The sequence below is a fragment of the Saccostrea cucullata genome, unplaced genomic scaffold (assembly GCF_032062105.1).
Source record: "Saccostrea cucullata isolate Sc308-1 unplaced genomic scaffold, CSIRO_AGI_Scuc_v1 ctg1630, whole genome shotgun sequence".
NCBI classification, from domain to species: domain Eukaryota; kingdom Metazoa; phylum Mollusca; class Bivalvia; order Ostreida; family Ostreidae; genus Saccostrea; species Saccostrea cuccullata.
Genome location: NW_026922524.1, coordinates 106,643 through 178,731, shown reverse-complemented (window position 1 = coordinate 178,731; position 72,089 = coordinate 106,643). Strand labels below are relative to the sequence as shown.

The 72,089-nt window shown below is 33.2% G+C and overlaps 1 protein-coding gene across 1 annotated transcript; it reads right to left on the bottom strand.

Annotated features, from left to right (window-relative positions):
* Positions 1-50,208: 50,208 nt before the first annotated feature.
* On the bottom strand, positions 50,209-71,323 carry LOC134261908 (uncharacterized). The gene is made up of 6 exons (XM_062744295.1): positions 71,146-71,323; positions 68,467-68,571; positions 68,262-68,328; positions 51,594-51,844; positions 51,022-51,114; positions 50,209-50,774 (listed from the first exon to the last, which is right to left on the bottom strand). The coding sequence occupies exons 1-6, from the start codon at positions 71,321-71,323 to the stop codon at positions 50,209-50,211; spliced, it is 1,260 nt and encodes a 419-aa protein (XP_062600279.1).
* Positions 71,324-72,089: the final 766 nt, after the last annotated feature.

Here is a 72,089-nt window from a genome sequence, read left to right as displayed (position 1 = left end):
TATGCATATAAATTCTCCAACTATACTCGGTAAACAATATTAATATTATCAATTTAAATGTAGGAGAAATATTGCTGATTTCATGAAAAAAAAAAGATATTTATCCCGGGAGCAGATTTCTTGATAATTCTACCATAATGTATTTTAGGAAGGTCTATAGGTCAGGAGCTAAGGAGGCCTTATATGCAGGCAAATGTTGTGCGCATCTGTATTTGTGTCTAACGCTAATGAGGCCAAATATGCAAGTACATCTCGTGAGGCTGCCTTTGTGTTTGACGTCAGTGGGCGAAAACTATTTAAATTGGCATGTGAAAGGAAGTCCTTGTCTTATCTAAATCTATGTCTACATTTAAAAAATCTAAATCTACAAATTTATTTCACACTCAGATGGAAATATAAAAAAAAATCACTGTGTGGCTAGCTTTGCCCGTTATGCAATTTGTCCCATGTTTCCGACAATCGTTGATACCCTGACATACTATAGTACTACGCCCCTACTAAAGTGTTCGGAACCTTTTATTTTTCGCTGTCCTTCGAATTATAAAACACGATGAGTCCAGAGTAGCTCTGGTGGTTGGCCTGGCGAGAGTTGGCGAGACAAGTCACTACAGGGAGATAGGATAAACTAGAGCCGAGCTCGTTGCAAAGCAACGAGTAGGTCTTCCGTCGGAGCTGCGGACAGGGAGAAATGACCTTGGGTCAAGGTCATGCCACCTTCTAATGTTAAAGCAATCTTTTAAGGGTAGATCTCATTTTATTTATGTTTTATTATTAAAAAGATAGTAAAGGTATGTTTGCAACCTTGACCTTGTTAAAATGACCTTACGTCACACCATGACACACGCTGGTGAAAAGCAAAGCCAATTTGTGTGCTCCCGTATTGACGAATTCTTAAGTTATACTTTTCTCGATAGGCTTTGTCAAAGCTAATACGTGTATACATGTGTAAATCTAGGTATGAAAGCGTTATCCTTTCTTTATCAAAAGTCATGGTCAATTTTAGGCAATGTTTAAATTTTGGAAAAGCCGGTTAAACTTCAAGATCAAAGGTCATTATGATTATATGCTAGTATTTGAAATGATTTTACCACAGGTTACATACATTTGATTTTTGTGTAATACGAAAACCCTATCTCTTCTCATTCAAAAGTCAAGATTAAAATTGTGAAAAGTAAGTCAAGCCTAAAGGTCACGTTGTCAAAATCAGTGTATCGGTATTTACAAAAATATTGTCACAGGTAATACACAGTGGTAAATAAAAGCCCTAATCGATCTCTTTTCGTTCAAAATGTATGACTATAAACACTGTGCCGGATAATCATGCCACTTCAAAAGTGGCATTTTGGCGCCCGCCAAATCCTCATTTCACATAAAAATCATGTATACCAAGTGGTAGACCATCACTAACATAGTTCATAACTACCTTTGTTACAGGTAAATCTCACCTGTCAGGTGAGATAATCACCTTTGAACAAAAAATTCCCATAGGAAAAATAAAGTTCCTATAGGAAAAATAAAATTCCTGAGGGATATTATCGAAATCCTGCAGGATTTCTTAATTTCCTGCAGGATATCTAAAAATTCCTGTAGGACTATAATTTACCATGGGAGAATTTAATTTCCTCAGGGAATTTATTTTCCTAAAGGAGAAAAAAAAATCCTATAGGAGAAAATATATCCTATAGGAAAAAAAATTTCTCCTAAGGGAATTTTTTTCTCCCTTAGGAAAAAAAAATTCCCATAGGATTAAAATTCCCATAGGAATTTGAGAATTATTCCTATAGGATTATTTTTTGTGCCATCTTCTTCTTAATTTCATAATCTTAGTTTTAAAAAAATCCCTTAGGAATTTAAAATATTACTCCAATAGGATTTATTTGTATCTACCCATTTTGAGTATATTGTACTGTTTCCTCTTATTTGTGTGTGGATGTCAGTGTTTAACGAGAACATCAGCCCCAAGAGCCTTGAGTTCCTCTTCTGATAAATTGTACAATCTATCACAAAGCCTTGAAATTACAATCTCACACAAGGAAATAATTTCACTTTATATTACTATATAGCTTGAATTAAATTATTAATTTCTTAGATTCTCAGCAGAAAATTCATGAAAGAGAAAAAAAGATTAATGCTTAAACAAAAATTTGAGATCAGAAAAAATATGCCTTATGTGGCTTTTAAGAAAGAAAATCGACAGTAAACAAACCTACCCCGAAATGCACGTTGGATTCACATGTTGACAAACAGCCTACACACCATCAAGGAAGTTGCATCATGTGCACCTGAAAAAAGAGTTCCTTTTAATTCAGTGTAATAATTCTGCTAAAGAATGATAATCCTAGTACATGAGTCCAATTTTATTACTGTAGGCCTAAAATAAATTGCCAAAACTGAACAAGAGGCCCCAGGGCCTTGAGTAGCTCTTCTGATAAATTGTACAATCTATCACTTCTAGTAGAAGCCTCCAACTCTATTAGTATCATAAAACCCAAAATGCATCAACTTACAAAGTTTGATAATATTTAACCAATTAAAACTGAATATATTATAATATAATTATAAAATACCATAAGTAGGTCACAGTGACCTACCTTTTGATTAAAATTTTCTGAGGACTCAAGATACATTAATTGACAAAAATTGATGATTCTAATTAAATAAGTACCTGAGATATCCAAACGTAGGTCACCATGACCTCCTTTTTAGTCAACATTCTCTGAAAACCGAAAATGCATCAATTAACGTTTGACGTTTCTAAGCTAATTAGTACCAGAGATAATTAAATATAGCCATCAAATGTCAAAAGTAGGTCAGGGTGACCTACTTTTTGGTCGACATTATCCAAAAAACCAAAATGCCTAAACTAACAAAATTTGATAATTCTAAGCCAATAAGTACCTGAGACATTCAAAAGTAGGTCACCATGACCTACTTCTTGTTGGACATTCAATGAAACCCTAAGATGCCTCAACTGAAAAAGTTTGATGATTCTGAGCCAATAAGTAACAGATATAATTAAATAAAGCCATAAAATGTTAAAAGTAGATCACAGTGACCTACTTTTTAGTCGACATTCTCTGAAAAAAGGTGACTAAACTGACATAGTTTGATGACTCTAAGCTAATACGTTCAAAAGTAGGTCACCGTGATCTTCTTTTTAGTCGACATCCTCCGAACACCCAAGATGCATCAACTCAGAAAGTTTAATGATTCTAAGCCAATAAGTACTGGAGATACTTAAATAAAGCCATAAAATGTCAAAAGTAGGTCACCGTGACCTATTTTTAGGTTGTCATTCTCCGAAAACCAAAAATGCATGGACTCACAAAGTTTGATGATTCTAAGCCAATAAATACATAAATATACTTAAATATAGCCATAAAATGTCGAAAGTAGGTCATTGTGACCTACACTTTGGTCGACATTTTTTAAAGACCCAAGATGCATCTACTGACCAAGTTTGATGATCGTAGGTCTGATGGTAATCAAAATATGCGTTTTAAACAATTTGAAAACAAATGTCGGCCAAATTCAAAAAGTAGGTCACAGTGACCTACTTTTTCATAAATATGTTTTAGGTCCCAAGATGCATCAAAGTACAATATTTGATGATTCTAAACCTCCCAATGTCTGAAATAATGGGATTTAATGTTTTTAAAAATATAAGTCATAAAGTTCAAAAAGTAGGTCATGGTGACCTAATTTTAAGTTGAAATTGTTTGAGGACCCAAGATGCATCAACAGACAAAGTTTGATGATCATAGGCTTTAAAGTGTCCAAAATATATTTTCAAATCAATTTGAAAACAAATCCCTGCAAAAATTTAAAAATTAGGTCACTGTGACCTACTTTTGAGTTCATATGATGTGAAGTCGTAAGATGCATCAACTTGCAAGATTTGATGATCCTAGTCCTTATAGTAAGCAAAATATACACGTTTTTATTAATTGTAAATTTAGGTCAACTTTGAAGTGACCTTGAGACCACGCCCTTTGCCCCAGGGTTCCCTGTGCAAATTTTAATGTTCCACTTATCTTGATCCTTGTATGTAAGTTTATTAAAAATCAGCCCGGTGGTTATCATGAAGAAGATTTTTTAGCAACCAGTACTTTTGGTTTTGTTTTCCTAATTATCCCCCCTTGTTTAAGGGTCCCAACCCTTATTTTAGTATAAATGGTAGCCCTTGGGCCAAGGAGACCCTGTAACAAATTTGGTACTGATTGGCAAGGGGTTCTTGAGTTATGGCCAATATTCTAAAAAGTTTACGCACATCGCACAAATGGCCATAGCATTAGCTCTTTGAGCCTTTGGCTCAGAAGAGCTAAAAAAGAAAAAAAGAATTGTCTCTATATATATGGAACTTCAATTGACTAAGTTCATTTTGATTGGCTATTTCCTTGCGTAAGACCTTTAAGACAACTAAAAGTTAATGAAACTAAATGAAATTTGCACAAAATGTCTCCGAGTGCATCAAACATTATCTTCCCTTACAGAAATTTCTGATAAGTGACTTATAAGTGATTTATTCTTTTACTTATAAGTTCTTTATTCTGGACTTACACTTCACTGATACATTTAACTTATAAGTGACTAATATTTTACTCATTAGGATTTTATATGCAAATGAGCTGCTTGAGCTATAAATGACTTATAAGCCAGTATTAGCCACTTATACTTTATGCAAGTATAGTCACTTATAAGTGACTATAAGTGACTTATAAGTCAAGCATTAACCCTTCATACTTTATCAAGTATTAGTCATCTATAGGTCACTTATAAGTGAAGTACAACACTACCTGTAAGATCTTAATTTAGAACAGAACTTCCAACCATGCAGGGGTTGCATGATATGCATTTTCAAAGCTATTTTTTTTACATAAACACATGTATCTGCACTTTAGATGAAATAATCAAGTAAAAATTTTATGGAAAAAAATCACTTTCATATGACATTTCTTTGATGATACAAACTTAACATATTAATTCAGTTTACAAACAAAAATGTTGAACAAAAAGGCAACAAGATTTAATGACCTTGAGGCTTCCTAAAATTTATGAAATCTGAAAGCAACTGAGTCAATTGATTCAAAATTTCAGGCAAAGGAAGTTAGAATAGAGAGATGATGTAAATGGAACCTACTTGTTGTACCTGATGTGAAGGCATACTCAAAATAAATCTAAAATCTCCAACATCCTTTCACAGACACAAACTTGGTTTCAAATTCTTGTTGCTGATCTCTGCAGAGACAAACTTTCTGATTGGTTACCTTGAATACCCATAATGCTCCTTGTGAGAAGTCTAGTATAGGGTAAAAATTCTAAGTCCAGACTTATAATTCGCTCAAACCATACTGATTTTCACTTATAAGTGAAATATTCACTGATATGTAGCTCATCTTTACTTATAAGTTAAGTATTAACAAAATCCGTTCCTCACTTATACTTACTTTGACTTATAGTACACTTACAAGTAAATTTCAATATTTATAAGTAACTTATAAGTTGCTAGTGAGTGGATTATAAAACACTTATAATTTTCTATTAGTTTTTTCTGTAAGGGTTTGTCCTTAAGGGATGAAAAATTTCTGTACATTGTCAAATTCATTTTTAAGCATTTTAATTTCGAAACTTGAAAAAATTTAATGAGTGAATTATTGAGAAAGAAGATTTGAATGAAATGAAAGCTGAAATATTGTAGTTTTTGGCTATCTGCTAAAACATAATTTCAACTCTAATTAATGAGCTCTAATTAGCTAAGAAACAGGAAGTTAACTAATTTTTAAGGAATTAATTAGCAAAAAAGTGAAAATCTTAATTCTAAAACAAAGTCAGAGACTGGAAAAAATGGTGTCAATAGAGACTTCAATAATGTACCTTGGAGCCTTGATACATGTAACAGTGATCACTGATTAATGGCTGGTGATTAAGATAAGGGGTTCTTAAGCAGTGTGGCCACTGTGGGGTGATAAGGCTTTTCCACCAGTCATCAAAGAATGAAGTTCTCTTATAAGACCAGGCAGCTCTAAAGTGAATAAACAATACAAAAGTTTACAATACTTACAAATGTGCACCACATACAATAGCACATTCTTAGAAAAAGTCTACAAGTATTTAGTTAAATAATTACCATGCCACAAAAAGGACCAAAATAGTTGCATCAACATCAATACAAAAAACGAAGTATTCCTCACAACAAAGGCCAGAAGAAAATAGGGACCACCAGCCCAGTCCAATGTCTAGTTCCCATAAGAAGACTAAGTAAAGAAGAGTTTCAGGACATTGTACGGCCACAGAAAAGTGGGTTTTTTGCAGTTATAGATGGAAAGAGCCGAAGCAGCGAGATGAAGTTTTTACGACCCGGGCCAAGTGAAGTCCAGCCAGTGGACACCTACATGGAATCTGTGTCAGATGACCTAAATTAATCAAAGTACTGTGAGTACTGAAAGACGGTGGCATGAATGTTTTTGTTTGTTTAACAATTAACACCCCTTTTGAGAATAAAATTTTTTAGCAGTGAAGGATATTTTTCTGACTAGCAATTACTGCGACACAGGATCTCAATCGAAATTAAGGGCCCATATCCATGTCACGCAGTAGGTGTCGAATCCGCGGCGTAAGGATTGACTTCTTCAGGTCAGTGAGTCCATAGCAAACCCGCAACGTCAAATGGCGACTGGCAGTATATAAGAAAAGTTGTTTTAAGATTTTGTAAAATTATATGGAAATTATAAATGTTTATTTCAATTTTTCACAATATATCTACAGGCCTGCATTTTAATATATAAATTTATATTTTTTGTACAAAAAAGTAAAGTGTTATGAATTCTCACTGTTATATAAAATTGTAAATTACTATCTTCTTACAATTTTCATCAAAAAAACATAGCAAATTTCAAATAGGTATATGCATAAATAAACAATTGCAAATTATAAGATTTCATTTAATGTGTTGTGTCGCCTTACGACACACGGATGATAATGTCAAAACGTATTGGCTGTCAACATTGACAGCGCCTTCCGCTATTCCTGTACACATTTGTTCTACCCTTGGATTTGATTACATGTAAAACGATTTCGCTTAAAAAACTCCCATTTTTCTAGTACACTAAAGGGAAAAAACTCGACTGCTTTCCAGTGCGTAGTATCGTCATCGAACGCCGCCGTTTTTCGTGTGTTGGATTTACCACTTTCCCATTTCGGATGCTTGATAAACTGATAAATTGATAAGGTTATTAAGCAAATGTCCTTAAATTTTCCAAAAGACGACACAATAGTTAAGGGAATAAAAAATAGGATAATGTTAACAAAAATCTATTTAATACTTTTATTTCGAAACAATACTTATGTATTATTTTTAAAAACGTTTTTTTTTAATCGTGCGTAAGTACATTAAAGCATGTTAATGAAGAATTAATTTTTTGTCTATATTTTATCAAGGATATGGAAATAACGAACAGTATTCAATCTCAACGTCCATTAAACAAATATACAAAATAAGAGCAGAGCAAACACGGACCTCCGAAACATCAGAGGTGGGATCAGGTGCCATGGAGGAGTGAGCATCCCCTGCCGACCGGTCACACCCGCCGTGTGCTCGTTGTCATAATCAGGAAATAACGGAAGAAATCCGTGGTCAATTCAGTGTATAAATAATGGACTAACAATTGGTATGAAAAACGTCAGTCAGCATTTCATTCAATGATAAATTGTATTTGCTGACAAGGTCATTGTATCGACCATAGAATTTACGAAATGATGACTTTAAACGAGACTGTTGATATTCTTGTTTCATCAACTTGCTTGTCAATAATTTACCTCGTTTAAGAAATTGTTCATACGTAGAGCATGCTCTTGCGTATCGAATCAACTGAGATATAAATACATAAATACTCCGTATGCAGGTGATGAAGGTATATTACTGCATAAGTAAGGGAAGTTGACGATAGAAAAGTTAAAGTCATCACGTTTATCATGATCATATAGCTTGGTTGTAAGATTACCATTAGTGTCTTTTTCTAGTAAAATATCCAAGTATGAAGCAGAAGTGTCGGACTCTGTGGTATCTTTTATCTCAAGCTCACCAGGATATATCGTGTCGACGAAGGAATGGAAATTATCATTATTAATTGACAATACGTCGTCGATATATCTAAATGTCGAGTTGAAGGCCACAGCAAGTGTTTTCTTCTTTTCACGCAAAAGATTTTGCATAAATTCTGCTTCATATGAATATAAAAATAAGTCTGCTAATAACGGAGCGCAATTTGTACCCATGGGAATTCCAATAGATTGTTGGAATACCTGGTCTCCAAAAACCACATAGATATTGTCAATCAGAAACTCAAGCATCTTCTTGATGTCAACTTCAGAGTACTTATGTGTGCAATCAGAATCTGTTTTAACAAAATAATTTTTCAAATGACCAATGACGAGGTAAGTAAACTTACGAGTTCCATTTTTGTTGAAGAAGCAGCTGTCAATGATATCAAAAAGCCTGGATTTTAATTTGTCGTGGGGAATTGTATAAAGTTGAAAAGTCGTAAGTTTTTATGCTGTTGATTTTTGTAACGAATTCAGATACACTAAAATATGATAAATAAATACTTGCGAAAAATTTCATCTTGCAGTGCCTACTATTTTTCGAGAAAAACGCTCTGTACACGACAACCCTCGTATACTGCTCGAAAAAAAAAAACGGAATAACAAAATATTTTTCTGTCTCTATTTTCCGTTGTCTCAAGTCACGTTCGGAGTCTGTATATATGCGCATGGAATTTTCTCCAAAATGGGAGAGGATCGTACATTTTGGCTATGGTTTGCGATTATAGTATTTCTCATGCATAATATTCTAACAATTATGCAATAACCCTGCGAATCATTGCACAATATATATTTACTGCTATGTGAACACACCAGCCCACTAAAATCGCATAAAATCCTAATACTAGTATTTTTTCATGCACATTATTTGAATACCTTTTTCGTACACACTTTAAAGGGTAAATTTATTAGAGGCACGTTAGAGTTTCTAAATAGGAATGAAATATATGGGTAAATTGTCCGTTATAGTCTTTGTAATTATAGCTTTGACAAATTTTGGTGTTGTTTTTCGGAAAAACCAAATTGAATGACCTTTCTTAATATAGAAAAATATAATCTCAGAAAGCAAAAAATATAATAAATTCAAAATTGCTTTAATTTCTAAACCATGTTTTAAACTCAATAAATTGATAATGGTTTATTCTCTTAAATGAACATATATTTTTTATTTTGTAATGAAGGATGACAACTTTGATGTTGCTTTCAGGTCAAAGCATGATCTTTCTAAATATTAAAGATTTAAATTAAAAAAAGCCCCCCCCCCCAAAAAAAAAATATTTCAAAGAATACTTCCATTATCATGTTGAACGGAGTAAATCGATAATGGTGTGTTCCCTTAAATGGCCATATTTTTTTTATTTTCAAATAGATGAAAACAAATTTAGTATTATTTTTCTTGTTAAAGCATGATCTTTCTAAATATTAAAAGATTTAAAGTCAAAAAGCCAAAAAAAGAAAAATTATTTACAAGAATGCTTCCATTATCATGTTGAACGGTGTAAATCGATAATGGTGTGTTCCCTTAAATGGCCATATCTTTTTTATTTTCAAATAAATGAAAACAAATTTGGTATTATTTTTCTTGTTAAAGCATGATCTTTCTAAATATTAAAAGATTTCAAGTCAAAAAGCCAAAAAAAAAAAATATTTCCAAGAATGCTTTCATTATCATGTTGAACGGAGTAAATTGATAATGGTGTGTTCCCTTAAATGGCCATATCTTTTTTATTTTCAAATAAATGAAAACAAATTTGGTATTATTTTTCTTGTTAAAGCATGATCTTTCTAAATATTAAAAGATTTCAAGTCAAAAAGCCAAAAAAAGAAAAATTATTACAAGAGTGCTTCCATTATCATGTTGAACGGAGTAAATCGATAATGGTGTGTTCCCTTAAATGGCCATATCTTTTTTTATTTTCAAATAAATGAAAACAAATTTGGTATTATTTTTCTTGTTAAAGCATGATCTTTCTAAATATTAAAAGATTTCAAGTCAAAAAGCCAAAAAAAGAAAAATTATTTCCAAGAATGCTTCCATTATCATGTTGAACGGTGTAAATCGATAATGGTGTGTTCCCTTAAATGGCCATATCTTAAATGAAAACAAATTTGGTATTATTTTTCTTGTTAAAGCATGATCTTTCTAAATATTAAAAGATTTCAAGTCAAAAAGCCAAAAAAAAAAATATTATCAAGAATTCTTCCATTATCATGTTGAACGGAGTAAATTGATAATAGTGTGTTCCCTTAAATGGCCATATTATTTTTTTTTTTTTATTTTGAAATAAAAGATGATTAATTTGGTATAATTTTTCTTTTAAAAGCATGATCTTTCTAGATATATAAAAAGATGTAATATTAGAAAGGCCCTCTCTCTCTCTCTCCCCCCCCCCCCCCCCAAAAAAATTATCTCAAAGAATGCTTTCATTATCATGTTGAACGGTGTAAATCGATAATGGTGTGTTCCCTTAAATGGCCATATCTTTTTTATTTTCAAATAAATGAAAACAAATTTGGTATTATTTTTCTTGTTAAAGCATGATCTTTCTAAGTGTTTAAAAGATTTCAAGTCAAAAAGCCAAAAAAAAAATTATATTTACAAGAATGCTTTCATTATCATGTTGAACGGAGTAAATCGATAATGGTGTGTTCCCTTAAATGGCCATATCTTTTTCATTTTCAAATAAATGAAAACAAATTTGGTATTATTTTTCTTGTTGAAGCATGATCTTTCTAAATATTAAAAGATTTCAAGTCAAAAAGCCAAAAAAAGAAAAATTATTACAAGAATGCTTCCATTATCATGTTGAACGGAGTAAATCGATAATGGTGTGTTCCCTTAAATGGCCATATCTTTTTAATTTTCAAATAAATAAAAACAAATTTGGTATTATTTTTCTTGTTAAAGCAGGATCTTTCTAAATATTAAAAGATTTCAAGCCAAAAAGCCCCCCAAAAAAGATTATTTCCAAGAACGCTTCCAACATCATGTTGAACGGTGTAAATCGATAATGGTGTGTTCCCTTAAATGACCATATCTTTTTTATTTTCAAAGAAATGAAAACAAATTTGGTATTATTTTTCTTATTAAAGCATGATCTTTCTAAATATTAAAAGATTTCAAGTCAAAAAGCAAAAAAAAAAAAAAGAATTTCCAAGAATTCTTCCATTATCATGTTGAACGGAGTAAATTGATAATAGTGTGTTCCCTTAAATGGCCATATTATTTTTTTTTTATTTTGAAATAAAAGATGATTAATTTGGTATAATTTTTCTTTTAAAAGCATGGTCTTTCTAGATATATAAAAAGATATAATATTAGAAAGACCCCCTCTCTCTCTCCCCCCCCCCAAAAAAAAAAAATCTCAAAGAATGCTTCCATTATCATGTGTTGTTTTTCTTGTAAATGAAAGTCACCCTTGTGGCACTGTGGTTAGAGTGTCTGCTCTTGAGTTGCTAAGTAAGAAGTTGACATTGGGAGTTCAAAGGCCACTGTTGCACTTGGAAACCAGTTCTTCGGATGAGACCTAGAAACCGAGGCCTGTGTCCCTGTAGGTGCCACTACGAAAAAGATCTCTCACTGCTTATTTAATGGCCCTTGAGTATAAGTGCTTATAGTACAGGAAAAATTTTGTAGCTCTCCACCGACAAGTGGTGGTGTCTCCATATGTGTGAAACTTCTGGAGAAAATTTAAGAGAGACTTTAAACAACATGCAATCAATCTATCTAAATATAAAAAAAATACAGTGTCAGAAAGAAAAAAAACATAAATCAACATGTTAATAATCTCAGTAAATCGCTATTAGTATCTTGATTTTCTTAAATGATCATATTTTTTCATTTTTATTTTTCAGTCAAATACATGTTAATTTTGGTCGCACACTGCACTAATGATAAATAACATTTTTCTTGTAAATATCATATTGTGAATTTTAATAGCTGAGAACTAGAATGAAAGTTCATCTTGCATCCAGCTCCTGAAAAAAAATATTGACATCCCTTGGTTTTAACAAACATGCAAGAGAAATGTGCTTCTCAGGAAAAACACTCTAAAGTATCCATTCTTCAACGGTTATTAACCCGCATTGAAATTGGAGCGCAACATCTGGGGGCGAATCCACTCATTTGGGGACGAAGCGATCTGTTACCGATCAATGTCTGTAATACGCTTTGTTTTCGCAGAAAGAATTTGAGGAAAGACAGAATTGCAGAAGTGAATGATGTCAAAGATTGTAAGAAAGCTCAAAGTACAAAAACTACGGATTAATTCAAGTACATTTAAATCAATATAGTTTCGTTGGTACTCAATTTATTGAAATATTGGTTTAATATGCCTGAATTAGTTCATTATGTATTAGTTCATTCATGCTGGAGGTGACCACTTTGCCGTAACAGTTCAACTACGATTATTCAAACCCTCAAAAGAACGGAAAACAATAACTTTCCGGAAACTTCGTGGCATTGATATTTCGGAATTTAGAAATGACCTAATTTCATCAGACTTACTCTGTGATGTAAACAAGCCGGTGGAAGAACTAGTTAATATTTACAATCAAGAATTGCGCGCTATCTTGGACCAACATGCCCCTGAGCAGACTAAGTCTATTACATCACATCCAAACACCCCTTGGTATACTGATGAACTTAGACTGGCAAAACGCGAAAAACGTCGAGCCGAGAGACTTATGCGGAAAACAGGACTGACAATTCATAAAGAAATCTTTAAAGCCACATCAATCCAGTCATCCAGATTATTACTGTCTGCAAGGAAGGAATACTACTCGGAAAAAATTACAGAGATCGGAAGCGACCAAAAACAACTTTACAAGATAACTAACAATCTTCTGGGTAACAATCATGGTCCTATTTTCCCGACTCACGAAAACAAAGAAGAACTTGCAAACACCTTTGGGAGATTTTTCTTGGGGAAAATATCCACCATCAGAGACCATCTTTCTGCTTCTAAGGATTTAGAAGATGATGCTCTATATGCGGACATCGGATTTACGGGATCTTCTTTGAACTGTTTCAACCGAACTTCAGAGACTGAAGTTCGTAAACTCATCATGAAGTCAGCTTCAAAGTCGTGTGAGTTAGATCCCATCCCTACACCAATTCTTAAGTCATGCATTGACAATCTGCTTCCTATTGTTACAAACATAATCAACAAATCCTTGGCAGAATCATCGGTACCATCATCATTTAAAGAAGCTATAGTCCGCCCACTACTCAAGAAACAAGGACTCGATGCAGAGGTATTCAAGAACTACCGCCCGGTTTCCAACCTTCCTTTCATCTCAAAGATTCTTGAAAAAGTGGTTAGTGCACGAATAGAACATCATCTTGTGTCGAACAATCTACAGGATACTTACCAATCTGCATACCGAGTACACCATTCTACAGAGACAGCCCTCCTGAAGGTGCATCATGATATCGTAGCAGCATTAGATTCCAACTCATGTGCGGTTCTTCTGATGTTGGATTTGTCAGCGGCTTTTGACGTGATAGATCATTCTATCCTTCTTAATCGTCTTAAATTTTCGTATGGCATCTGTGGTGATGCCCTGCTTTGGATGGAATCTTACCTAAACAACAGGTGTCAACGAGTCGCGGTTCATTCATCCATGTCATCTAATTTTCAGCTAAAGTTCGGAGTTCCACAAGGGTCTGTCTTAGGTCCTAAGCTTTACTGCATGTTTTCAAAACCCATAGGTGAGATCTGTCGCAGACATGGAATGTCCTTTCATAGCTACGCTGATGATACTCAGGTATATATGATCATCAAACCAACAGCGACCTGGGATGCCATAGCGGCACGGTTAGAAAAATGCATGTCAGACATCAGTGCGTGGATGAAAACTAACTCGCTTAAATTAAATCAAGACAAAACGGAACTTATTGTCTTTACACCAAAAAACAGATGCCGTGATTTCGCAAATTACAATTTGAATTTTGATGGTCAAATTATAAATGTATCGTCCTGTGTTAGAAATTTAGGTGTATGTTTTGATTGGTCACTAAGTATGGACGACCAGATAAGTTCTGTTTCTAAACAGTGCTTCTTTCAGCTGCGTAATATTGGTCGGATACGTAAGTATATTACAGAAAGCGCCTGCAAAACCTTAGTGTGCTCACTCGTCACCTCTAGATTGGATTATGGCAACGCATTGCTATACGGGTTGAGCTCGGGCTCCCTATCAAGACTACAAAGAATTCAAAATACAGCGGCGAGAATAATAACTAGGACCAAGAAACAAGATCACATCACCCCAGTTCTGATTTCTTTGCATTGGTTGCCAGTGGAATTTCGTATCCAGTATAAAATATTAATAACAGTATTTAAAGCACTACAAGGGATGTCACCGTTATATATAGAGGACCTCGTCAATTTGTATTTCCCTGCGAGATCATTGCGATCAGAGAATTCCAGGTGTTTAGTTCAACCTCGTGCTCGAACCACGTCATATGGAAATCGTCGTTTTGATGTTAGCGCCCCTGCACTCTGGAACAGCCTCCCATCAGTTATGAGACATGAACAAAATCTTAACACTTTTAAAAAGTGTCTAAAGACTCATCTCTTTAAAATGGCTTTTTATCATTAACTTATAAATATTATTGTAATTTTTTATGTTCCTGTCTAGCACATTTTATGGACTCTCTTTATTTTGTAATACTATTTCATTTTTGTGTCTATTTATCTTCATTTAATACGTGTACATAATTGTGCATACTTTCATGATTTTAGGGGCTAATTTTTAAATAATTTTTATAATTGTTACATTACTTTTATAACTATACGTCTATTGTTAGATTTTTAATCATGTTCTAAATATTGTAAATTTTTATCTTTATTTTTAACATGGTTAATGTTTAAGCGCTTTAGAGTAATTTTAATTATATTTAGCGCTATACAAATTTTATAATAATAATAATAATAATAATTAACATCACAATCGGATGCAAGTTCAAGTGTGTAAGTATTTGGGTATCATAATATTCTACATTCTTTGTCAGGAATGATAATTAAAGTTAAAGTTATGTAACAGGTAAGCTAAACAAATATTTAGCAGCCACTTATATTCTTTGAGTATCTATCATCTTGTGTTACATGTAGAGTTTAACAAGTGCATTCAGCACAGCAGTATAAATTGTGTTTAAGCATGTTATTAAAACACATGTTGAAATTGAACATATACATGATATAATCTGATAATTATTTAAGTGGATTATTAATAGGCCTAACTGTTACATTCAATATGCACATACCATATGAAAAGTATGATAGACAAGCAGTAACACAATAATTACTTATATTGTTTTAATGATAAACATGATTAAGGTACATGTAGTTGGAAGTCCTATACATTTTGGTAGCAAGTCTTGCCACTGTGGATTATAGATTATCATATTTTTGGAAATATTGAAGACATAATTTGAAAGCATTGCACAAATAAAAAATAGCTTGGAAATTGTTCATTACTGATTTATTAAATATATAAAGGCATTAAAAACTGAATACATTGTAGGTAGGGAATTATTATAAAACTTTCTGGGGTTCTTTTTAGAATTTGACAGTTATGATAGCTATTTGTTTTCATTGGATGTGAATCAATAATTGGCCAGCTGCAAAATGTTATAATTTATCAATATTCATCTGTAAATGTGTGTTTTCATCTATATTTTTTTTCAAAGTGATTCTTTCTTTGGACCATGTTGACACAATATAAGGTATATTGTGATTTTTAGCTGTAGCTAAATGCAGTTGAATCAAATTCGTATAGGAGAAGAAGAAATCCTATAGGAATTTAAAATTTCCTACAGGATATTTTTCTCCCTTAGGAGCAAGTAAATAATTCAAAAGTGAAAAAAATTCCTACAGGAATTTCTGACCGAAAAAGAGAATCCTACAGGAATTTAAGAAATCCTATGGGATATATTTTTCCTAAGGGATTTTTTCTCTCTCCTATAGGAAATTGTATTCCTACAGGAGATTAAATTCTCCCACAGTAATTTAATTTCCTGTAGGATTTCTTAATTATCCCACAGGAAATAAATAAATCATGCAGGATTTTGATAATATCCATCAGGAATTTTATTTTTCCTATAGGAACTTTATTTTTCCTATGGGAATTTTTTGTTCAAAGGTGATTATCTCACCTGACAGGTGAGATTTACCTGTAACAAAGGTAGTTATGAACTCTGTGAGTGATGGTCTACCACTTGGTATACATGGTTTTTATGTGAAATGAGAATTTGGAGGGCGCCAAAATGCCACTTTTGAAGTGGCATAATTATCCGGCACAGTGTTTATAGTTAATGTTTATGAAAAGCGGGTCAAACTTCAAGGTCAAAGGGTAAAAAATCATAATTAATTTTCAAAGGTGTTGACGTGGGTAATGCATTACAGGTTTATAAATAGCTGCAAAACTGTAGCTCTCTGCTTGAGAAAATTCGGACAGAAAAAGCAGAGAGCTACAGATCCAAGTGTTGTAAAAAACTTCGATTTACGCCGACGATTTTTTGTCGCTACTTTGGGTATTTATTTCGTGTAATTTAAGTTTTCTCTGGCGTTCAGAATTATATCCTATAATGATGCATATATTTATCTCTTATATCTTATATTTGATACTTTGTTTATCTTTTAACGGTCTGAAACAGTCCTCTATCTAGTTTTGAAATGTCATTTTAAAAGAGTTCCCTTTTGACGTCCGTAACCACAAACGGCCATTTATTAACATTTAGAGGTAAGTAAATTGTCAGGAATTGAAGTTAAATGTATGATTAATAATTAAATACCATTTAAAATTAATTTCAAAGCTTGGGAAAGTATAAAGTATAAGACAACATACCCGTAATGAGCGATAAAAAATCGTCGGCGTAAACCAAAGGTTTTTACAACTCATGGATCTGTAGCTCTCTGCTTTATCTGTCCGAATTTTCTCAAGCAGAGACCTACAGTTCTGCAGCTAGTTTATAAAATGAAAGCTTTCAATAGTTATGGTCAATTTAAAGTAATGTTATTTTTTAAGTAGGTAAAGCTCCAAGATCAAGGTCACTGGGTTAAAAATCACAGTATATTTGAAAATCACATGTCAAAAGTAATGCACATGTGAAATATGAAAGTCCTATTTCAACTCATTCAATAGTTATTATCAAGTTTAAAGTTCTCGTGACAGATGGACACTGTCAGACTGGTTGACAAATAAGGTTTAATGTGCCCTAATAAAAAAATACACGTTATTTGAACATGATAAATTGAGAAATACGAATAATAAAAAAAATAGAAAATATTAGAAAAAATTGCGCTGAAGCTATATTCAATATCCGTGTTTTTCAACTGCTTGAATCTAAAAATATTATTTACCGTGTGTCTCTAGCACATTCCTTAAATATTTCTACATTTAAACATTCCTTACAATCGTTTTTAATAGTACTAGTTCTTCTGAGCCTGAATTTGAGATAATATGTGTAGCACTGTAGCTCTCTGGTGATCCATCTCAATTTTTAGAACAGCTAGCGAGCTACAGATCTGCAGCTAGACAATTGTCATAAAGTTAATTTTACAAATTCATTTGAAATGTAACAGAATTGAATTTTATGAAGAGAATTATTTCTAATGCTTATTTTTAACATATGGTAAAATTATTTACCTATCAAGTTAAGTAAAGACAGTAAAAAGGAATTTATCACTCAGTATTTATCTAAGGAATATGTGTCAATCCTCAACCTCAAAGAGCGTTCTACTTGTATGATAATTGCGTATGTGTGATAAAACTGCCGTGGACTATCCCGGACGTGAACATTAGATGTACTGGACATTCCGTATCAAGAAAATATAGCTTTACTCTGGACTATTCCGAGTTACCAAAACATTTGTGTGTATGTCCATGTTTGAGCGTTTCAACCTGTCTTTGTTTTATGTGACTTGACTTGATTTATTTTTCAAAATACAAACTTAAACTTTTTATTGCTTGACTTTTGTTTTATAAATCACTTGTGTTACTTTCACCAATTATATTCCATTAACTTTGTTAACGTTGAATTGCTAAAAACAATAGTGTAAAAATCCAGAATGAAAATAATGAATGTAACAAATAAAATTATTAATTGTCGGAAATGCAATGCAAAATTCGGGAAATCAAATGCAGCGAAAACTGGTAACACCCACCCCGCCCCCCCCCCCCCCAAAAAAAAAACAAAAAAAAAAAAAACAACTAGTACATGTAGTACATGTACACACTTTGATGCTCGATTGTACACTCTAATCGGCAAAAGTTTTAGAAGTTAAAAAAGTTTATGAATAAGAAAGTTTAGTGACGCGTACTTATCTTTGCCGACTTAAAAAAAAAAAATTATTTGACAACCTGCAAATTAAAAAAAAAAATCGCTTATGATTATTGGTTAATATTATAATAGGTTATGGATTAATCATGGATTTCAACACCAGCCCTGGCCTGCCATTCTGACTCTGAAGGAAAGCATTGTATCATTTCAGGGGGGGGGGGGGGGTTACGTATCGCAATGATTAATGATTTAATCTCTTTTAGTCTAGTAAACACGAAAGAATTTAAAGGCTTGGAATATTTGTTTGAAATTACAGGAAACAATTTTGCATTTGTAAGAAAAATTTCTAATTCTTCATTTTTTTCTCGTATTCATAAAGCTCATATATGTTGGGTGCTCTTCATGTACTTAGTTGATATCATGTGCATGCACATTAAATCGTGTCATTGTGATATTCTAGCTTTTTATTCGAGGAAATAAAAGTTTATAATTTAATTTTCAATTTTCATGAGAATTGAAAACGTCACTTCCACTTACAATTTACATGATTTACTGTGTGCATTTGTTATGTTTGTTTGTAATTGCTATTATAAACAACATAGCAATTTTTCCTGAAATGATTTAAGCAATTAGAATAATTTGATATAGGCCCGTATACATGTAACGATTGCAATTACTTCAAAGTTGAGAGGGAGACGACGGCGCCTAAATATGTGTACCTTTCCAATAATAGAATCATCCGTTCAAATTAAAACAATTAAGTTGCAGTTGTGATATCCCGATTCTTAAAATAACGAAACTATAATGTACTTCACAAGTGTAGACTTCAACATTAATTTATGTACATGTGCAATTACAATCACAATCAAAATTGGCAGAGTTATCGATAGGTCATCCTTCGTCACCTATCAGTGTAACTGATGGACTCGTCCAGAGAAATCATCTGTACCTGAGTAAAAGCGCAACGCCTTTTATTCATTCGTCAAAGAATAGAATCAGACATTTTATCTTTTAATACTCATACATGTTAAAGAAAACGTTTATATATGTGTCTAGAAATATTCTTAAGATTTACGCAAATATTATAACAAATTCTTGATTTTAAACTGAGTAAATCGATGACTAGCATCGTTTTAGATGACTCTGGGACTCGCGTAAAAATCAAAGAGCGGTAATGTTGACCTCCGGAATGTATAGGTCAATGCGCGATCGATAAACGGGTTGCACAATTGTAAACAAAAACAGTCAAAGTCCGAGGAAAATTCACGATGTATGAATTAAATGACAGTGAATTATTTTAAGCTTGATTTTTTTTTAAATAATGCTACATTGAGTATCAATCGAATGAAAGATGATAAGTATTTTTCCTATCTCCCGTCTTGTAATTTAAACTAAATACAAGGAGAGAGTTGTCTCTGAATAATCTGTATGACATCCAGCTAGAGAATACGTTAAAAACTTTATTTCAACAAAGTTTAACATTCAGTTTAGTTAAGTATATTATTCTTATCCAGTTTATTTCAGTTATAGTACGTGTTATTCGGGTACATATAAAGAATTCTTCACGTGCTTAAATTAATAAGTTACCTGTACATGGACTATAAAGTTTGCTGCTCATTTAATAACACAAGATTCGAACAAATAACGTTTTCATGAGATCAATACGATGTTAAAGAACCAATTTCAAATCGATAACCATATCGAAATATTTACCGTTTTTGAGCTGAAAGGAAAAAAAATTATACTGCACAATAGCTTCAAGTCCCATCCACAGGTTGTTATTTCAGTAATAATTTTTGAAACCCATAGTATAATACGCATTATATATGGGTTAAATAATTGTCACCGATACAAGCCCTCCCCCCTCCCCCCCCCCTTCCCAAAAGAAAAAGAGATTGGGCATTTATTTTTTTTTTCTTTTCTCTTCAGACTTTTTTCTGTGAAGAAGAAAATTAATAATTTTCCCGAAAGATCATCTGAGAAATAAATAATATGTCCTGCCATGAAAATAAACCTAAATAAAAAAAATCACCCCCTCCCCTTCTGAATCAAAGGTCGTCCCCTAACCCATAGTAAACACAACCATATTATGTAATTTTAAAACAGGATAAACAAGTATAAAAATGTTTTGTTCATCAGTCAAAAATATACTTTTGATGATTGTGGGAGTTGCATAGAAATACAAATTGTCTTTGAATCAAATTCAAAGTTAACGGTTTATCATTCATCTGGACTAAGATACACTATGATTTGACCTTATAGCAGTACATGTAATATGAAATCTGTCTGGCAGTATTTTATTAATAATGAAAATAATTTTCTGACCCCCCCCCACAAAAAAGAAAAAAAAAGAAAGAAATCCAATTAATTTACGCACAAAAGCAGATTATTCGAACAGGTCCAGCAGATTTTTACAACAGATTATTATTGATTAATAGGAAAAAGCAGATCTTTTGCGTAGATCCAGGCATACGAGTATTTGAGTTGAAATATTTACCATCAACATCTTTAAAATCTCAATTTTTTAACGATGATATTGCAAAGTAAATTAGTTTTTTCTAACAACTTCTCTGAAAAAAGGTCACTGGAAAACACATTTTGACTGTCACTTGAAAAAACCAGATTGTTAAATATGGTTTAAAAATGTACATTAAGGAGCAATTAAGGAATTAGTTTACTAAAACAACAGGAGAGTGGCTTTACATGCTTGTAGCACAATTCTCTACATGCAAGAAGTCTTGCACTCAATAAATAAAGTGTATAGTCATTCAATATTCTTAATTTCCTTCCTTTATATCAATAAAACCTGAAAACCATACTTATGAGCATTTCACATTATGCATCAATTAAAGGGAGAATGTAATACCAGTTTCAATAAAATACATTTAATAAAGGAATAGAGGTCAGGATACAACATTTACAAAACCAGTATTCCGATTACCCGAGTAAAAATGCATTATTAACAAGCTAATTCATAGAATATTTGTTCCCAGTGTAGATTAAGAGGAGGGCGGGGGGGGGGTCAGAGGGTGGTGGGGGTAGGGGATGGGACACTTAAAGAGCAGCGGGCGGTTGGGACCATAGGGAGTTAAGATATAAAAAAAGCTTACCTAAATGCTTTTCGAGATATCACTCGGAAATGAGAGGTTTACATACAAACAATATGTTTTTACCTTGACCTTTTGACCTAGAAATAAATAGAGGTCTTTTTACGCGAAAGCGAGTTGAGGTAATTAAACTCAAATTGAAAAAGATCGTAGGCTTCTTAAGATATCCCACGATAATAAAATGTTAAGAAAGACGGGGTGGGGGCATATTTTATAGACAACCCCCCAGATAATAAATGCCTATTTTCTCACAATTGATTTTTTTTCTCCTTGTTTTTGCTATTGTTTACCATATATCTAAATTTTTTTAATCCATTTCAAAATACTCAGGCAATTATATGGAACATGATTGTATCTACATATTGTACTTTTCAAATTTCTAGGATTTTTTAAAAAAGTTTGTAACCATGGTAACACGAAAACTAAATATGAATACCAATTGGTTCTTTGTTGTTTATATTAGAACTATATATAGACTTTCAAACCAATGAATTCATTTTTTCCCAACTATTCGCAAAAATTTATACCAGGCTTTTCAAAAGAGCCTAAAATCTACAATTTTCCCCAAGAAAAAACCTACCAATAAACGAAGGATATTTTTTCTATGAGGTAAAGTTACTGAAATACTAAAAATTTTCTAAAGCACTGAGAAGTGATGTATTTTGGCAAAAAGGTAAAGTCATGTTTATAGCTTGTTCCCTTAAAGACTTTTAACAAGTCAAAAAGGGTCATTTTTCATCAAATTTTAGCGATTTTGAGGCCAGAAAAAATGTATCTTGGTTGCCATGGTAATCATGGACCATAGCAACCATTTAATTATGAATTTTAGTTACACACATCGATATAGGAATGTATGCCAAGTTTCAGAAAAATCCAAGACCATGCGTGCCACACTCCCTATATAAGAGTTTAAATGTTTACAGAGAATGGCTATTAAATCTTTTAATATTTTAAAAGATAATGCTTTGACAAGAAAAATAAAACCAAATTTGTTTTCATTTATTTGAAAATAAAAAAGATATGGCCATTTAAGGGAAAAACACCATTGTCGATTTACTCAGTTCAACATGATAATGGAAGCATTCTTTGAAATATTTTTTTTTTTTTTGGCTTTTTGACTTTAAATCTTTTATGATTTAGAAAGATCATGCTTTAGCAAGAAAAATAATACCAAATTTGTCTTAATTTATTTGAAAATAAAAAAAGATATGGCCATTTAAAGGAACACACCATTGTAGATTTACTCAGTTCAACATGATTATGGGAACATTCTTTGAGATATAAATTTTTTTGAGGGGCTTTCTGGCATTATACCTTTTATGATTTAGAAAGATCAAGCTTTGACAAGAAAAATAATACCAAATTTGTTTTCATTTATTTGAAAATAAAAAAGATATGGCCATTTAAGGGAACACACCATTGTCGATTTACTCAGTTCAACATGATAATGGAAGCATTCTGTGAGAGAATTTTTTTTTTTGGCTTTTTGACTTTAAATCTTTTAATATTTTGAAGATAATGCTTTGACAAGAAAAATAAAACCAAATTTGTTTTCATTTATTTGAAAATAAAAAAGATATGGCCATTTAAGGGAAAAACACCATTGTCGATTTACTCAGTTCAACATGATAATGGAAGCATTCTTTGAAATAATTTTTTTTTTTTTTTTTTTTTTTTGGCTTTTTGACTTTAAATTTTTTATGATTTAGAAAGATCATGCTTTAACAGGAAAAATAATACCTAATTTGTCTTAATTTATTTGAAAATAAAAAAAAGATATGGCCATTTAAAGGAACACACCATTGTAGATTTACTCAGTTCAACATGATAATGGGAACATTCTTTGAGATATAAATTCTTTTGAGGGGCTTTCTGGCATTATACCTTTTATGATTTAGAAAGATCAATCTTTGACAAGAAAAATAATACCAAATTTGTTTTCATTTTTAGGGAAACACACCATTGTCGATTTACTCAGTTCAACATGATAATGGAAGCATTCTGTGAGAGAATTTTTTTTTGGCTTTTTGACTTTAAATCTTTTAATATTTTGAAGATAATGCTTTGACAAGAAAAAGAAAACCAAAATTGTTTTCATTTATTTGAAAATAAAAAAGATATGGCCATTTAAGGGAACACACCATTGTCGATTAACTCAGTTCAACATGATAATGGAAGCTTTCTTTGAAATAATTTTTTGTTTTTCTTTTTTTTTTTTTTTTTTTGGCTTTTTGACTTTAAATCTTTTATGATTTAAAAAGATCATGCTTTAACAAGAAAAATAATACCAAATTTGTCTTAATTTATTTGAAATTAAAAAAGATATGGCCATTTAAAGGAACACACCATTGTAGATTTACTCAGTTCAACATGATAATGGGAACATTCTTTGAGATATAAATTTTTTTGAGGGGCTTTCTGGCATTTCACCTTTTATGATTTAGAAAGATCAAGCTTTGACAAGAAAAATAATACCAAATTTGTTTTCATTTATTTGAAAATAAAAAAGATATGGCCATTTAAGGGAACACACCATTGTCGACTTACTCAGTTCAACATGATAATGGAAGCATTCTGTGAGAGAATTTTTTTTTTGGCTTTTTGACTTTAAATCTTTTAATATTTTGAAATATAATGCTTTGACAAGAAAAATAAAACCAAATTTGTTTTCCTTTATTTGAAAATGAAAAAAGATATGGCTATTTAAGAGAAGACACTATTGTCAATTTACTCAGTTCAACATGATAATGGAAGCATTCTTTGAAATAATTTTTTGTTGTTGGAATTTTGGCTTTAAATCTTTGAAGATTTAGAAAGATCATCCTTTGACAAGAAAAATAATACCAAATTTGTCTTTATTTATTTGAAAATCAAAAAGATTCAAGAGAGTACACCATTTTCGATTTATTGCATTTAACATATGGTTTATTATTTTAAAGCAATTTTGAATTTATTATATTAATTGCTTTCTGACATTATATCTTTTTATATTTAGAAAGATCATGGGTTTTTCAGAAAAACAACACCAAATTTGTCATCTTTCATTTAAAAAAAAAGCATAGCCATTTAATGGAAAACTTTTACAATACTTTATTTTTCTGAGTTTTAATAATATGTTAATGGGTGCATTAATGTTTAATGACACTACAATCTTATAAGATTTTGAAAGATCATATATATGCTTTTAGAAAAAATAAAAAGCAAAAAAATTGTCATTTTCCATTGAAAATGTTTTTAATGTTTCTAGAACAATGGAGGGAAAGATAGATAATATACTAATGTTGGAAAGTGGAGAAATTCTCCCAAATGACAGACTGCGAAAAAAATCTAGCGCCGTAAATTGCACTTTTTTTTATTACGGGACCTGTAGCTTTATGATCAAATCCTAATATATAAAACTATAATACATGTACACTAAAGTGTTTGACGCATGTGTCTTCAAAGCATGCAAATTCAGATTATCATGTACCCTAGGTAGCTGACCTGTCAATCAAATCAGAGGTTTCAAATTCAGGTTTCACACCTTTGAAAATATATTGGCCGTAGGATATTCTCATACCTATCGGAATTTCAGCCTATTAGTAAGCGTTATATACACATATATTCAAGAATTCATCTCCACACCGACTGATCACGACACGTGTCATTTCCTGTTTATTATCCATTTGTGTATACATGCAGCATGCTGTCATGCAAAATTGCACATTTTGTGGAAGTTAAAATGAAAATATCAGAAGTGTAAAACATCTTTCATTTAAAATGTAAATAGTGAACATACAATGGAAACGGTTTTTACTGCATAGCACGTTGAGCATAAACATACTTTAGTTCTACAAAATTTTGAGCTTATTATTCAGTTAAAATTAAGTGAAAACTGGCATTGACATTCGTCTGTTTTTTAAGTGCCCAGTGCAGATTACTGTAATTCATGATATCCCAAGTGATGACCCACCCATTCCCAAAAATATGCATGTAACTAAAAACTAAATATAACTTCCGATTTATGAAATTTATCAAATGTATGAATTAGATTGGTTAAATTTTTTTAAAGTTGGAGGAAGATGAAGCAAACATTACATACCCTTGGAATCTTTTGATATATTGTTCTCTAAAATGACCATTTCTTATATCTATATATTTTATACACTTCGCAACCCTTAAGGCCGCCTCTACCAAAGTCTTGATGTTTAGAATTATGCATGGAAAGGTTGTTGATTGACAAATTTTGGAAAGTGGAGTAATTCTCCCAAACAGTGCGAAAAATATTTTACGCCGTAAATTACACTTTTTTTTTTTGCATTACTGGATCTGTAGCGTTATGGTCAAATCTTAAGATATAATACCATAACGCTACAGTTCTGCGGCTAAATACGTGTTTTCAATCTTCATAGCTGAATGGTTCATGTATGCGATATGTCGTCCAAGATATCTGTAGAATTTAGGGGAGTGATTTGCCGTAATTGAAAGTCCTAATGAATGATAAAATGGAATACATAACAAATAAGAAATTAGCAATAACGGCCAGGATTACAAAAGATTCCCTTTTCACATGCGTTATCTTTGTAAATATACATATTGATACAATCTACACTATATTATAATTAATGCTGAAATGCTCTAACGTCTGTCTTTTTCCTAATGGAAAGGTGGAGATAACGAAAATATATATGAATATATAAATATCATCACTCTTTTACTTTTTCATCGACGTAAAAAATTAAAGGACAAATACATAATTAGAAAATTAGTACATAGTCATTATTAAGGATCGTTGTGACAGTGAGGAACTTTTGAAAATAAAGACATGTGAAATATATCCATGCATATTGACAAACGGTGTGCCAAAAATGACGGTTTATTTTTAAAGTTTCTTTCGAAATCCATATGCAAGTTGATCTTCTTCTTTCCTTGGCAGTAAATGAGGGGCTCGATTTAAATAAACTTAATCTTGTGGCAAAACGGAAATTTGACCGAATGAGATAATTAGTTTATTAGTATAGTCTATGCCAAAGTCGGTAGATAGGGGAAATATGAACGTATAGGAAAGAATTTGAAATAAAATGAGAAATTAAACAACAAAAATTAGCATGTGCATGACAAGTTTTCATTTATTACTTTGATAACAAAATAAAAAACTATTATATGTGACGCGCCAAGCAAAAACCTCCCTTAACGAAGAATTTTGACATTTTCAGTTCTTTATTGATTCTTGTGGAGTTTTTCTTTCTCTTTCGTTTGATGTATAACATGATATATATTTCTGTACATAAATGTATAAAAAATCGCATGACAAAGACGGAATATTTACTTTGACGTACAGTGTACGCGTGCGTAACTGCATGAATTTTCATAACGTAAAATCGTAAAATGACGTAAAGCTTCATAATAATTTGATGATATTTATTATTATTATTAAATTTTTGATTTGTTTTCCTTTAAAGTATCAACAATTAAGGATTTTTTAATCGTAATAATAGAAAATGAACCTTCTAAAGTATATCTCTGAGAAACGAATGACGGGGGGGGGGGGGGGGGGGGGGGGGGGGGGGGGGGGGGGGGGTGGACCGAAATGATCGTCAAGGGACAAAACTCAAGACAAAATCAAAAAATCTTCTCTTCTTCTGGGAGATCTTCCAATTCATGGCTTTTTAATGCAGTAAAATGGCAGAAATCTACATCACTGCAATAGTAAAAGAAAATTAGCAACATTTGGATAAAAAAAAAATCGTTTTGTGGTAGTGCAAACGACACACGTACGGCTTCCTACTAGCTTAGGCTAGTGGGATAACCCTTAAGCTTATTCGGTAAAGCACAGTGGCCTCGGGTTCGATCCCAATTAAGCAGAGGCACGTAATTTTCTCCGTTACACTATCAAAGTATTTATCTTTAAAAAAGAAGTTCGAGACAGTCCTTGCTCCCCCCCCCCTTGGTCATTAAAAGTCTATACAATATACGAATAGATAGAAAGTATTGTCATAGTACCTCAAATTTCTTAAAGAGTGTGACAGTTTTTTTTTTCTATCCAAAGGAAAAATAACATTTCTTTTAACACAAGTTAACTATTTACATGTTTTAGTTTCGAATGTTTTAATACTGAAGACTTCTTGGCTTATTGAAAAGATATTCTGCACCCCAGAAAAAATTGTATTTGTCTCTTGTAGTAGAGTTTGATCCTTTTCTTCTAAATATATTTATTTTCAATAATTTAAACATAAATATAAAATAGGAAACGGAAGGCCAGGAAAAATGAATCAAATGTTAAAAATTACCAAGAAATAATGATTGAACAATTTAAAATTTGATGCACCTAATCTTCGTCGATTTGATTGAATCATGCATTTATTGAATTATACAAACGCATTAGAAACAAGTTTGACAACTTTCAAGTTCTTCTTGTGAATGAAAGACTGATTTCATAACGACACCGAAGAAGAAAAGCGTCTGCATGCATACTTTTCAGTGAATCAGAATGTAACATCCATCCCCACCCAATAAAATATATGTATTTTTAAATCTTGTTAAATAAAAAACAAATCTGCAATTGATATGTATGAAGTTAATCATGAATTAATTTTGAACCGATCATTTTATATAAGCCGAATAACAAACCACAATACCAGAATATAAATTTTATATGAATCCCACAAGTGACACGTACACTCCACAACTTCATTTCTAGGAATAGAATATAAGGCTTATACTATAAGCTTCACTGTTCCCTTCCTGAGAAAGTATATGCACACATCATCTTAAATGCTAGTTACATTTTAGTATTTGTTAAAACACGCATGTTACAAATAGCAACAGAAAGTAAGAGAACGGGTAAAACATTTGAACATGTAATATTCTTCGATCATCGTAAACGGGAGGGGGGGGGGGCATGTCTCAGCTATGAACATTCACGCTTAGTTGATTACCTGAATTAATTAAACAAGAACAAGGCACACATGTACAATCTTAAGCTGTAACTTTTGTTATTTTTTAAAAAAAATAATTAATTGTTGTAATTTATACATTTTTTTTATAAACGAGAAGATGTACATATATGAATGGGTTAGTTGATCAAGCACGCAATATTCAAGCCGACCAACATGTATTTTTTATGTTCGATAAATCCTTTATCATAGAATATAGAGCGATATGATCATTGACTTAAGTATAATAGATTCAGATACATGTATTTATATCCTCCTACTTCCATATATCTTGAACAAATATAGGCATACATGTATTACCACGGATTAATATATTTTGCATAAGAGTCGGAACCCGTGGGGGGAGCGGATTAGCCCCCTTTTTTCCTAAAGATATACTTAGTATAGACATTGGACATTGCTGCGTAGGCTTAGCCCCCACCCCCCCTACTTCCATAGACATGTTGCAATATAGGCTTAAAATGGGGAAATTGGTGTGTTTGGAAAAAAAGGTTTAGAGTTCGAACCTAACCCCCCCCCCCCCCACACACACACACACACACATTTTCGTGTTTAACCAATGCACATGTCCTTTTTTTTCTTGCTTGTCAGGTCTTTTTGAAGGTTTAAAAATTCCTTATACCTACCCCCCTCCCCCCTCCCCACTTTCAATTTGCTTCCGACGCCAATGTTTTGAGCAGATTTGTACCGTACTAATTTTGCATTAAACAGCCAATACATGTACATGTTCAATGCAACTTTTGCAGGAAAATTTATTAACATTGTAAAAGTTTGTTACATGTTTACATTTAATAAATTACGTGTAATTGGTAGCAAATTTTAATAATTTGAAACGCATATACATAATTCATTTAATTGCGATTCAACAGAGGGAAACAAGATTATTATTTTCGAAGGTAGATGTTAAATCGTGAAATGTTGGTAGTAAAGTCTTTGTCGGGGAAATAATTACTGCAGGTTAAATAATCCTTAATACTAAAGGTTAAAATAAAATCATTAAAAAGAAAGTCTTTAACCTCTTAAACGTTTAATTTATACTCTCATACTGCATTGATGTTCTAAAAAAAGGCTGAATGTGATGAGCACCGGAGACGTTACTACATGTACATGCAACAGCCTGATTCAGCGATTTTTTACATGACCAAAATCGTGTTGTTTTCAGGAATCCAGAATCTTTGTTTTTACATGTAGATAAACCATGCACAAAATAATAATAGGTTGGAATGTTTTAAAACTGTTCAAACAAATTGTATGAATTTGTAACAATTTGTATTTAATTATAACATTTTAGTGATCGATGTATCATGTTTGCCATTTTTACATTCGGTGTATTGTGTATAACCTCATCAAACAGATTATGAAAAGGTCGATAAACATATGTTCAATCTGTTTAATTCTCAATCATGAAATATTTTAGATAGTGGGACCGTAACTTACAATGTATGCGAGCATCCGTAAATTCAAGACGAAATTAGCACGACTGAAGTATCCAAAGAAATAAAGCAGACACGCGACACAGAAGAAAGGGGGGGGGAAGAATTTTTTCTACATTTTTTGTACAACATGAGAAGGTGTTCAACAATAAAATAAATTGAGTTGCTTTAAAGGTCTTTCTTCAAAATATTCATTTTAAATCGACAGCTAAAACTAATTCCGGAAGAAGTGTCCAAATCAAATATTTTGTGTCGTATCTATAGAGAATACTTTTTAAAAAAAACTAAACTTAACTATTTATCAATAACAGTTCACGTTTTATTTATATAAACGGCAGCGTTAACTGTCCCAACCCAGTTTACAACGTTTAGATTGGGTTAAATTCATTTTATGAGTAAAAGAGAAGTAATTCAGGTCAATTTTCATTGCATCGCTATTTAAATAAAAATACCTTAGTTTAATGCTTCTGTTAAATTGCATGTGCATTACGATGAAACACCTGAACATTAAACTAAAAAAAAACTATCTTTAAAAACTTGTTTGTTTGACCTTTTAAAACGAACCGACTAAAATCTTTTTAAAACTTCCAAATTATTCATTCCGGGATTTTCTCATCCTATCAACAACTTTAATACCTTCAATTTTTTTCAAAACTGAAAATTTCCGACAAAAAAAAAATTCGACCTACCTACCAATGTAATTTTTTAACCAGAATAGGAAGAAGGCAAACAAACTTCATTTTAAAAACGGACTTACGGGAATTTTTCAGCCACCACTAGAAATCTTTAAAAAAATACACACTTAATTGTGAAAAGGAGATATCACACAGCCACTTGACGGAGAATAAATTTTTAATAAATAAACTACATCAAATTACACCCAAGAATCTGTCTTAGTGTATAAAAAAAAACAACATCCCCCTGTTCTATTGCGGAGAGTTTCTCTCAAGGAAATGCTTTTACGTCGCATTTACCTTGTTGACTTTCGACGCGTCTTTTGACGTTACGTCAAAATAGACATAAGGGAGGTTTTTGCTTGGCGCGTCACATATAATTAATCATGAATAATATTCGGTGTCAATTTCAGAATTACCAGCTTTAAAAACTATTTGTTTTTCAAGAAATGGCAGTCTCTTTTTAAATATAATGTTAGGTGTTCAATTAATCTACTTTTTTTCCAAATAAATATTCTTATACATTTAATTAATATTTATTCTTCTTTTTCATGATACATAGGTAAAATAAGGTAAACCCAGGTAAATCCTAACCAGAAATCAGACTATAATATTGTTAATATTCAAAACATATTTAACACCATTATTGTTTTATACCTAATTATAAAATGTGTCCAAAACAGGAACACACCGCTGGGAGTAATAAAGAAATTCAAAATTTGGGCTACTGTAGCTGGGAATGATATGCCAGTTGGGGTTAGTTGGGGATTTAGAGGGTAAGTACTAACAGCGTATATACACTGTTACGCACGCCTGAACTTCAACGATAGCCAGTAAACAGCAACAGGGCCATGTCAGTCAACATTATGTTAGGAGAGGGTGTAAAGGGTCCAAATTTTGGTCATATTAAAGTTATATCAACCTTGGATAATTATATCGTGAACTCTAATTATAAATAAATAAAACCCCCATCTCTATTTCTCCCGACATATTAGTATAATAAAAAAAACTGGTACACGTGCTTCACAATACATGTATAACTGAAACATAGTTACATGATAAAACTGACACACCCCCCCCCCCCTCCGAAAAAAATAAAATAGTGTTTTTCAGCGAAAGCTGCAGGACTGGATGAGAACTGAGAATGAAGTGAATAGACCCCCACCCCCGATAGGCAAAACTATACATATGAACGATGACATCAATCTTCTTAGACATAGATTTGCTGTAAATATTTTCTCAAATTTAATTATTTTCTGTATAAAATTATATATTGCAATTATAGCATTTACCATCAAAACAAAGTTATTGAATATTTCTGGACGGGTTTTATTGATACGTGCTTTGTTACAACGCACTTTGAAAAATTACGCACTTTGAAAAAAAATTTCAAAGTGCGTTAAGTTTTGGGACCAGGTTAACGCACTTTGAAAAATTTTTTCAAAGTGCGTTGAATTTGGGACCAAATCAACGTACTTTGAAAATTTTTTTCAAAGTGCGTTAAAACTGTACATCATAATTTTACACCATGTAAACATTTAACGCACTTTGAAAAAAAAATTTCATGAAACAAAAGGAATTAGACTTATATTTTAGAAAAAGACAACAGTTTTATCCCCTCGCAACGTATGATGGGATATAGTGATGCGATTATGTGTGTTATTACTTTATGTGTATGTTAGTTTTTTCTGTGTGGAATTGACGTGATTTGTATCGGGATCGATGTCAAATGATTTACTGAACATGCTTTTTTGGGAAGGAATGCTCCGCTTTGCGGTGCCCTTACTTTGAGGTGTTTCTTTCTAAAAACTGATGGATTGAAGAAAACCAAGAAACGGAAAACGAAGAAAAGACTGGCTGAATTAAGGTCTATCAGCTCAACTCTTTATCATTCCCACCCAGATATATCTATTTTTATAACTCGTTACCTTAAGTGTCAATGATATTTGAAAAAAAGAGCATTCTAAATACAGTATAAGCACTGTAGATGGAAGTCTGTAGTAAATCGAAATTTTGTTCCATTAAATCTCAAAGTGTATTTATGTTCATTTTCAGGAAAATCAGAATATTAATTACTAGCTGTAAATTCCTTATTTTTCGCGAGTGTTTTTATCGCGAACTGGTTCTCAAACGTCAAATCGCTAGAATTATAATTCGCGAATGAACGGTCAATGAACAGATTTTACATAGATTTAAGCACCAGAAAAATAAAAGCGAGTAATATTTTTTTCGCGAGTGATACTTCTCGCGAAATTACGCAGAAATTAATTCCTCGCTTATATTAAGGAATATACAGTACATGTCTGCTTTTCGATGTTAATTTGATACCATATCTGATAATTTCTCTGTTAAACTCCAGGTATTTAAAAACACAAGTTTTGCCAAAATTATAGAGTTATTTCTCTTTGGTATCCCAAATAAGTAAGGTTTTATGAAAATTCATATAAATATCTATAGATTTTTTTAGGATCATTCCAATATGTTAACTTTTGAGAATTGACTAAGAGATAGGCGGAAGAACAATACTATCGTTCGTAGTTCTTTACGACATTGAATGTTGACTTTTTGACCCCAAATTCAAAAGGGGTCTTCCTAAGGCCACAGGGATTCTGTTATGTTAAATTTCATTGCAAATGTTCAAAGGGTTGGCGAGATATCGTGTGGAAACGAAAGCGTTACAGAAAGACGGATGGACGGACAGCTAGACGGACGGACTGACAGATAGACCCTAATTAATATTTCCCACTTTTCAAGCGGGGGTCAAAAAGCATCAAATCAGGTTCAAATTATAATTTATCATACCTAAGATTTGTAGGAATATTGACAAAGCCATGCAGAATTTTTTTTTCAAAGTTCGTTAATATGGTCGATATTAACGCACTTTGAAAAAAAAATTATTTTTTCAAAGTGCGTTAACCTGGTCCCAAAATTTAACGCACTTTGAAAATTTTTTTCAAAGTGCTTAATTTTTTCAAAGTGCGTTGCCACAGTGCTTTCACTTTAACAAATTTTAACTTTGTTCATAATACTTAGGAAAATGGCAATCTTATTGTGTATTAATGAAAAATATCAAAACTATAATCCAGAAAAATCAAAGTAGAAATATTTGAAAGCAAAATATATACACTCATTATACTGTCAGTCTGCTCGAAGTGGTGCACAGTATATCGTAAATAAATTTCCCACATCATTTAACATGTAAAATAGTTTAAAGTATCAGAATGTTGAAAACCTTTTTTCAAGGAGAGTTATCATAGGGTGGAACAAATAATTAATATCTAATCAAAGGCAGGAAAATTAACAGTATTGTAATTCAGTATTTTAGTCGTGACGAGTATAAGTGAGCCCACTGGAAAGATTGTGTCGAAAGTCATTTAGATATTTATTAATAGTTAATGTGTAGGGCTATACTTATACACACAGTTTTAGCTGGTCCCGCCCTGTATCTATTCTAATGTAATTTTTTTTCGTTAGGGAATCTGGTAAGGTATAATTATACTAGTTAAAAAAAATCCCGGTAAGTTTATTACCGTTACCCAAACGGAAATTACTTTATTACAGGCTTGTAGTTTGATTGAGTCTATGGTCAAATATAAGAACACGCATCTTTTTCTTTAAAAGAGTAAATTAATACAGAATATCGGCGAATTAACATAAAGTAGTGGACATCGTAGATGAAGAATTGTTTGTTTTAGTATTGACAAACTTCACATCTTTATATAACAAGAAAACATTGACGTAACCATCAATTGTCGCCCGGGAAATAAATAAAGTAAGCAATGGAAATGAGTCTTGATCATCAAACCTCTTCGATATGTGTGAAAAAGGCATGCGTCTAAATGATGGAGCGATAGTTTAGAAAATTTTGAAAACTTAAACCGGATGAAAATTGAACAAAAACGATACCCTTTTAAAATTTTATCAATTACTCAAGTAAATGTTGGCTGCATAAAATATAAATTGAAACTATACTTATGCATCACCTATTTTCAAAAATGTATTTCACAATACGAACTGTGTAGAATACGTTTTTATGCGATAAGTAAAATTCGATGTTCTAAAAAAGGGACCTGTCGTTTTCTCGAGAGTATTTAATGAAAAACAACTTTTTTCATTAAATATCAAAACATATATATTTTTACAAATTTACTTCATGGAAGAAAATATATTATGTATCTTTTAATTATAAAGGGAAAGAACATTCTGATTAACAATATTTTTAATGTTTAGAAAACCTTTAATTCTGAATAACTTCTCCCACCTCAACCCCCCATACACCAACACTTTAAACTTATATGTATAGAGCAGCCTGGTCCTCCGGGCTGCAATGATATCAACAGAAAGTGCACATGCAATTCTTTTGATATATGGCCTTAGCATAGGGCCAACTTCAAAAGCCGTAACGGTTGTTCTTAGGGAAAACAAATCATGTAAAATATTTTAGAAAATTATTTAATTTTTAAACAGGATAGTTTTATTTTAAATCAGCAATAAAAATTGAAATCTTAAGTTCTAAATAGTTGTTCTTTCAGTGAACTTTTTAAAATAAATGTAGGTTATTTTATGAATAAGTTCTCTTGTGTAACTTATGAATTATTATACAATAATTTTTAATGAATGAAACCCCCCCCACAATTCATCATCTTGCGGAGACTGTGTGTGTGTACTTGCACGACAACAGCCCTTTGTTCTCTTTAGCTAGAAAACCCTCTCAAATCACATAGAATATACAAAAAATACACAGTGACAGGTGTCTTCGCGGCACGTGTCTCCACCTGATATGACACGTTAGGACAGGTGCCCGTAGTAAAACAGGCCGTAACAACGTTTTCAAAAGACTTGAAGTTTAGTAGTTTGTGTATGTGTGTGTGTGTGTGTGTGTTTTTTGCGGGGGGGGGGGGGGGGGGGGGGGACTTATATACCAAATTACTCTCATCTCAACATTTTGTAACATTATTGACATTCTATATATGTTATTCGAAATATTTATAAATTAAACACACATACGCGCGCATACACAAAATAAACTGCGGAACTGTAGCTCTCCAAAAAAAGAAAAAAAAATTAACAGACCGGAGAGCTACAGTGCCACCAATTAAAAAAATGTATATTTATTGTGCACAAAAAAATTGCGCTTAGTTTGCGCTTTGTTTCCACATTCTCACTTAAATTGAAAAAAAAAATGAAATCTGAACCCATTCTACATGAAAATCGATCATTTCTGAGAAAATGTACGCTTCAAAAAACACGTTTATTTAAAATCACTCTGAAAGACTTCGATAATGCATATACTTCGTAGCGTAGCACTGGTTTATGAGGTCGGTCTTGTGCCAAACCCTGAGCTATGGAGAGAGAGTTCGTTCGTATTATGCGTCAAGCTTTTTTTTTTCTTTTGTTTTCACATATCCTAAAACACATGAGTGAAAAAATAAATTATTAATGAAAAATAAAAACAATGAAATACAGAATTAAATGAATTGTGTAAATTAAAGATCATGATATACATCGTATAAATTTATTTTAAAAATGTAGCTTTCATGAACGTTTAGAGTTGAGAAATGTCAAATGTGTTTTTCTAAGAGCGGGGGATTGACATCGTCTTACAGTACGCCTCTGTTCTTTAAAAAAATCCTTACTTTTGTATCATGATGCAAGTTCTCTCTTAATTTACATCTGCAAGAAGCATTGGAGAGGACTTAAATTGGCCATGCCTGATGTCCAATCCAATTATGTAATCTTACTTCAAATAATAAAATATTAAGTAAATTAGAACTAAATGCACGGAGCATTCTGAGAATAATCTTTTGCTGTAGTTTTAATAATATTGTGTTTTAGAAGCTCACTCCACATTTTTTGTTTCCGGAAAATACGCAGATTCAGGCATTTAAAAGTAATGTACCGAACAGAAAAGTTACAGGAATCACCCCTACCCCCCCCCCCCTCCCCCCCGGCCAATAAAAAAAATAGAATGTGGTGAATATAGGTGGGTTTTTTTTTTAATTTATTTTTTGTTTTGGTTTATATTTTGTTTTTGCCTCTCAACTGTTTTTGAGGCCCCCCTTCTTATATATGTAGCTACGGACTTGAAGTGACCATGGTGTGATTCTATGCATGAGTGCTGGGGACACCGACCTGGAACCCCCCCCCCTTTTTCAACGATTGCTGGATCTGCCCCTGTATATACTAGTTTATAGGTCCCTTACTATATAGTGGAAAAATGACTACGATTAGTTCCTTCAAATTGTTTATTTGATGTGTAGGTTTTGAGACAATTATATCAGTGTATTTTGCATTAGATGCATTATTGTAGCTCTCCGAAAAAAATATTTTGACAGACCGGAGAGCTACAGTCAGAATCCCCCCTCCATCTGCACTCTACACTAGTCAGGAACATTTTGAACCTTTCTCTTCGTCATTGATTAAAAATATTTTATGCATACTTCGAAAAGTTAGTTACTTCTGAAGATGGTCCAAAAAATGGTATAGCTAAAGTTCGCCGGAATCTTAATTCCTTGCATGTTACTTGTGTGTGGTCGAAGCCCGTAGCCGGGGTTGTCAAGGTACAGGTACGCAAAGGGAATCAAATATACGCAAAAATATACAGATCTAGCGAACAGAAAGGACAGATTTTTTTCTTCAAATTATTTTGCCGATTCGGCGTAAAACATTAATCAATAAAATTATTAGACGTATAAAATCTATATTAGAGAAAAAATTTCCCCCTCTCTGTGTACAAAAATAAAATAGGGCGGGGTTCCAACCACCGACCCCCTCTAGATCCGCCCGGCAGTGATATAGGTCCCTGTTTTTACAAACTTTGCTCTGGTAAAAGGTTTTTTTCTATTTTCACGCAAAACCCGGAAATTCCTTTTTCATGAGATCTTTGGGCGGACATGTATTTTTTTTTTTAAATCGGAGTGTCCTTGAAAATGTGATTTACAGTATATTCTGTAGTTCGCTATAACACCCCCTTCAATGGAAACATTTGTTTTTACTATTCAAAATAAAACAAGAACAGCAATAATTCCCTTTGTGTCTCATATTCAAGTTATTACGATTATTTTTTACATTAAAAACTTTCTGAGCATTTGTAAATTGCAAGTCCATTTTTTAATTTTAAAAATTAAATTCTAAATAACTATATTTTCAGCTTCAGTAGGTCTTATTTTATAACAATATAAAACACAAATTAAACAGGATGAGTTTGTAAATGTTATGATACCTGTACAAATTAGAAAAAAAAAATATAACCCCGAGTTCGATTACGGGGGCATGAAATATAGTGTACATCGTGAAACGCTCATTCGGCTCACCTCGGCTGACTACGGTACCCTACATCAATTGATGTAATCGTCCGTGGTGTGCTGAAAGTAAAACGCCTTGAAATCGAAAGTAAGAATAAGAACTGAAGAAGATCGAAGGGATAATTCATGCAAGTGTAAATCATTCTGTTTGAGTTTCTTGATTTAACCTGTGTGAATTACTCCATTAACATCACCACCAACTTGACCAAGACCCAAAGTTAGCAGACGGAAGTACCTTGAATGTGTCAAACTGTAAGTACGACCTACGGTTAGCATGGTTAGTACCGCGCAAACGGATTAACACAACTTTCACACGTAAGGTCACATTCTGTCACATAACTGTCTATCTGATAACATTTGGAGTGTCGAATTAGGGCTATCTTGTCAGTGTTAGAATTTTAAATAAGATTTGTTCAAATAATGGCACACTCTTTAAAGGAGAGATAATAAAAAATGAATATTTGTCAGTTTGTAGTAATCTTTCAAATACCTTCTCAAGAACCATTGGCCCAGAAAAGTTGAAACTTGTGTGAAACATTTATTACATAGTGTAGATTCAAGTTTTTTCATATCATGACCCCGGGGGTTAGGATGGGCCACAATACTGAATAGGAGATCAAAATTTAATCCCTGTTGAGATTCTGCTAGGCTAGATATTTGGACTGACGCCGTCGCAGAATCCCTGGACGACTACTAATAATTCATGTCTGGAGATTAAGTCCCAACTTCTGTCGACTATAGCAAGAATTATTCACCTTGACCACACTGTCGTTCGCTTCAATTAAGTCATTTAGTTGTTTATTTGACTCTCTGTCACTATAATTTCTACATAGCTTACCGTTTAGGCATGTAAATCCCAACATAAAAATATTCACTGAAATCTCAGTTCAAAATATGGCTCCCGTGACGAAATTGTTTACCTCCTCGAATAAAAGAGTTCCTATAGTCTGTTTATACCCTATGTGATTTTGAACCAAGTATAATGTGACTATTGAACATCACATAGGGTAAAAACAGACTATAGGTAAACAAATTCGTCACGGGAGCTATATTGAAATATCTCAGGTACTTATTGGTTAAGAATTACCAAACTTTGTCAATTTATGCATCCTGGGTCTTCAGATAATGTCAACTTAAAAGTAGGTCACTCTCAGGTACTTATTGGCTTAGAATCATCATCCTTTGTCAGTTGATGCATCATAGGTCTTCAGAGTGTTTTAACCAAAATGTAGTTCATGATGACCTACATTTGGAATTTCAAGGTTTTTTAATAGATTGTACAATTTATCAGAAGAGGGATTCAAGGCAATTGGGCCTAATGTTCTTGTTAAACACTGACATGCACACACAAATAAGAGAAAACGGTACAACATACTCAAAATGGGTAGATACAAAAAATCCTATCGAAGTAATATTTTAATTTCTAAGGCATTTTTTTAAAACTAAGATTATAAAATTAAGAAGAAGATGGCACAAAAAATAATCCTATAGGAATAACTCTCAAATTCCTATGGGAATTTTAATCCTATGGGAAATTTAAATCCTAAGGGAGAAAAAAAATCCCTTAGGAGAATTTTTTTTTCCTATAGGATATATTTCCTCCCATAGGATTTGTTTTTCTCCTTTAGGAAAATAAATTCCCTTAGGAAATTAAAATCTCCCTTGGTAACTTAAAGTCTAACATGAATTTTTAAATATCCTGCAGGAAATTAAGAAATCCTGCAGGATTTTGATAATATCCCTTAGGATTTCAGATTTTCCTACAGGAACTTTATTTTTCCCATGGGAATTTTTTGTTCAAAGGTGATTATCTCACCTGACAGGTGAGATTTTCCTGTAACAAAGGTAGTTATGAACTCTGTGAGTGATGGTCTACCACTTGGTATACATGATTTTTAGGTGAAATGAGACTTTGGCGGGCGCCAAAATGCCACTTTTGAGGTGGCATAATTATCCGGCACAGTGTTATATCAATCGTGCATCCAAGCATTTTTCTTAAAAGAAAGAGTGGGGGGGGGAGCACACCCAGAAAAGAAGATACTGACTCGGAAATGCTTCTGATAATTAAGAATTATACAAAAACGGTGATAGTTTGAGTCGCCGAACCTGAAAAAAACAATTGTAGAAAACATGTATTCATATATGGCATTCTGTTTTATTGCTTTGTGTGTGTGTGTGTATGTGTGCGTCCGGGAGGGAGTGTTTTTAACTAATGTATATGCTTTTACTTACTTCTAGAAACGCCCCCCTCTACATTCGCCCATAAATATATTGGATATTTGAAATAGGAACTTTCTGTACTGCTTATATTACAAAAAAAAAAAAAAAAAAAAGAAATGCCTAAGATGGGATTCACGACATCTTAACTTAGGATATGCCTTGAATGCTTTCGTCTTACGCCCTAAGACCGTGAAAGACGTATCATAAGATATTCCTAAGATATATCTTAGCAAGTATTCTAGACGCGTCTTAGGAAATTTTCTTAAGTATGCTTGCTGGTGTCTAAAGCCTTTACATGACAGTTCTAAAAAATATAAGAATACAACCTGTATTATACGTAATAACTCTTTTCAAGCTCGTGTACTAAAAAATTGCCATACGAGTTTTTATAAAAATAATATTTTTTTAACGGGACGGGTTAGTTTGAGAGGCGTGAAAGAGGTAATAGGGATATATGGACAGATATAAAATGTCATTGCAAAAGCTGAAAAGCTTCTTGAGGTAACACCCGGAAATGAAAGTGTTACACACATACAGAATGCATAACATTACGACTTTGACCTTTGACCTTATCGTGGGGAATGGTTGTGTACAAAGTTGATGGTCCATTTTGGCCCCGCCTTTCCCCTGAGGTTCAATGATTCGAACAAACTTAAATCTACACTACCTAAGGATGATTCCAAGTTTCTTTTTTCTTACATAGTAGTTCTTAAGAAGCCGATTTTTCAAAGATGCCATCTCATTCATTCTCAATTTTCACTACTTGAAAGGTGGCCATTCAATTAAACAAATGTGAATCCCCTCCACCCAAGGATGTTTTGTAGCAAGTTTGATTGACATTAGCTGAGTGGTTCTGGAGAAGAAGTCGAAAATGTATTTAAAAAAAATACAGACGGACAGCTAGACAGACAGAAAGACGAACATACATACTACAGGCAAAATGTGATCAGAAATGCTCTCTCACGCTTTTATCTCAGATGAGATAAGAAAGATGTAAAAACTTAAAAATCGTAAGTTAGTGTTTACAAACATATAACATAAACCTACCGGGAAGATCTGTCTTCCAAAGACTGTAATCCCCCACGTCATCTAAAAAAAAGATAAGAAAAAAGTACTGTAAATATGGTAATATTGACGAGTAGAAAAATAGGCGATTGTTTGGTTACGAAATTGACGAGTGTTAATTTTGAAGAAATATTCAATCAAGAGTTATGTATCTTTGAATTCACTGGAATACAAAAACACATTAGAGTTACACAATAGAATCACTAAGGTTTTTTTTTATTTTTCTTTAAACAGACCATCTACAGTGTATTAGATTGTACAAAGTATTTAAGTGTGTAGGATTAGATTAAATAATTTCCCTCTTGTAATTTGTTTTCATTATAAGCGGTCATTTGCCTGAGATGAGAGACTAGGTCAAACACGGCGTGATAATTACGCTGAGTAACGCATGCATTTTTTGATATATTAGATTAGATTCAATGGTTTTAAAAATGTGATTATACATCACTGTCTTTTCATAACTAATTACAAAAGAAATTAACAGTAAATTTGATATAGTTTTAATAGGGGAAAGCCAAGAAAAATAAGAGGTAATGTTGTACAATGGTCAATGTCTCTTGTGACGTTATATACATATAAATGCTTTGAAGTTTGACGAGTGTAAATTTTGACGAGAAATGAAAAATCGTCAATATAGTCAAAATAAGCATATCGTCAAAATTTCCACGTTTACAGTATCAGAATAATTAAAACAAAAACAAAAATTAGAAAGGTCTGATAGTTTCATTACCAATATGAACTACTAGTGTATTTGCATACAATTATAGAATACATGTATTTATATTTTGTGATCTGATGGTCGCTTTTTCCAACAAGTTGACACATATATATTTGCGATTGAATCCTCCCTATCGATCTTAAAACGGTATACATTCGGCGAATGCAAGATGAATGATTTATTTGGAATGCCCCTTCCTTGCTTTGTAAGTATTCTGTTCTATTTCATTGTCAGGTGTAGAAGACATTAATTCAACACCTATATAAATTAATTATAGATTGCCAGCATAACCAAACCATGTATTTTTTTTAATACTTCCATTGCAAATAAAGAAACGAATAATTAGAAAAAAGTAAATAAATAAATTCCACATAATTCTTTGAAGAAGTGTTTTATATGTACAGTAAAACACGTTTAGTAGGAGAACGGATATTGCGAATTTACGGATATCGCAAAGTTATCTTTGAGTCAGATCTCCAGCTAAATGAAAACAAATACCTTACACGGATGAATTACGGAGTCCCAATGACTTCGTTATAGCTGAATTTCCTGTATTTATATTAGATATGAATAGTAGGCATGTTTCCTATAATATTTTCTGCAAATATCTATAATCATATAATTATTTGTTTAAATTAAGTAATGGACAATTTATTGCTGTAAAAAATTGCATCCATCCCTTACAATGTTGATTTTTTTTGTCTTTTTTCCCATGGATTGAGTTAGAGTTTAGTTAAGAAAACATTATATCCTTTTTGCTTGACCAGATACTTCCATGACACCTGATCCCACCTCTGATGTTTCGGTCCGTGTTTGCTCCGCTCCTATTTTGTATTGTTTTATGGACTTTGATATTGAATAACGTTCGTTATCTCCATATCCTTCCATACATATATACTGAAAGGAAAAAAGAAACGCATAATAGCATAATAGCGAAAAATATTTTACTATGTGGCCGAAAATTATGAAAATTGGTCAGATGTGTATTTTGGTTACTGTGCACTAAAATTGCTGGTGTAAGGTGTCACGTAGAGGAACTGATAAAAAGCCAAATACACGTGCGTGTTGATGATGACAATTTTGTAATCACTTTTTTTGTGCCAAGAGATGCATTAGAGTTATAGACATCGTTTTCCGATATTTGCAGTCAGTATCAATTTCTTGCAATCATGGTATGGCTGACGGAAGTTACATAGGGTTTAGTAACTGAGTTGCATAAGTGAATAAAAAGGCAACAACATGTTTTTAACTTTTCAACAAAAAAAGTTTTTTTTTCGGTTGTCAGAGAGCTACTTAAAAGGTTTCAAACCAATCATTAGGGTGACGTTGGCGCGTAACAACGTTACATCAAGATAGGGCTTTCCATCATGCTCCCTCGGTTATTTTCAAGTCATTATCACTAAAAGCGATATTTTTACGGCATGCTATACTACTCGTATTTTCACCCTAATACTAACAGAAACTCTCTGCTCTAAATTGATACGCAAGCTTGAAAACTTTACGTCGATTTTACCCTCATACGCGCACGTACGCGCCGCATGCATATTGTTTTTAGCATGTTCACGCTTAGAAAATATAGTCAGTGTTTGTCGATACTTCCTTACAAACATTCACTTGTATCAAATCAGCTACATTCGGTAAATTCTATCTTAAATCGAAAATTCATGGGATTCATTGGGGGGGGGGGGGGGTTGGGGGTTGTTGGCTTTGAAATAATACAGTTACTCTATCTCAATCATTAAGACTACCATCGGAAGGCTTGAAAGATAATCGTTGAAAAAGATAAATGCTCTAGTGAACTCGATGCACAAGAAAATCAAGGCTGTTACTGAAGCCCAAGGGAGATGATGAGAATTTTTATTTTAATTCTGGGGGGGGGGGTATCGATATATCAATTTCAATAACTCAGGAATTATCAGTCAAAGTCACACAAGATTTCGGTTACTTGTTATTTAAAGTTGAATTAAAATGTTTGATAACAATTCCGGAAAACATTGAAAATGAAAGTTTTAATTTTATTTAAAAGTTTATTATGTGCTTCTTTTTCCTTTCAGTAAATTTGCTGATATTTAGTGCATTATATAATTATATGCTAGAAAATATATATTTTTTTTTAATTCATAAAATCTATGTTAATCGCTCATCCCTCCGAACATATCCCAACCGAAAAACTGCGTATGTGTCTAAGAATATGCCATTGGACGTTTTTCATCATTCTTTCAATATTATCATGAGCTGTATATCGGTAGCTCGCTGGTCAGAAAAAAAGTAATGGACGACCAGAGAGCTACAGTAAAACCCATTTAATAAAACGTTTATTTATTTGTCACAAAAAGGCATGCTGTTTTTGCCCTGGGTCGAAAGATCTCGGGGATTATATTGTTTTTGTCTCTCTGTCTGTCTGTTGTCAATATTGACCTAGCCCATATCTAATGATTAGGTGTTGCTGTGGTTTTCAAGTTTCACAGTTTTAACAAAACCTTAAGTTTCTTTGGGTACTGTACCATCAAGTTTGACCTTTTGACCTTGGGGTTTGACCTACTTTTACAAAAATACCACACTTTAACCTTGGCCTTAAATTGTTTAACATTTTAAGCTAGGGCTTTCATTCTTCACATGTGAATTCAGTGTGATAAAAATTTTCAGTTGATTTAAATATTTTTTTTATCTTTTGGTCTAGTCCAAAACGTTTCACTCTCGTATTTAAAAACGTAAATTTGTTCATAAATTTTGAACAGTTAGAACTAGGGTTTTCATATATCACAGGTGTTTTTTTTTTTATATAACAAGACCTTCCTGTAGGATTCAATACTTTTGACCTTTTAACATTGACCTTTAGAGTTTGACATGTATTTGAGAAAATTCAACCTTTACCTTAAGCTGCTACATTGTATATGGGGTATCAGTGTTTTTTTTTAAAGCATATTACATATACATATGTATTACTACCCTTGTAAGAACATATTCTCTAACAACTGCCTAAACAAAACTGCATGTACAAGTCATGCACAAAGTGCGTTCGACCGAATGATTTTGCCACCTAATATGACCAAGGTTAAAGTTTTTGAAAAGAAGATCAAATTTAAAGGTCATTATGTAAAATATCATATTGTATGTTATCTAAAAAGGTCTTGTCACAAATAAAAGATATGTTTTATAAAAGAGTCCAGTCTCATCTCATTCAAAAGTTATGACAAAATCTAAGAAGTGTTTGCCCCCGCAGCACTCCAGTGAAACTTCAAGTCAAGGTCAAAAATCTTATATTGTTTAGAAATTTCTTGTAATATACATGTGTAATATGATAGCCCTATCTCTTCTCTTTTAAAAGATATGAACAAGGTTACAGTTGGTAGGACAGAAGGACAGAACTACAGACAGACAGACGGACAGATGAAAGCCGGGGACAAAATAAGGTCATCTATTGAAAGGGTACTAGAATAAATAACTCAAGTTTTTTATAGTATTCTATATATCACTCATCCCCACGCTCTGTTCCTAGGGCCATGCGTGTTACAGGTATAGAAAGAATGCAGATATAGCACATGTTATATCTGGGGGTGGATACGGTATTTGAAATGAGGGTGTGTGTGAATTGCGTTCAAGGAAGGGTTCAGGGGACTACCTGTAGGCCCCCAGGTCGGTCGAGGGAACAAAGCCCCTGGAAGATCCTGGCTTTTCGTGTAAAGTAATGTACAAACATTGTGAAATTGGTAAGATATGTTTCAAAGTATGACAATAATAATATAAATCATATAAAGCCTACTTTCAAAATTTCTGAAAGGGGGGGGGGGGGGGGGGGGGGGGGGGGGGGCACACACACGCTTTACATCTGCTTGTAATATCAATCAAGCACCTTTCAAGGTGAATGAGTGGAATTCAAAAGCACAGGTATAACGAAAAATGAACCTAAAATACTGCAGCTATCTGGTAAAAATAACTTATCTTGATATGATTTTGATTGCTTGGGTATATCATACACTTATCCACTGGTTGTGAGTGGGATAGTTCTTTTATCTAACCCGCGACAGGGAACTATTCCCGAGGGTTTGCCCATGGGGAATAGTTCCTGTCAAGGGTTTGATAAAAGAGCTATCCCACTCAAAACCTGTGGATGTCTTTTATCATACTGATGTATATCATTATTTCCGAGTTTTGATTTATTTTGACTAAGATAATACTGCAAGAATGAGCTGAAATCCTGTTGACGTCATAATGCTACTGAAGTCATTATGACATCATGAGTCTATAGATTTATTGCTGGAAATCAAAATAAGCGGCAAATATTGCATGAAAATTTTTCGAGGGGTGGGTAGCAAAAACTATACCCTGGGGTATGGCTTTCTATGCGTGGAAATTTTCAGACTATAACAGATAAATATTTTACCTTCTTAACTTTATATAGCAAACATTTCAACAGAAGTATAATAATCTAAAGAGCATGATTTATATGTAAGCATAGGAGTTCTAATGAATCAGTAAAATGAAATAATTTGAAATTCAGAGATTTAACAGTTCTAAATGCAGGCATATGTGTTAAACAAGAAATTGGAGATACCGTAGTTAAAAAAAAATTATTACTTTGAAATCAACACAAGGGGTAGCTTTTAATTCCCATTAGATTTTGCTAGATAACAGATGCTGTGTGAAATAGAAATGTCTTTAATTAAGGTATGACCTGTACTCCTTATCCCAAACATCAAATCTTAATTACTATAATATTTAATTACAACGTACCATTACTTTATGAGATATGCTTAGTCAGTTGTTGTTGAAAACGAAGTAAATTTGCAATAAAATGAGGTTTAATAATTCAGGGTAATTTCAACATAAGTATGATTGTGTTACAATTTTACATAAAGGTGGGGGGGGGGGGACAGGAAAACTCTCCTCATCTATATTTGTTAGGAGACTTTTGCTCCCGTGGTGCTCCTGTGAACACGCCTATGTATACGAAACGTACAGATAAATACTCTTCGCGGATTATAAAGCCCAAACTGATCCAAACCAGATTATTATACCTCATTATAAATATTCTTTTCAACGCGATATTTGATCTAGACCATTACGTGACTCAGGCCATAGAACTTCATATTTCATGGTCTTCGGCACGCTTTTCATCATACTCCATCTCCTCGGAACACTTAGTGTGTTTTCCCGATTGGTTGGTTAAGGTCACAATAGCATGGTATGCATCCCAAAATATCTGACTATTTGATCGGATTTTGGTGTGACAAAAAATTGAGTAATGAAGGAGATATTATATAGTGTCGAATTTTAAATTTTATGTATAATTTGAAACACGATTTTGCTTGTTTCGGTATAAAAAAGCTATTCATTGCACGAATGTTAGAGAAACATGAATATTTATTCAGCCAAGAAATATAATATCCCCCTCGGGCGATGAAAATTTTCAACTGATGACGTCATATGTGTACATCATGTAGTTTGGGGATTGATCATGTTTTGTAAAGAGAATTTGGCTAAGACAGTATGTACAAAGATACGTAAAATGGAGTTTAAAAGAAAATATCTTGAGTATTGTGTGAAATTCATTTGGGGTTCAGGTAATTAAAAGTGTACTTTTTTTATCGATTATACTCATTTTCGAAGACATTCAGCTATAAACGTATCCTGGTCGGCCTTTTCTCTGTAATTCGTTATAAAAATAATGCAACAAGATAACAATAATCTGGATATTTCAAAATATAAGATTTGCACATATGGAAGGTTTGCCTTCTTAAATAATTGGAAAGTGCTGAAAGCATTCCCATTTAAGCATTGTTTTACGAGATATCTCTAGTTCATATGTACAAAATAAAAAAAAAATGATAAGGTTTCGTGCAAAATTGTGAAATACGTATTTTACTGACAGAACAGTGGGATTAAAGCAGCCCTTTTTGGGAAAAATGGATGTTTTTTGACTATATATTATTTAATAAAAGAAATTGTTATACTCCGGGGTATTGCTGTTATGTTAGCTTTCTCATTATGAAACATTTCCCTATTAAAAGTTGTCACTTGATGTCGTGTCATTGTATTAAACACTCTTTAATGAAATGAACAAAGATGTTAAAAAGTTCTCTGGGAATGAACTTTTTGTTGGAATCGTGATCAAATCCTGCTTTTCAGTAGATTTGATCACGTACAAACTTAAAATTCATTTAAGTTTGTCAACTTGTTAACATTGATGTTTATTAATAATATTTACATTTGAGACGAATACATTCCGAATAAAACTGCATTTATTACTGAAACGGACAGCCGTATAGCTACAGTGTATGTTGTGACGCGCAATGACCTAGGACCAGTAGGTTCCTAGAAATTGTTTGGATTTTAGGTACGTGTCGCTCCAACATTTGAATATTTACAATGATGTTCAGCAGTCCAGTTCAGTAATTCAATGTTTATAATCTAAGAACAATGATTTCTACTGAAAATAATCTTACTATTTTGAGTTTTTAAGATATTTGAATTCAAACGCGGTGATATTCCCTGTTTCAGTTTAACTTCAAAAGAACTTCGGGTTAAATAGGTAAGTCCTATTTTATCTGTAATTATGGTGTCTCGTTTAAAGTCGTCATTTCGTAAGTTCAATGGTCGATACAATGACTTTGTCAGCAAATGCAAATTACCATTGAGTCAAATGCTGACTGACGTTTTTCAAACTAATTGTTAGTCCATTATTTATACACTGAATTTACGACAAATTTTTCCGTTATGTCCTGATCATGACAAGGAGCACACAGCGGGTGTGACCGGTTAGCAGGGGCTGTTTACTCCTCCATGGCACCTGATCCCACTTCTGATGTTTGGAGGTCCGTGATTGCTCTGCTCATGTTTTGTATTGTTTGATGGACTTTGAGATTGAATACTGTTCCTTATTTCCACATCCTTCATTTAAACTATTTTTTCACACAAAAGGAAGATCTATTGAACATCTGTTGAATAAAATTGTCTATATGTGTCAGTTACATGTATTGAATCTTTTTGATAGCTTTTAACCTGGTAGTTTATAAAACAAGACAGAAATATATGTAAACAAGCAGCTCGCCGACCGATTCCGTCGTGCTATAACTCCTGACCCCAATATACAGTTCACACATAATTGAACATTTTTTCTCTTCAATACGTTCATCTAAGAAAGATATATTGCAAATGTAACTATTAATATCTAGACAATAGTTAATTATAGTTAACTTTTTTCAGTGGCTTTGGTAAATTATGAAGATTAATTTTATTTTTAAAAGTCTAAATATCCGGAGAAATAATGTATATGCTTCCTTAAGGGTCCTCCACACCATGTGACTTGTGACGTACAGAACATAGAGAAAAAATACCTTTACTTCCGGTTTCATCGAGTTTCTGCAAGGAGTTGGCCTGGGACCGTTTGTAATAGAGTCTTACAAACGAAAAGTTTGCAGTACACTGAGAGCAAAACCTAATCATAAACAATGAACGAGTGGCCGATGGGAAAAAAAAGATATGCGGATTTTTTAAAATAAAAGAACAACAGACATGGGATTATGTTACATACATGTAATAATTCGTTAACAACAGACACCGGCACATGTATGACGAGAAACGTTTAGGTTATTTATACTTTCAGGCTAATCAGTCTGTTTTAATAGTTGAAATTTTGGCACACTAAAATTTGTGCGTTTCAATTATACATCATCTCATTGTGTTTTTATAAATATTGATTTATAAAATAGTGTGCGTTTCTAGTTTTCCCCTTTTATATCTGTCCAGTTCAGTGGCCAGTAATTATTAAATATAGTATGGTGACGTATGCGGAGATTTGCCAAAGTTTTTGAGTCCTTGGCAACAGGAAAGATAACTCGAAAAAGGAACTTTGATACCAAAAATTTTGAAAATATTTTTTTCATTCCATCAATGCATTAAATTTTAATTCAATTTTTTGATGTAATCAAATTCATTTAAGTTTCTTCTATATAAAAGGCATCCTTATTGATTTTTCTCGATATGTTTTTAGAGAATTTTAGTTTTATGTAATTTTTGTAAATAAAAAGGTATGAAAACGGCTTGGTAAAAAATTCTTGAAACTTGTGAAATAATTATTTTAAAAAATCAGTATGAATTACATTTTAATCCCTGGACAGTTTTTAAAGATTGTTATGCTGGTTAAAAGTAATGCTCAATAATATGAGAACATAAGCTGTGGGTGTGTGGAGAATACTAAACATGCCCGCGATGTAATTTGTTTTTATAAAATTTACAAGAGCCTGTCTGGTATAATGTTATTCATTTCATGGACCTTGATCAACTTTAATATTGAGATCAGCATTTGTGTTCATTTGCAAATGTTCTCTCTATTTTACTTTAACATAAACGTCCGTTTTCTGTATTTTACATAGTACCCACCCCCATTTTGAACCATAAAATGAGTAAGTATTCCAAATATCCCACAATGTCAAGACGAAGTGCGTGCACTGTTTGCTTTATTAACTCACCACGATATTTAAAATCAAAAATGACATCTTCATCACTATAGACTCCCTCTTTTTCTTCTTCAGTACTTAAACTTTCTTCGCCATTCTCTGTTTCCTCTAGTTTACTATCGACACAAGTCTCTGTAACAACATGCCCTCTTTTTTTGTGTTCACTATAAACTACAGTTTCATTGATTTTCTGCTCTATTCCCTTTGGTTCATTATTTACACCAGTCTTTCGGACATCATGCTTTTTCTGCTCTATTTCAGTATTTATATCCGTCTTTTTGACATCAGGAATTTTCTTCTGTGGTTTGGTTTTGACATGGATCTCTGCAATACCTTTGTCTCTTTCCTTTGGTTTAATTTTAGCTACAGCATCTGTGAAATCCTCAGTTTCACTATGGATATGAACGTCGGAGACATCTTTAGAATTTCCCTGTTGTTCAGGCTCCACAGATGTTTCTTGTCCATTCATCGTTTCTTGATAAATAAAGCAAATATTCAGTTCAATTGATATTTCTAAACTATTCTGTAAATGAATGAATTTATCTAAAAGAATGTTAATTGTTTTCCATATTCACTTTAAAGTTGATCTTTGAATATATTCCTATTTTGATGTGAATGAAATCTCTTATTAATCTTCAATTTCTAAAATAATCATATTTAAAGTACATTTGTATTTATATTAAAGTTTTAAAAATCAGATAATCGTATAAGGCATCATTACCATCGTTAGTATGTGTATGTGACAGCAATGGTTGTCTTTGATCTGGTAACATAGAAATATTCTCTCCTTGGTGTATACTGATCTCCACGTTTTCTAAAAAGCAGTTATGTGTAATTACAAAAAAGGAAAATTTCAATTATTTATTATGATTTTTCCATTTAACATATTTCAGGAATCAGTGTGTAGTTACATGTAGTATAGTATGGCAGGGCATTAACGATAGAGGGTAATATGGGATAATATATGCACAACGGGGAAATCCTCTAATGTTCGACCTTTATGCATAAATCATCCCATGTTTCCCACTATCGTCAATCAAAAAAAAAAAAAATAAAAGAATGAAAAGCGTTTTATTTTTTAAAGACTATAGTAATCTAAATCGATTAAATCGATGAAGCACATAAGGACGTTATCGTTATTGCTAGAGATTATTTGATCCCGAGCATGCAACAGGTCAATGGGATGTTAATGTTCGAATTACCAAATTTATATTTGATATATAAACATATGTATTATAGATTTGAAAGTTTTTAAATGTCGTAGTGTTACTACATGAGGACTTCAGAAGATACCTGAAATAAGTCCGTGTTTGTTGCCTTTCTGTTTCATTTTCCATTTCCAAATAACGCCGGCCAGTACCACAAGAAATATTAACACAACAGCAGCAGCCAGGCCGCCAACAATGACCCCTGTAGAGTTGTGTTCCTCCTGCGATAGGATGTTTTCAAGAATATTGATTGTTGAGTTGTAGCTACTACGGATTGTTGATAAGCCAAGTGTAGATATTTCTGTAGTGCCTCTGGTAGTAACAGCATTTGCTGTGCTGTACAAACAGGACGAATGAAAAAGTAAATAAAATAAGTCGCATAAAAGATATCGAATTGTCCTAAACTTCACTTGTCTTTTTGTTCTTCCATAGCGTTCAAGTAGAAAATTAAACGTTTGGCATTTTAAGCGAAAGGGGTTTGAGATCGTTGAAATTGAATATCTCTAAACTAACTACACTGTACATGTATTTATTCAAAATATATTGTACATGTTTTGTCATCTTTCTAACCATTCGGGAAAATATTACCTTTAATTAGATTGATTTACGGGAAGATATTTCAAAACATTAATCTTTCAAAATTAAATGTAATAAAATATTAATTTTATTCGAATGAGGAAATATGCAATGTATCACTCTCACAGTTAAAGTTTATTTTTTTTTTTGGCCTCGTCTTTTCCCGATGGTAATTTTGTGGCTACCTCTTGACCTCACATACATTTAAAAACAAATAATATAAAGTAATTTTTTAACCTCGATTGTAAATTAGTAATTCAAGCAATCTTGAATTTGCATAGCATAGAAATAGTATCTACATTAACTTAGTAATGTCCTGTTGCACGTACAATATATGTAACACAAATTGAAGATAAGAATCAGTTACATGTATCTACCCCAGTACAAAAAGTATACAGAACAAACTAGAATCAATATTTTGACTGTTTGTGTACGTATAGAATGATACCCCATCATTTCTTGTTGCTGAAAGTATATACGAATTCGATATTTTGGAGAAGTTATAAAAATTAAATATCTAAGGAAAAATCAACAGGCGGAGAATAAACTTTGGATAAAATACTTAAACCGTTTGATGGCGCTGGGTTTCTTTTATGTACAGTTTGATTAGACTTAGTATTGTTAAAGCTGACATAAATTCTTAAAAACTCAACATTTTCATCTATGTACGACTTGTTTCATACCAACTATAGCCGTATACCGCCATATTTCTTTCAGATACATGGTCTTATTGTAACGATATGTACCCCAATGCGCTCGTTACATTTAAATGACTTTTTGGCTTGGCTATCGACTTGTGCACATCCCCGATGGTAAAGCTTTTGAGAACACAGGAGTTGATCAAGACATTTCAAAGCTACAATAAACAGCATAATATTCATATTTCTGAATAATTATATTGATTTGAATCAAATGTAATAAAGAAAAAGAAAGAAATGCATTTTTACCTTGTGCCAATTTATGCAGAATATACTTGAAATAAAAAGCAGTAAAATCCGTAAACACACTTTGAAATTATTATCATCCATATGGAACAAAACAACCAGCATCTTTTGATTTGCAGTACGTCTTATGCAGTTGATAAATGTCGAGAAAACGCGTCAAACACATCCATACCTGGTAATAAGATCACTTAATCGGTTCGGAGATGTGCATAAATCAAGTAATATACACCCTGAATTCCATTTATTGAAATATGCATCACAAAAAAGAAATAATCTCCATAAAATTCGATGGTACTTGTAAACTACTCCGTTCAGTCTAGCACGTCGATACACTTCGTCCGTGCTGATCAAATTTTTATCAGGGGAAATATCACAAGTGCATTTGGTATTTGCGCGGCTGAAAGGGGGGTTGGAACTAAAGTATTATAAATGCTGTTCATAAGGTATACTGAAAATTGTCTATCTAGTTCTAATTAAAATTTTGTATATAGTCTGCGGTTGTTTTGCATCGCAAATTTCATTTCTCAATTTAAACTGATTATTTTAATACTAATCTCATATCTAAACCAAGTAATTTGATATACAAGAATTATTGAGGTCAAGAGTTAAAAGCATTTCACCAGAATACATATTTTTTTGTGTACATCTGTACGTTCTTTTACACACAAACGGAGAAAAACCATCCCTTGTTTAGATTGGCATATAGGCATTTGTATTTATAAGCGGAGAGGGAGAGAAATAATTGACGTGACCGCTGTCAAAATATTCTTGGAAGACAAACATCACTGCCAAATCTTTTCTCAGAATTTTAATGTCTCACTCCGACCACAAAGTATACACATTTTGAGGAATATGGCTTTTATAATTATGTAGTTACAGCTGTACAGGAAGTCTTTCGAGATTTCAGTATGCCTGCCTGACAGTCTAGCCTTTTCTTTTTCTATAAAAAAAATTGTAGGAACATTGGGGAGATAATTTCAAAAGCTAGTGTAGGGATACTGGAAACCTGGTTGAATACGAATTATTTTTATTCACTCTTTTGTACATTGAACTCGATTAATTCTCTCTCTCTCTCTCTCTCTCTCTCTCTCTCTCTCTCTTGTAACCATCCGTTAGCGGAATAATAGGAATAAAATCATACGCACTTTCTGTTGTATCCCATTTATAAGCCTTTGGGAAAGAACAAGGATTTTACCAGGCGGGGATGTCAAAACTTGTTAAAAAATTGGAATAATATTTTTACTTTTGAAAAGAAAAAAACCCAAACGCCCAAATTGAAAATGAAGTAAATATGAAATCAACATCACAGGAATGTGAACATTGGGATCTTTACCTTCTCAGGTAAGGAATCTGGACAAAAATTATTTAGACCAGAGGTATAAAAAAACTGATTTTAGGAAGAATATGGATTTCTCACCGGCAGTTTGCTGTCCCTTCCTATATACATGTAAATGCTTTGACTATTATATAATCATTAATATTATGTCAAGAAATATAATTCACATTCAATTATATTTTGATCATTCATATACCACAGAATCAAACTCGTTTATTATACCCCACGTAACAAGTTGTTGGAGGTATTATGTTTTTCGACCCGTCAGTCAGTTAGTGTGTCAGTCAGTCCACCAGTCCTATTTTTTTGTCAGCGCAGCTCTTCATGAAGTGCATCACAGAATTTGGTCAAACTTTGTACATATTTAGGACACAATGTGTAGATTTGCACATTACCAGGAAATTCAGATTACTTTATTTTTCTGGGAATTTCGACACTTTTCAGATTTTTGCCATGTTTTGAATATAGAGATGAACAGTTTGTCATCGCAACTCCTCAAAAACCGCTACACCGATTTTTTTTTCAGATTTTGCAGACATTCAGGACACAATATGTAGATGTACATCAGGTAATTCCTATTCCCGTATTTTTTCGGGATTTTTGGCACTGACTGTGGGGGAGTGGAGGTATGTGAGCTTGCTTACTTTTTCTTTCATTGTATATAAAATTATGAATAACTTTCAATCAAGTTATATTATGTCTTTATTTAAAGAAAATATAAAGTCAGTGCATTCTATAAATTTGAAAACAATTGATAGTAAAGGAATCCGATCTTTTTTTTAATTCATTTACATATCCACCCACCCCCCTTTCACATGAAAATCTATTCAAAGGATGAAAGATTCGTAATGATGCATGATATATGATAATTTGATGTAGTTAAGCCATGTTTATATATTTTATTTACATTTATATATACAGATAACAGTACTATTTTTTTAAAACAAATTATTTGCATTTTTTAAATCAACCAGTGAGTTTTCCACCTTTGAATTTTTCCCTGACCACATAAACTGATCGGCATCAGTGTCCAAGTGCTATGTGGTGAAATTTTTTTTACTGATGAGTAAGCAATGATTTATATGACTTCTGAGATGCATATTTCAATAAAAGTAAAATAGGATATTTCTTTTGACATGTGCACATCCCTGTAACAAGAGCAGTATCCAGGTAAATGTTATATAACTGCATTTCGATGTGTTTTCTCGATATGCATGCGTGCATATCCATAGTTTTTTATGGAATCCGGATGGGGCCACGCAGTTCACTATCGCATCATCGCACCATCGAGATGTGAGTCGATGGTACGATGTCGCGATAATGCGATGACGATGGCGCGATGGTGCGATAACGATGAAGCGATATCATGACGCGATAGCGCGATGACGATGGATTCCATAGTTTTTGCTACATACATGAATGTATTTCTTTTTTTGTGCTTTTTCTATATTGCAGCATATGCATTCAAAAATAATTTACTTCTCAATATGCTAGTTCTAGTTTTTTTGGATTTTTACTTTTCAAACATGTGTTTGGCAAGTTTTTGGATTTCTAAAAATTATGCTATCGGAAATGTGTACATGTCGACAGGCTAGAAAATCACTTAAGTGAAACAAATGAACCAGGCTTTATATAGCACGTACAGGTTGTCAAAATATCTCGAAAAAATATAGCGGAATCGAAGAAATATGGCGGACATGGGCGTGCAGGAATTTAGCAAGTCGTACAAAGATTAAAAATGATGCCTTTTGAAGAGTCCATGTCAGCTTTAAACTATCTTTTGTATCGTGTAATGAGTCAACAGTAGGTTGTTACAGTATAGAACATTTCATATAGACTATAGTTAGTCAATTAACAAATGCATATAAAAGTTTCAAGTAAGTAAAGGAGTACATATGATAAGAGCCAATTTTGGCCCCCTAAAAAGCTATATTTTAGAATTACATTCAGATATGATTGATATTTACGTATTCTTAAGAAGGGATTATATTAGAAATATTTCTAATTTAATTATCACATTTATATGCACTCTCTAGCTGTAAATGACATGAGAAATAATGCTATTTTTGCTATTTTTAAAAAAAGTAAAAATTTTAAATTTTTTTTTTTTTTTTTTTTTGGGAAACATAGAGCACAATGTAGAACATACACAATTTTTCTATAACTAATCAGTTTTGGATAGATACATCTTTGGTAAAAATATAAAGCTTGTTCCAGTCTGCACTCTATATTTTCTGGAAGAAAAAATCTTATTGAAAATATGCAGTATTATACAAGTGAAATACGGGAAAAAGTGATTTTTATGATGTCATATTTCTAAAATATCGGCATTTTGATCAAAATGAAAATGACCAATAAAGGTCGCATATACGAGGGTAGTCCCAAAATTCCGTAGACAAGCGTTGTTTTGTAGGAACCCTATATCATACATTAATGAAACTTCGTATATAAGTTTAACCAACACTATTTGATAAATTTATGGACAAATATGGAGTAACTACATAAATTATTCCAATTCAAATGACATATTTCATTGTCTGGTGTAGGAAGACGGCGCAATACCCAAAAGTTGCAATTTAAATTTGGTATATTATATTTGAAATACTACGAAAAAGTGATTCCATCTTGTATTTTTTGAATGGAAGTAAAAATTCTCATTACTGTTTTATTAACTATATTTCCTCAAATTTTGATGTTTATGCTCTGATAAATATGAATTTTATAACCTTTTTTTTACAGTGGCTGGAACGTTATTGTTGACAACTTACACGAACGATCACGTTACACGAACGATTCCGCACGATTAAACCTGTTACACGAACGATCTTTCACGTTCACGATTCTACACGTTACACGATTTTACACGATTGTTAACGCAAACGCACGATTCTTCACTCAAAATAGTACAAATTATTTAGGAATCAATATATCAAAACGAAAAACGGCTTATTTCTTATTTAAGATTTCAAAGAATTGTCAATATTATTTCATAGACGTTGAAGAAAAAAACGGAAAATGATATTTCTGTAACTAAATATATGCAAAACTAATATTTTAGATTAAAAATAATTATTTCGAAGGTAATTCTCCGATAAAAAAAAACGGATTTTGTTCGCTCTATTAGACAATGTACATGTATGTGGGTCGTATAATTTGATTGAATTGGATATCATGATATGCAGAAAGGGAGATACGATTGAACAAAAATGGCAGCATAGAATGACTTCAATTATAATTACAAATTTTATCCTTATGTTTCCATTGATTCAATGTCTGATAAACTTGCCAATTATTCAATTTTTTCATTTGCAGAAATTGAAAATTAATTAATTACAAATAGGCTCAAGAGATAAACACAGATAATGAAAACTTCTGAAAATCATGCCGTATCCATGTACATGTACATTTGTCGACTAACTAGTTATGTAGGCATTGAGAAATGTTTATTTCTTTGTAAAAAAAATTATGTATTTTCAATGAATTGATTTCAAGATTATTCTGACCATAATAAGAAGCAAATAATAATTAAAATAAGATTTTTCATAAAGGCGATTAAGATCTAAGTACGGTTTATCACAATATTGATCGCGCTATTTGACATAAATTAATATTGTACGACTTACTATATTGCTTGTTTACGGGCGATAATTAGTTCGTACTGCATTCTATTATGTAAATTGCGCTTTTTCATTTTATTTGGATTTTAATTAATAAATTAAGAAACAATTATTATTAATAAAACTAGGTAAATGCTCATTTTGCATGTAACATTCCAATAAAAACTTACAAAACGAAATTTACACGATTCTAAACGCACGATCTCGCACGATTATAAACGCACACGATTGAGTCTGATACACGAACGATCTTTCACGTTTCACGAACGATCGCTCACGATACACGAACGATTCTATACGATTGGTTTGTCAACAATAACGTTCCAGCCACTGTATATACATGGAGTTGAGATCCGACTTTTTGAAAAATGGCGGCCGCGTTGGCACATGCGGTGCACTAGACTATGATCAAGTGTTTAGATACGGAATTCACTCTTACAGAAATGTACTACGCAGCCAGGTTAAGGGCTGCCAAAGGTATAACAGTCTATGCTGAGCTTCGGGAAATCGATTATGACGTCACAGTGAAACTGCACAAATTAATCTCGGGAAATAAATAATCATTTTTCTTTTTCATACACTTTTACATACAGTGATTTCTCCTAAGTATTGTCAACATCAATTAATGTGTAACTTATCTTGGCATTAAAGCACTATTTGAATGTAGAATGAAGCCCAACTTGATCTCGCTGTACTGACAGAAATGACGTCAAAGACTAGTTTGACACGCAGTTTCTCTGCACTTGAGACGCAGATCGATATATTATTGAATCTTGAAAATGTGAAATATATTACTAAATAAGCATGATTTGACTAAAAATAAGTAATAATTTTTAATGTATTAAGCAATAGTTCACAGTCTTATCAAATTGTTAACAAATAAATCTTTTATAAAACCGCACTCGTGCACTGTTATACACAAAGTTACTATGTAAAGTCGTGATTTAATGTTATATTATTTTAATTATCTGTAATTATTCTTAATTGTTTCATTTAGAGCCCTATGTTATATTATGTTTATTTATAGTACGGATACCCGTTGCTCCTTGTGAGCAGCGGCTGTGTAACTTATGTAACTGACCCAGTTAAGAGCGTTGCTCTTCGTGAGCAACCTACTTTATATATATACAGGGGACAGAAAGTTTCTGGGTAGAATAAAATAGTAGAAGTATAATAGATAGAGATGGAGTTTATTTAATTTGGTCAGTGCTGTTCAAGGATATTTTATTTTGTGCATTTTGTTGGACTATTAAAATTTGAGATCATGTAAATAAATTGTAAAACGATAACCAGGTGTTTTCACTGAAGCAACACTTCATTGAGGAAGCATGGATTAATTATTAACTTAATTCCACTGGATTAAAATATTGTGTGCTGTTTACCGCTCGACGGCGCTACAAGTGGTGGCCAGCGGTGGGATATTTCAATTCCGATTGGATTTATTTATTCTGGTGGGATTTAATAACTCCGGTGAGATGTTATCATTCCGGTTGGATTTTATTATTCCGGTGAACTTCTAGTGATATATGTGTGATTTTAATATTTGTGGAGGAATATTCATATATCTGTGAAATAATTGTGAATTATGGAATTTCCAAGGAATCATCCGAACCAGAGACTGGCGTACATCTACGACTATGATGATTTTGGGAATAAAGTTCTTGTTAGGATTGAGCCGTTTGACTTAAGAAAGGAGTGTCCGAATTGCTACAACATGTTTATAAAAACAGAAAATCGTCACAGTTTGCAAATTGGAAGTGAAGGAATTATGCGACATTTTTACCGATGTCCGGCATGTGGGTGCTGCATTAAAATTCATGCGTAATGAAATGCGATGTAAATAATGTGAATATTTCGCCAAATTAAACTGGATTTATTTGTTACTTTTGTGTATGTGACTCATGTGTTGATTGCTATAACATTAATCTGGAATCAACCTGGACATAAGGAATTAAAAATGGAAACTGTGAGAACTCCCGAGACACCAAGAGCGCCGAGAACTCCCGCAGTGCGCCGAAATTTACTAACAGAATTTGATGATGCCGATGCTACAATGCAAAGAAGTCCGGAAGTTGAATTCGATTTGGAGACACCTATTCAGTCTGAAGTAGGGCTGGAAATCGCAGATCAAAATGATCAAAATGTAGGATGGGGAGGCTTCCTAAAATACTGGATTTTAGTGATCGTGTTGTGCATATCAGTGATAATGGGAATTTATCAATTAATTCCTAAAAATCTAGTGATAGAGTTTACGCGGGAATTTCAATTCATAGTGATTTTCATTTTTCTGACCGCACTAGTGATTAGTATTCTATGGAAAATGTGCTATAGCAGAGGACATACAACGGAACGCACCAGACATCCTGTAACCAGCACGACAAGGCGTAGAACACGGCCTATCATGACACCAAGTTCGGATTCTACATATTTATCACCCAGGGAGCAAACTGGTCATGTTGAGATGAACATTCCTCTTAAACGAGTATTCAAGGGGGACGGATTTTCAATCTGGAGTGAATTCATTAGATACTTTGAGAATGTTGCAAATTTAAATCAGTGGACTCAACAGCGTATGAGACGGATACTGCTTACTACCCTCCGAGATCAGGCAGAAGCATATGCATACGGACTACCCGAGAATACATTACAAGATTACAATTCTCTTAAAACTGCCTTGAACCAGAGGTTTGGGCATACTGCCTTAAAAGAAAGTTACATTGCAGAAGCTAAATTACGCCGTAAAAAGGAAAAGGAGACTTTTAGGGATTTTGGTCAAGCAATTGAGGATTTATACAGGCGTGCTTTCCCTGATAATCGGGATTTTGTAATGGAGAGTTCTCTGAAGACTTTCCTGGACAATTGCAGCTCAAACGAGGATTTTAGGCTCGCTGTGAAGCGAACACGTCCCAAGACGCTCTCTGAGGCTATAACTGCAGCCATGCAGGAGGAGTGCATTAGATTCACAGAAACAGGAAGCACAAACTGTACGCACCGCAAGTATATGAAGTCAAGGAAAACAGACTTAACCCGGAAAATAAATTAACAAGTTCAATGAAATCAACAAAAAGGTGTTTCAAGTGTAATTCGACTCAGCATTTGATGCGAGATTGTCCTAAAAATGTAAGACCTAATTCCGGAACTGGGATCCGGAGGAGCCATGTCTCCAGCAGAAGCCAACAGTTAAACCAGGATCGACCGAGGCAGTAGGCCATGCGTCGGTCATAGAACAGGAGAGGCCTAGTACAGATGATGTACATGTGAAACATCACATGGCATTTGCAGAAACGCAAACTGATGAAACGCACACTGATTTGAAACAAATGGAGGAACAGCCTAACTGCTCAACTCAATCTTGTGTAGTGCTGGATGGAAAGCCCGATATGACAGTAAAAGGCTTATTAGAGGGAACAGAAGTAGAGTGGAAAATCGACACTGGTGCGGCAAATACTTTCATCTCTGAAGACGTTTATTGTAGTATTCTTCCTCAGAACAGACCTGTACTGGAGCAAGTGAGAAAGAAATTTGAGACTGCAGACGGAAGACCAATGAATGTTATAGGGACTGCGAACATGATTTTAACTTTTGGGCAGACAGATATTTATTTTCGAGTATTTGTGGGCGGCGTGAAGTGTAACATGCTTGGAAAAGACTTTATGATGAAATACGAATGTCACTGGGATTATCGGAATCACAACTTGATGATGAGATGTGTGCACACAAGCGAGAATGCAGAGATTAGCTGTCGTGTTCGTTCAGTGGAGAACATTGTAATTCCGGCGAGACACAAAGCTGTGATAAAATCTAGAGTGATTCCTAGTAATAATATGGAAGGTATATTAGTACCGATGATGAAATTTGTCAACACACATGGACTTGTGGTTGGACATGTTTTAGTGAATGCTGAAAACAGCGTTATATTTGTGCGTGTTTTTAACCCAGGAGACAAAGCAGTTTGTGTTAAGGAAAACACAGAAATGGCGTTAGTGAAACCTGTTAATTACGTCAGTGAGGAAGTGCGGAATTCAGATGTGTGTAACATAGAAACTGGACACAATTCTGAGGATATTCCTGAACTTCTGAGGGAAATGTATCATGAAGGATGCAAAAACCTAACCCCACAACAAGCAGTTAAATTCAAACAGTTTTTACTTTGTCGGAAATCTGCATTTGCCGACCCCGAAATGCCCCTGCAGCGCTCAAATGTTGGAGAACATCGGATTAACTTGAATGATGAAACGCCATTTAAAGAACCTGTAAGGAGAGTACCAATATTTAAGCGAGATATATTGGATGCGGAGATTAATAAACTGAGAACACAAGTGTTGATTGAAGAATCAGTAAGTCCTTGGTCATCTCCCCTTGTACTAGTGCAAAAGAAAGACAAGACCTGGAGATTATGTGTGGATTATCGGCGTCTGAATGCTCAAATCATTAAAGATGCCTATCCTATTCCGAGAATTGCGGAAGATTTAGATGCGTTATCCGGATCTACATGGTTTACTTCACCTGACCTTAATATGGCTTATCATCAAATTCCAATGCGAGAGTGTGACAAGGAGAAAACAGCCTTTGGAACTCCACGGGGAGGACTGTATCAATATACAGTAATGCCTTTTGGACTGTGCAATGCCCCCGCTACTTTTCAAAGAGTAATAGAGCAAACCTTAAGAGGTTTACAGTGGCACATAGCAGTATTGTATTTAGACGACATTATTGTGTATAGCCGAGAATTCGAGGAGCATTTAAGGAACTTGAGTTTAGTATTTGATAGACTGAAGAATGCTAATTTAAAATTGAAGGCCAAGAAATGCAGTTTCTTTAATCATGAAGTGAGTTTTCTAGGACATATAGTATCTGAGGAAGGAATCAAAACAGACCCAAGCAAGACAAAATCTGTAGTGGACTGGCACATTCCACGGAACGTTACAGAATTGCGTAGTTTTCTGGGATTAGTTTCGTATTACAGGCGTTTTATCAAAGACTTTGCAAAAATTGCTAAATGCCTTCACGAACTTACAAGTAAAAATCAACCATGGAATTGGACTTCCGAATGTGATGAAGCATTTAATCACCTGAAATCAAAGTTAGTGAGTGCACCTATCTTAAGTTACCCGGATATAAACGGAGGAGTTTTTATTTTGGATACGGATGCCAGCAATGACGCAATAGGAGCAGTGTTATCACAGATTCAGGACGGACAGGAAAAAGTGATAGCCTACGGAAGTCGTACTCTTACAAAAGCTGAGAGAAATTATTGTATTACGCGAAAAGAAATGTTAGCACTTGTTTACTTCATTAAACATTTCAAACATTACTTGCTTGGACGGGAATTCATTCTGAGGACAGATCATGGATCACTTGTGTAGCTACATAAGTTTAAAGAACCTGATGGACAGATCGCTCGTTGGCTTCAACAACTAGCTTCATATACGTTTCAAATTCAGCATAGACCTGGAAAACGCCATGGAAACGCAGACGGATTAACTAGGATTAATACCCAGAATGGGCAATGTAAACAGTGCAAAATGAATGTGACAGAGGAGTCAAGTGATACAAAATATTATCACATAGAGGACTTGCGGAAATTAGCTAACAGTGAAGATCACGAGTCTTGTAATTACGTGTGTGACATTAAAACCCTATTTCCAGAAACGGATCAGGAAACGAATCTGTGCTATATAAGTGATAATTCGCCACCTCACAGGACCTCGAAACGTATTCCAAATCGACCTGTACAAGCTAAACCTAGGAAACAACCTGAAACATCGTTGTGTTTAGACAATATTAGAGAACTTCAGTTGACTGATGACGATATATCACCATTTCTTAAGTGGAAAGAAGACCCGGATTTTCCAAAACCAGCAATAGAATCAGTGTCAAGTCTTGGTTTTGAGAGCAAATTTCTATATTCACGATGGGAATTACTGACTGTAAACCAAGGTGTTTTGTGTATTAAATTGATTGAGGACAGCAAAGAACACTTAAGAATCGTAGTGCCTCGGAAATTACGGGATGCTGTAATGTGGAATTTCCATGATGCTGTGACAGCTGGACACTTAGGAGTAAGACGCACATATGAAAAACTTAACAGAAGCAATTATTACTGGCCTCATTTACGGAGATATGTTCAGGATTATATTTCTTCGTGTGATATTTGTGAGGAACGGAAAAATCCATACAGGAAGAAAAGGAGCTATATGAAAACTTATATGAGTGGTGTTAAATTCGAAAGAGTTGATGTGGATATAGCTGGACCGTTTCCGAAATCAGCAAATGGATTCGTATATATTCTAGTGCTTTCGGATTACTTTACTAAATTCATGGAAGTATTTCCCCTTAGGAACATTGAAGCCGAAACAGTAGCCGAAACTATGTTTAGAGGATGGATTAAACGCTACGGATACCCCCAAGAAATACACTCAGACCAAGGTGCCCAATTTGAGAGTCAGTTATTTCGGGAAATGTGCAAATTCCTGCAAATCAACAAAACACGCACCACGTCTTATCATCCGCAATCGGATGGAATGATTGAAAGACTAAACAGGACCATCAAAGATATGCTATCTAAGTAAATTACAGCGAATCAAACAGACTGGGATAAATTCATAGATGGTATTGTGTTTGCTTATAATAGCACTGTACATGAATCAACTGGACTAACACCGTACAGAATGGTATTCGGCGAAGAAATGACTCTTCCAGTGAATCTAATGACAGAAAATTTGGATAGTGACGAAGAGAGAATGTTCGGAAATACAGCGGAATATGTGCGTAATCTAGAGAAAAATCTGTGTGAAATGTATGACATTGTGAGAACTACAACGAATCAAAGTTCTGAGAGACAAAAACGAGCTTATGATCGGAATGTTCGTTCTATTAATTATGAAGTTGGAGATTTAGTTCGCCGGAGCCAGCCTAAAGTTGCTGTCGGATGTAAAACTAAACTAGCCCGAAAATGGACAGGACCTTGGATTGTTGTCAAAAGACTCAGTGATGTTTTATTCCAAATAAAACATTCAGAGAAATCAAAACCAGTAGTCGTCCATTCAGACAATATCAAACTGTATCGAGGGAATAAACAATACCCGTCAAAACAAAGCCCAGAATACACGCGTGACCAGCCGGAGAGAGCATCCGCTACGCATCGCCGCGCTCGATTCAGCAGACGGAAGCAAAACGCTTTGAAGACGCCGCCAGTACGTCGCAGACGCCAGACTTCAGTCACCAGCCGCCAGCCAATCAGATTCCGAGTTGGAGAATGACACGCCCCAGATTCCCCCGACCTAGACAACCAGGCACGGGAGGATTATAAAAAGACCGCTTCGCTTCAGAGACAACCATTTGTAATTATATAAGTAAATATGCGTTGTGATATCTGTGGGAAAATATTTTCAAGAGCCAGCAACCTTAACTTACACGTGAAAGAACAACATGCATCTGATCTTGAGTGTTTAAAGTGTAACTTTTGCCAGAGGACATTTACCAGAATCTATAACTTACGGAGACACTACAGACTTGTTCACAAACTAGATGGGACCACATTGAGTGAAGCCATGGATCGGAAACGATATTCGGTGAAAAGACAAAGTTACGAAGAGGCTCAGAAACCTGTGTACGTTTTAAGTGAACAGTACGAGAACATTTCCTCCGACGAAGAATTTACCATAGAGAATGACAGAGATGAACAGCCAAAACAGCAAAGTGAGCTAGATTTCTTAGAAGATATTTCGTTGGATTCGGGTGATATACCATCAGACGACCTTGTGAGGGACTTGTTGGACGCCAGGAACCTAACTCGACCCGAGGAGGACATAGACGGTGAGGGACGAAGTGAAACCCCCGAGAGTCGCGTGGATTACGAGACCATGTCCGAGCGTGAAGAAAGTGACAATGTACACAATAATGTGACGCAAGTTAAATCAACAATTTGTTTGATTCTTAATAAAGTGACCACTACTTTTCCTGATGGAAAAATTGAAGTTAGTAGGGATTTGCAAATCTTATTTTCCGAAGGCATTGCTCCGGAAAACGTGGACTTTAATTCTGTGGCCAGTGAAGTGTTCGAGGAAGTGCAGGAACATTTCCGATAAGGGAACACGCGGGTAATGAGAGGAGACTTTTCTATGTAAATGTGACTTTGTAAATATCAACTTGTATATATTTATTTGATTTTGTTTTATATGCTATTGATTGGGCAGCACTGATAATTATTTCTAAATACTTCATATTTATTCTTTTGTACGGAACCAAAAGCTAAGAAGGGGGAAGTTGTAAAGTCGTGATTTAATGTTATATTATTTTAATTATCTGTAATTATTCTTAATTGTTTCATTTAGAGCCCTATGTTAGATTATGTTTATTTATAGTACGGATACCCGTTGCTCCTTGTGAGCAGCGGCTGTGTAACTTATGTAACTGACCCAGTTAAGAGCGTTGCTCTTCGTGAGCAACCTACATTATATATATACATGGGAAAGAAAGTTTCTGGGTAGAATAAAATAGTAGAAGCATAGGAGAAGTATAATAGATAGAGATGGAGTTTATTTAATTTGGTCAGTGCTGTTCAAGGATATTTTATTTTGTGCATTTTGTTGGACTATTAAAATTTGAGATCATGTAAATAAATTGTAAAACGATAACCAGGTGTTTTCACCGAAGCAACACTTCATTGAGGAAGCATGGATTAATTATTAACTTAATTCCACTGGATTAAAATATTGTGTGCCGTTTACCGCTCGACGGCGCTACAACTACACTCAGAGGCACCACCCCTCGAAAATCTCAAACTTTCAACGATATCCGCTAAACTACTAAATATGATTTTTTGTACACATGCAGCTATTGTCCCTACTATTTTGAAAAGTGCTGGGAGCAAGTTGTGCGTTGATGATTTTTTTCTGTAATTCTACATTATTTCAATGCATATAGTGTAACTGCATGAAGTTTATTAAAAGATGGCTTAATTTTATATAATTCCCAAGCATTGAGAAGTTGCTCCCAGCACTTTTCGGGTTAAAAAAAATTGTCTTTAAGAAAACTCAATCAACTTGGTGAAAAATATATCGTTGAACTTTTACGATATTTATATCCGTACATATTTTTTTTTCAAATTTTAACCATGTCACGTGACAAACAGCTGATGTAAGTTAAGTCGCTTTGGTAGAACTCGGCTGAGACCCCATACATGCATATGCATTAGTACAATTCCCCATAAATTAAAACTTTTGCTAATGAAAAAAAAATCAAAATTATATTGATTTTCTCTCAACATTTTAAAGCACATTTCCTATGGGCGTCCTTGACCTAGCTGCGCAGTCTTAAATGCTTGGTAGATTAAGAAATTTTTTCTCGTCCTTAGTATTTAAAATGACTAAAACAGTTTCTCTATGTATGTGTGAATAACAGTAAAAGTAAAATAAAACAAATAAAAGACAGGGCTAAGAAATGGGCAAGAGGTCCATTGTGCAACTCCAGTAGAGAAAACAGACGAAAACCCCATCGAAATATAGCGTTTTAAAATAACTATTATTTAATACCTGTACTTGCATATACTCTGTTTACATATTTTAATGTTTGATCATATCTTAGTAATTAAGATATTTCACATTTATAACTATAACCGTTTCGTGTAATTTAAGAATTTGATTCTGGTAATTGAAATATTTCCTTTAAAAAATTAAATTGTTGACATGTATTTTTTGATGTTGCAGATTGCTTCGGGTGTTAGAAAACGATATCACTTAAAATCTACAACTCAAAAAGTTTTCAAGTAAACATAATTAAACTTTGTAATTTATCTGCCAAGAACACGCTTTATCAACCCTGAAAATTGTATTTAGATACATAAATTTCTTTCAATGATATGAGCTCAGTCTACGGAATTTTGGGACAACCCTCGTATAGCTGTACAAATTAATGCTATATATAAAGTAAAATTAAGATGTTTATTTTAAGGGGCTAATTGAGCCACTTACCATATATTGCTCTTTGTACGACTAATTTAAGTTGTTTATTATATCAAATATTATCTTATAATGGTAAAATTGCATTGAGAAACATATAACTATCATCTAAAAGAATCACAATTTATGACTCTATGTAAAATATAAACAAAAAAATACTAGTTAAACTATAAGGTACAAAATGTATCAATACAAGAAATCTAAGAAATTATTATCATTAGCAAGATCAATAATGTTACCATGTGTTATTTTTATGATAACAAGAATAATTCAAACAATGCATTTTTTTCGTATTTTGGTTTATGAGAGGATACGTACATATTCGGACATGACGATTCGGCAAGAAAACATTGATCTTCAGTATTGATGCTTTGACAGGCGGGATCTAAATACATCAATTGATAAATGGATGAAAATTGAATAAATGTATCAATAAATAAAATTTAAAAAATGAAATTTTGTTTTCATTTGATAGCAAGTATTGTCTCTTTATGAAATTACATTTTTAAAACAATGATCTTACACTGGTATATTGTATTGCTTTGATAATCTTCGTCAGGACAACCTGATGAAAATCCAAGACAATCGACGTAATACAGTTTTTCTCCGTCAGTTTCCAAACAGTTGCCTTAAAAATGAGTGGAAAAGTAACACGTGTGTAAAATTCCAAAGCATGGAACAGACTATTTCAAAGCTGTATAATTTATTTAAGAACCGATTGAATGCTTTATAATCAGCATTTCATGCAGAAAAAATATATAGTGAATTATCTTCAAACAAAATTTCATCGAAATATTTGAGCTTTTGGTTGAATCTTTAAAGAGTTCTCAAGAACCACTGCACCAAAAAAAATATTTATACTTCAACGATAGGTTCATGAAAGATTGTACTATCAAGTTTAATCAAATCAAGGTATGGCAGGACCACGATTGCAATGAACGATCTGATTTTGCATAGATATTTTGAATATCTTTTTCACATTTTTGATTTCTTCTCAAGAACTACTGGGCCATTTTCAACCAAACTTGGCTCACAGTATTCTTAGATAAAGGGAATTCATGTTTGTTTAAATGAAGGGTCACACCCATGTTCAAAGGGAAAATTTGATTGTATGTTTTCAGAAATCTTCTTCTCAAGAATAACTGTTCCAGGAAGGATGAAATTTCTTGAGAATTATCCTCAGGTATTGTCTATTCAAGTTTGTTCAAACAATGATCCCCAGGGGTAGAGGGGGGCACAATTGCCAATCGAAGTTTTACATAGAAATACAGCAAAACTTGGTTATAATGAAGTTACCGTGACCTTTGAAAACACTTCGTTTTATCCGTAATTCGCTATAGCCGTATAGGAATTTTATTAAATTCATATAGCTTGTGATCCAAGATGACTTTCGCTATATCCGTAACTTTGCAATATCCGTGTTCGTACTAAACGAGTTTGCTGTATATAGGAATTTAAAAAAATCTTCTGAAGAACCACTGTCTAGGAAAGATGAAACTTTGATGGAAGCATCCTCAGGTAGGGTATATTTAAGTTCTCTAAAACCTTGACCCAGGGGTATGAGGGGACCACAGCGGCCGATAAAAGTTTAACATAAATATATATAGGGAAATTCTTTAAAAATCTACTTCTATGGAATAGCAAAGGCATGAATATTATTATGGAAGCATCCGCAGGTATTGGACATTCATTTTTGTTCAAATTATGACTCCTGGGCTAGGGTGTGGTGACACCATGGAATCCAAGTCTTACATAGAAACATGTTGAACATATCATTAAAAATCTTCTTTTCAAGAAAAGCGAAACCATGATATTAGTCCTATTCATATGGACGCTTTCTGAGGTAGTGTAGATTCAATTTTGTTTAAGTTATGACAACTGGGGTTAGGGTGGGGCCACAATGTTAATTCAAATGTAAAGGCAAGAAAGCAAGAAGTAGTCAACGAAATATGCAAGCACTCTTAGTTAGTGTAGATTCAAGTTTGTTCAAATTACACCCTCTCCCCTTTAAGGATTGGTTTGAACCACTACAAACACATGTATTAGGTTTTAACTTTTCAATAATGAACTGATTTATGCATTTTTCCTAGCCACATTACTCAGATTAGCGATGAGGCACATGAACCACTTGTATGCTTAATATCCTAATATTAATTAGATTCAAGTTTGTTCAATGCATGAGCTCAAGGGTAGAAAAGGGTCTCAATGGATGATCAAAGTTTTACATAGAAACATATAGTGAAAATCTTACAAAATTTTCCCCAGGAACATACAATATGATTAGTCATATTTATATAAAAACACCCTGAGATGGTGTTAATTTTATTTTGTACAAACAATGCATTGCCCGGGATAAATATTTGACCACAATTGACAATTAAGTTTAACATATGGAATCATAGGATTCAATCAAATGATTTAAAAATCGTCTTCTCGGGAATAGAAAAGCCGTGGTAGCCTTTTTTCAATTTATTTCGGAGCAACCTTTGAAAATGTAAAATCAAATTGTTCTAACCGTAACCCCGGGGAAGGTCGGGATAACAATAAAGACTTAACAGAGGAAAAGCCCAGTTTGTCAAAGAAATATGCTAGCATACTTGTTAAGTGTAGACTGTAGATTTTTTCAAATCATATCCACTATACCACCTTTTCCCCTTCCTGGCCCGGTCGGGACCACTTATGCATTTAAGCTTCTTCAATGCTGAAATGGTTACTGCCTTTTTTATTAGCCACAGTGCTCAGATGAGCGATGTTGCTAAGCTTTTTGAGTCATATAATCTGACACAAAGTATTGAATTATTCATGTTATTACTGTTTATTTATCTATGACGTGCTCTATTTCTAAACACGAACTGAAAATGCTGATGTGATGACTTTGCTATCTCGCATTTTTATCTCCTGGACTACATGCATATCTTAAAATTTATTTTTTAATAAACGAGTAAATCCCCCCTTTTCATTTATACAAAAAAACATACTTTGTAAATGTGATATTTGTAAATCAAATGCCTGTCGATATTGTTTTCGTAATATTTAGTTACTTTGGCTAAAGAAGAGGCTTCGACGAATGTTTTCTAAAATATGTTGTTCTGAAATGCTTTAGCAACATTAAAGTCGTGTTAATATACCATAATCTTAAGAATATATTGACTAAAAATCAGTGTCCATTCTCTTTTAAAACTTCTGATACCAGACTACTCACCCCTTTCTATAAATTTCATGACTCCTCTGAAACACAGCTCTAGAAGTCCAGTTTTGTTGGAATTTGGGACACAGATGTACTGATTGTTTCCATATATGTCCTGTCCACAACCCAAACTGGTGGAGGATTCTTCCACCTCTCTAATATTCCGAGGGCATGATTCCAAAAACGTTTCCATTTCTACGGAGAAAAATATTAAAATTACTAAGGAACTGAAAGTAGCAAAAAATGAACAATTTGTACATTGTAATTGTTTAGCTGAAGAGTGATCAAACATATCAGAGTAAATGTTGCAGGTATTATATAATGATTATGTTGTTTTTATCTGTTTGAAACACTGCATTATGATTTCGACAAAAAAATCAACATCCCCTTAAATATATATTTTAATGCAACCTATCTTAAAGTCGTACTTTGGGTGTCATGTTTCATCCCAAATGTAGAAAAAAAATACATCATTGCTCTGTTGACCATGGACTAATCTCATAACCTTATTAATGATGATAATGTTTAAACGATTGATATATGCTCCTGACTTTTACATCAATAAGGATGATGCTTTAATGATAAATGTCTGTTCCAGACTTTTACCTTTTCCATACTCAAATTTAAAATAACATTGAAGAACATGCTATTACTACGTGACTACTACTAAGTTCTATTCCAATAACAACTTTTAAAAAGTGGATATAATTCAATCAAAATATATAAATAGATAGTGTCTTTTTACTGCATGGTTCAAAACAAAAAAGCATTCCTAAAGCCCCTTTCACAATTGGCGCACGAGCAGAGGTGACAAAATATTCGTGCGACCGAGGAATTTTGTTTAGGATCGTAAACTGTTGCCAAAATAATCGCATATGATAAAAGTCTTCGTACGGAATTCGCGCGATCTACAGCGACTGTTGTGCATTAAATCCCGCGATCTATCTTGCGTCTATATG

Bases quoted from the DNA above. Each gene is read 5' to 3' on its own strand.
- LOC134261908 (XM_062744295.1), bottom strand. From the start codon at position 71,323: ATGGAAACGTTTTTGGAATCATGCCCTCGGAATATTAGAGAGGTGGAA. The intron at 51,845-68,261 runs GTACGTATCCTC...CTGTTTGTACAG, and splicing joins GAATCGTCATGTCCGAATAT to CACAGCAAATGCTGTTACTA. The intron at 51,115-51,593 runs GTATCTTCTGAA...ACTGCTTTTTAG, and splicing joins CAAACACGGACTTATTTCAG to AAAACGTGGAGATCAGTATA.